The following is a 72,089-nucleotide window of genomic DNA, read 5'->3' on the forward strand; positions in this document are numbered from 1 at the left end:
TGCTCCACCATGTCGTGGCCATCCCTTTTTAAAGAAAGTACAAGAAGGTTAATTCATACCTGGATCGGATGTTACAAATCTCCCCCACTTGAATTAGACTTCGTCCTCGAAGTCCTCATCTACAAATAACTCAGGGTAGTGCTCTCGCATTGTTGCCTCAGGCTCCCAAGTCCATTTGAAATCTTTCTGATGCTGTCATTGGACCTTGACCAAAGGTACACCTTGTTCTACAAGGCCTTCATCTTCTTATCCAATATCAACACTGGTCTCTCAACGTAATTCAGGCGATCGTCAAACTGAATATCATCCAAAGGAACAACCACCGAATCATCAGCTACACACTTCCGAAATCGAGAAACATGGAAGGTGTTGTGGATTTGACCGAGCTCATTAGGAAAATCCAGTCGATACGTAACCTTGCCCACCCAGGCGGTAATCCTGAAGGGACCAATGAATCAGTGGCCTAGCTTGCCCCGCTTCCGGAATTGGATGACACCTTTCCAAGGTGACACCTTCAGAAGCACCAAGTTCCCCACTTGAAACTCGAGATCCAAACGTCGCCGGTCTATATAACTCTTCTATCGGCTTTGCGTGACTCACAACCTGTCGCGCACTTGCTGAATCAACTCAGATGTCTTGAGTACCACCTCAGTACTTCCCATGACCTAGTGCCCGACCTCGTCCCGACAAATCGAGGTCCTACACCTCCTCCCATACAACATCTCAAACGGTGGTCGGTCAATACTGGCATGATACCTGTTATTGTAAGAGAACTCGGCCAGTGGAAGATAAGTATCCCAACTTCCTCCAAAATCTAAAACATGCCCGGAGCATATCTTTAAGCTTCTGAATCGTTCGCTCGCTCTGACCGTCGGTCTGGGTGTGGTATGTTATACTAAAATGCAACTGAGTACCCAACTCCTCATGAAACTTCCCCCAAAATCTGGAAGTAAAACGAACATTCTGGTCCGAAACCACTAAAACTGGCACTCCATGCCGAACCACCACCTCCCTAATATAGATGTCAACTAGCTTCTCAGCAGATATACTCTAGGAAATCAGTATGAAATGAGTAATCTTGGTCAACCTATTAACAATGACCCAGATAGAGTCAACTCCACGTGATGTCCGTGGCAGCTTTGTGATGAAATCCATGGTAATATCTTCCCACTTCCACATGGGAATGGGTAACTGCTGCATCTTGTTGTGGGGTCTCGGATGTTCGGCCTTGACTTTCCTATAAGTCAGGCACTGCTTAACAAACCATGCAATTTCTCTTTTCATACAGGGCCACCAATAACTCTACTTCATATCTTGATGCATCTTTGTGGCCCCTAGATGGATTGAGAAATTTGAATTATGTGCCTCCTCCAGAACTGTCTGTCTCACCCCACCAGTAGTCGAAATCCAGACTTTACCACATTGAGTCAACAACCCCTGACTATCTCTGACAAATAAAGGAATCTGACCTCTGATTCGCTTAACTTTCCAATTCTCCTTTTTCAATCCCTCCACCTGATCCTTTTTGATCAAATCCAACAAAGGCGAAGTAACAACCATCCTCAAACAAATATCCCTGATAGGAGCATCCACTGCCTTGCGGCTCAAGGTATCGACCACCACATTAGCTTTCCCAGGGTGGTACAGAATCTCGCAATCATAATCCTTAACCACATCCAACCATCTCTTCTGCCACATATTCAAATTCGGCTGATCCATCATGTACCTCAAACTCTTGTGGTCAGTGTAAATAGTACACTTAACCCCATACAGATAGTGCCTCCAGATATTGAGGGCAAAAACCACATCCCCCAACTCTAAATCATGTGTGGGATAATTCGCTTCATGAGGCTTCAACTGCCTCGAAGCGTAAGCAATCATATGACCCCTCTTCAGAAGGACAGCTCCCAAACCCGAAATAGAGGCATAACAATAAACCACAAAATCATCCAAACCCTCGGGTAGCACGAGAATCGGAGCCTCACACAATCTCTCCCTCAGAGTCTCAAAAGACAACTGCTGATCAGGCCCCCACCGAAAAACCACATTCTTCTTCCTCGAGCGGGTTAAAGGCACTGCAATCTTGTAGAAATCCTAGATAAATCCCCAATAATACCTTGTGAGGCCTAGGAAGCTCCGAATCTCAGATGGGGTCCTCGGGACCTCCCATCGCATCACGTCCTTGATATTGGCCCGATCGACCAATATACCCCTCTGGTTGACGGTGTTCCCCAAGAACTGCACCTCGCATAACCAGAACTCACATTTGGAGAATTTGGCATAAAACCTCTCCCTTCTTAGGGTATCCAACACCTCTCGCAAATGCTCCTCATGCCGCTCCTTGGTCTTGGAGAAGAACAGAATATCATCTATATCACTGACCGATCCAACATCGGCCTGCAAACCCGGTTTATTAGATCCATGAACGTTGCCAGTGCATTGGTGAGCCTGAAAGGCATCACCACGAACTTGTAATGACCATAACGAGTCCTGAAGGCTGTCTTTTGCACATCATCATCCCCGACCCTCATCTGATGGTAACCTGATTGCAAATAAATCTTGGAAAACCAAGATGACCCTGAAGCTGGTCAAATAAATCGTCAATCCTCGGGAGTGGGTAACGGTTCTTCACCGTTAACTTATTCAAATCCCGATAGTAAATGCACATCATGTGTGAACCGTCATTCTTTTTCACAAATAGGTTCGGTGCTCCCCAAATTGAGCTACTCAGCCGAATAAATCCCTTGTCTATCAGCTCCTGAAGTTGCGTAGACAACTCCTGCATCTCTGGTGGTGCCAAGCGATATGGTGCCTTGGCTATTGGAGCCGCGCTAGGAACCAGACCTCGTTCTGCAATTCACTAATGTTCCGGAGCCGCGCTAGGAACTATTGGAGCCGCGCTAGGAACCAGACCTCGCGACATTCATGGACCTCAATTTTCAATAGACCGACCTCATTCTGCAATTCACTAATAATTTGGTCCTTGTCAGTTGATGGGCCAGCGGTGGTGGTGGTGGCGGTGTCGGCTCTAACTTTTGTACGAGTCTGTTACCCTGCTAATTATAAAATTATAAATAAACATAAATTATAAAATAAATAAATATTTAAATAATAAAGTAACCATACGTCGTCGCTTTGTAAAAACTGGTTGCAGTGAGTCTTTTGTAACGGCCTTAGTTTTGACCATGCAACAGCCCAAGGGATCATATTCTGTTGGCGGGTACCAAACAAACTACTTACCGGAAAAGTCTCAAGAATCCATATCTGAATGTTAACAAACAAATAAATAAAAAAAGTTAGAATGTTAGCAAACAAAAATAAATAATAACATTTTCATCATATACTTACCTTAAAAGCGTATAAAAACCCTTGTAGGGTGTAGGTCAATTTTTGAAGTTCGTTCTCTTTCGGTTCTTCTGGATGTATAAGCTTGTCAACCATATTGAATACAATATATAGCTGTTTGTATAATTGATCCTGAATTATCCTCCCCCATGGATATCTGTCACATACAAAATTAAATTTCTAAAAAATATTAGTAACGATAGGTAATTTAATTAATCACTAATTATACTGAATTCATCAAGGTTGGATAGCAAAGCGAAATACTCTTCTGTGACAGGTTGTTTAGCCAAACGCTGTCACAACTAGGAATTTTGATGCTTTGTAACAACAACAATGATAACATTTGTGAACCAAAAATGTGAAAGCATGTATGATGCTTATTCAATAACAACAAACTTCCATCAAACACTTTATACAAGCACTGCAAATAGTCAACAAAGAATTGGAAACCCTAGAAATCCCGGTTAAGTCCATTTTGGATTAGGATTTTCTTATTGGGCCTAATGGACCAATAAGCTTCCAATTTGACTATTTTGGGCTTAGAACTTCTATATGGACTCTAATTGGACCCACTCTCATTTATTTTAACATTTTGGGCCATAATGGGCCTAGAATGAAATAAAATACCCTAATGGGCCATAACAAATCTAATTAACTTAAAAAGGCCATAAAAACTCATTCTTGACTTATTTTGGGCCATGAACCCTCTCCAAAGACCAATTGGACCAAAAATCATCCAATTAGGCCAAAATATGGACTTAAGCACAAGAAGGCCCAATTTCTTTTCTTCCTTCTCCTTTTCTCGGCCCAACTACACAAATGGGGGGAAAAAGAGTTGACTTTCCTACATGCCACCTCACAATTACACAAAGGATATCCATGCAACATCTCATACTCCCAAGCACCTATCACTTCACACTCTCTCTTCTCCTCTCTCTTTTCTTCTTCGGCCGAGAACACAAAGGGAAAGACACATACACACAATTCACTCAAACACTCTCAAAGAACACTCTTACTTCTTCTTTAAAAATTTCGAGATTTAAGAGCTTTCAAGTAGGATTCTCCCTAAGAGTCATCATCTAAGGTAAGTTGATGCTTAAATCCATGATCTAACTACTTCATTTCATCAAAAATCTCCTCCTAATCTATTCAAACTCGTGATCTTGCATCTTAGAACACATCTAAGCCAAAGATCCTCCAAGAAGCTTGCTAGGCCGAGAATATCATCAAACTTCTTCCATTCTTCTTCAAAACTGAACCCACAAACTCAAGGTGAGTTCATACCCCTCTTTTTTTCGGTTTTCATAAGTTTTATGGGGGATAATACAAGTAAAATGTGTAGATCTATGTGTATGTGTATGCTATGTATGATTTTATGCATGTATGTGTGATTATAAGTGTTTATGTGGTAAATATGTAACAAGAGGGAAGAAATCACGAAATCTATGGCATAAGAAGGAAAACAAACATGAACTAAGATATATTACACTAAACAAATCAAGAAAATTACCCTCCAAGATTATGATAAACATATTGTAACATAAAACTAATTTTTGGACTTAAATTGTCAAATAAACAAAAGTTGGGTTTAAAATTGCCATTCACGGTTTTCTTAAGGGTCAAAAGAGTCAAAACAGTTAATATATATGTATTTATGAATATTATGCCCTTCAAAGGACTTGAAATGTAAATATTAGCTTAATGGGCCAATTTTTGGGCTTTTCGGCCCATTAAGCCCAAAGTTGCGAAAAACATGATTTTCAAGGGGCTGAAATGGTAAATTCTTCAAAACAGGGGATAAGAAGTTAAACAAAACTATTTCAAGGGTTAAAATGCTTTCTTTTCCAAAAAGGATCAAAAATGTAAAGTTTTTGGATTTTGGGCTAAAATTGTAAAAGTTGCAAAAAATTTGGACTTTAACCGAAAAACACTTTGCTGGAAGGGCTGAAACTGCCAAAGAATAAGTTTTGAGCCAAAAAAAATATCACTTGAACAAGTCTATGGGTCAAATGTGTCAAAAAAATGGTTTAAGGGCTAAAATGTCTTTTTTTTATATATAAGGGACAAAAATTGTCATTTTTATTAAAGAAGGGCTGAAAAGGTCAAACCAATATTTTGAATCAATTCTTTTACTATTAAGATGTTTGAGTCAAAAAAAAAAAATACAAAACTACAACTCATGAAGGTGAATATATGTATAATTCCAAAAATCGTTAAAAACAACCGAACGGCCTCGTGCCGATCCGAAATTATCAATCGTTCAATCAAACCTTCCAACAAATATGCAATACCTAAAACAAGTAAACGTTCAAAACTTTGGGCTTGAAAGCTCCAAACATGTTGTTGGGCCTTTGTGATCCATTAACATGATTTTTGGGCCCAAGGGATAATAATAATAAATGTTATTGGGCCTTCTATGACCCAATTTCATATTAAAGGGACCCTCAATGGCTTTTAAGTGCTATTGGGCCTTAGTGGCCCATTAACATTGCTAGTAAGGTCCAAGTAATCAAATGCGAAATGGACCAACGTGTCCTTCGTATACCCAACAGCCTAAAATAACTCACGAAAGTAGCAGAGCTTTGTATTCCTCTTCTCCTCGTTTGTTAGGCTTATGCGTAATCAAAGTAAACAAATTCAGGTCGTTAATCAATAGTAATCAATATTGTTTAGATTAAGTGAGTAATAATGGGCGACACCTCTAAGGGTCGTTCGTAGTCTGTAGTTATAATCAAAGTCTCCTGGAAGGAGAGCGGGAGTTTGTGTATAGATCTATACGGGGGTGACTCCCCCACACCTCAAATATTCGCTACAGTTAGACTCGGCCAGTCTAGGGTGACAAAATCTTAAGATCAATCCCGACGCACGATAGGTTGCCAAGACAGACGAACTAGTCATTATTATGCATGGTTATAACGACTCACAAAAATTAATTAATCCAATACCATCCGAGTAATCAAGGAAGAGTAATCAAAATCATTCGTTGTGGCGGTATAACAATTTGAGAAACAACTGTATTTTATGTATTCGGAAAACATCGGGTTTTTTGAGGAAATCAACATCACTCGCTTGTATTTTTCTATAACTATAATACAAAACTCCCTTTTTATACACGTTTTGAAATCATTCATGCATCAACTTATGGATCTTCACACTTTGGTAAACTATTGTCTTTTCAGAAAATATCGGATTTTCTGGGTTTTACAAACTACACAAATCATTTTTATCATAACCCTGCTTATGAACTCACCAACATTTCATATGTTGACGTTTTTCAAAATAACTTGTATTCTCAGGTAACAGGTAAGCTGAAGGGTAATATCAAGTACGTTAGGATGTTATGTTTTGAAAACTCTCAAACAATTTATGTTATGAATGTGTAATATTTAAAACAATGTACTGGATGTGAACAATATCAGTTGTAATGTATTGATGCATGGTGATGTTTATGTTACGATTCATGTATATTCATTGTGATGATATTCAATTGAAGTCACGCGAGCCCTCGGACGTTTCCGCCGTCTGGTTTCGGGGGTGTGACAAACGCCCATTGAAACCCTTCTCTAATAGGTATAGAAGACATACACAGAATGCATCCTCGTCCGATAACTCATTAAGTGAATGTAAAAACACATTCTTAACATGATGTAATTTGACCGAGACATTTGTCGGGACCATAGGAAAGACACGGGAACGGAAGGCAGTGTCGGATGCAGAAGTAGGAAAATAGTCACCAAACAGGAAGCTGGTGATTAGACAAAATTCTTTCTTCTCGAAAGACAGCTCGTAACCCCAATCTCAAAACCCATTTCCTCTACTTGGCTTCGGGGGTCGGTGACAACTTCGTGGCAAAAGACATAATGTAGAAGCAAAGGATCCCCATCTACATTAGGAATGTCTAACCACCTCCCAAAATATGTATTCCGGAACATAGTGTCGTATTCGGGTCTGATCCTGAATGCCGCAAGAATTTCCTCGCCGATTTTGGGTTTACACAAGAGTGTAATTGATGCATCAAAAACCATGTCGTGCTGCACAAATACAAAACGGTGTTTCACTTCATTCTAAAATGGAAATGACCAATATTCTGGAGCAGTTCCGGACTTGTTCTTCATGTTCTGGACGAGTTCATCGTGTTCTAGAACAGTTCTTCGTGTTCCAGAAGCTTCCGGAATGAAATTTTAAGATTCGGAACACGACATTTTAGTTCATTCCAGAGGTGGTCTTTAATTTAAACAACAATGACATCTTTTATTTAAACTCCGGAACATTTTCAGTTCATTCCGGAGGTGGTCTACGAATTCCAGAACAGTAAGTAACAGTAGAAAAATAGGAACCTTAAACAAACAAAAAGAAAACGAAGAACGTACTAGTAAAATAACGGGGTCGTAGTGCTCGTCTTCCATGTCGGAGATGGGAGTCAATGCGTGTTGGAGATGGGAGTTATGTGTCGGAATCGAGTCGGCACGGCGTAATCGAGTCGGAACATCGGAATCGAGTCAGAACGTCGGAATCGGAATGCGCCTTTTCAGAATGATATTGCCGCCTCAAATTATATTCCGGATTTGGAAATTCAAAATCCCGATCCGGAACATATACGGTTGATCCGGAATAGACATTCCAGACCGAAGGAAATGGACCGGGCCACCCAAAAAATAATCTAGAATTTGTTCCGAAACGACCTATTCTGGAATATGTGGTTATTTTGCAAAAAAAAAGTTATATTTAAAAAAACCCAAAAAAGTGGTTTGTTTACTCAATTTCCCTTAATTTTATTTGTGGCTTTAATTGACTAGGGAAAATGGTAATTCTATTGTCTTAATTTAAATGATACTATAAGTAATAATTATTTGATGTTTAAATATTTGTTTAATGTAAAAATTTCTTAATGAAATTAGGTTAGTTGACAATTTTTATTATCTCGCTTGTTATAGATGTTAAATATTAATTCGGATTTGATTTCGTAATTAATTGCAACTATTGACTTTGAGAGAAGCTTTGGTTGAGAAATCATTTAAACATGAGTGTGTGATTTTATGATTTCACTTAAAATTAACATATATGTGTGTAGGTGCACTTTTAAGAAAACCACTAAACTTAATGTTTTTTAAATTCATTAACTGCATAGAGATATGAGTGGGTAGATTTATACTGAATCATAAGACCGAGATGTAATTGATGACTTTAGATGGTGTTAGCAAATTTAATACCACTACATTTGTGTTAATTAACTAATTGGATATGATGAATCATGGATCCATAAATGTCAATTAAACCTTACTTTTTTTTGTCTGTGAAATCCCAAATTGTGTGTTTGTTGCTTCATTCACTTCGATTTTAATATTATGTTATTGACTTTTCTTTATTTTGCTTTAGAAACATTAGTTTCTTGGTAATTTTATTTTATTTTAGTTTTTTAAAAAGTTAGTTTTCCCTAGTTTAATAAAACTAATTCACTTTTACCAAAAGTTACATAATTTATCTTCCTTTAAGATAGAGAGTCTCTGTGTATGATACCTGGTCTTACGACTATATTACTTGCACAACCTCGTATACTTGCGAGTATGCGTTTTCGTCAACACTTGTTACAAATAATACTAACTTATTTATTATCTCGTTCATTGTAGACATAAAAATGAGTTGACCTCGTTAATGCCGATCGGTATATGAAGATAACTCATCGATCAGGTCTAAATCAAAATGTCCCCTCCTATGGGACTACGTGAAACGAGGAGAAACCAATATAATCGGCTATTCGATACATCTAACGATGCAAATCCTTTACAACATCAGGGTGTACGGATGACTGTAATGACCGTCCTTGTATAGGACCAACCATCAGTGGAGGTCCTAATATGCTTAAAGACAAGCGACTCGACTGTGCTTCCACGTCCTCGTTCTTATACTTCTCCGGTCGTGCTATGGAAGACATCATGGACCACACCAGGTAAGCATCACTAACTTGAAAATGCAAAAGTTGATCATAATGGCGTGACTTAAGCTCTGACTGAATCAGTCTCATTCTCGTTCTTGGTTTATTCGACTCTTAAATTATTGTTATGGTTAGATATTTCAATTATATATATATATATATATACACACACACACACACACACACACACACACAGAGAGAGAGAGAGAGAGAGAGAGAGAGAGAATAATAACATTATTTCCAAACGTATCATCATGTAGTTGAGTACTTTACATATATTGCTATAATCCATCCACTTAAACGGCTCCTAAGCTCACATACATGATATCATTTTCCCTGAACGATGTTCGGCAAATTCTTGCCGACGGTTAGAGAATATTTATCAAGTTTAACTAAGTTGGATATTGGGTAGCATCTTCTTAAGAGTACGCGTGAGATGTGAGCGGGGGATAGTAGTCTGACATTTGTGTTCGGGAAGGTATTCAATATTTCCCTTTCTCTCCAAATATGTTTCGTAATTCATCTAGCGGAGTATAGATGACCACCCTTTATGAGAGTATATCTTGTGTTGTTAATGAATCACTGATCCGGGAGTATGGATTAAGTATAGTCATTCATCACTGATCCGAGAGTATGGATTAGGTATAGTTATTCATCAATGATCCGAGAGTAATTATGGATTAGGTATAGTAATGCAACATTGGTTCGAGAGTATGGATTAGGCATAGTCATTCATCACTGATCCGAGAGTATGGATTAGGTATAGTCACTTATCACTGATTCCGAGAGCATGGATTAGGTATAATAAGTCGAGTGTTCCAATTATTTCCCATGTTGTCTCTATTGACCCTCGTCTACTGCTAAGGAATCCTTGAAGCAGTGTAGTCAAATTATTGTTCACATTAATCCTTCAGGTTAAACGTCGTAAAGTCATTGTATATGATCAGTATGTGAGGATCGACGAGATAGGGTAGATTGCTTATATGAAATATATATGAGTTAATGATAAAAGCTGATCTTACATGTTTTAAAACATATATCATTAAAACATTGTGGGATTGAAAACCTTATGTACTCACCAGGTTTCCCAACCTGACCCACTCAGTTTTTTTGTATCATATGTATTGGTACAAAGGTACATGGATAGTGATCCGATGAGAGATTCGAGGAGATAAAGGCCATTAGTAGAATAAGATTCTGTAAGGACTGTACTGAATATGTTTATGCTTTTGTTTCTTGTGTCAATTACGACATCCCAAGTTTTTAATAATTAATGAGAACATTTCTTCGGAAATGCATTTTATGGGACAATTTCGCATTTATAAATAAACTCTGTTTTAAAATAAGCATAAATAAAAAGGTATTTTTTGACCGTAAAATTGGGGATGTCACATATTACAACATAAAAATAGTAGCTTTATAGACATGCATGACCAATGCATGTCTTGATCTCAAGCTTGGTCAAAATGACCAAAAATAAGATCCTAAGTTCAAGCATGGTGCCCAAAAGATCATGAAAGATAAGATCCATAAACCAGAATACTCTTGTGACAAGGTGGAATGATACTGCTGCAAACTGTATCAAATCCAACAACACAATCTTCATTTAATGGACCAAAACAAGTTTAGAATCTAGATCTAGAAACTTATAAGCATAAAGATGGAAACTTGAATCATACCCAAGGTCCAAAAGATAGATGGAAACTAAGATCTTCCTTTGCAAGGCTCCAAAACTCCATCTTGTAGAAGCTTCCTTCCAAAATCCACCAAAGTACTCCAAAAATAGATGAGAGAGGAGAAGGGAGGCTCAAAATGGTGAAAGGGAGGCTAGGGTTTCTCTTAAGAGGCTTTAGATGGGATGGAGGATGGAAAAATACCCCAAAAACACAGAACCACCCTTTAAATACATAGAAAACCCTAAAAATTTATGGGCTTGGGCTGCCCAACGCTCACCTTGTGACAGTCTGATTGTCACCTCGTGATGACTCATCATGTTGTGAGGATCTACTCCTCACCTCTTGACGATGAATTTTCACCCAAATCCACTCCAACTTCAAATAGTAATAACTTCTTCGTTTCAACTCCATTTTCGGCGATCTTTATATGCACGGAAAAGTATTGACGAGCCCTATAACCCTATCTAATTACTTTTGGCTTAATACATGTCGAACTAAAACCATAATCCATGCAAGAAGCCCGATATATAACTTTTCCCATCTTACCATTTTGCTTCGAAGCATAATTCGAGGGCTTGAATCAATTAAACCAACAATATCATCATCCGATAGGGTCTAAACTCTATTCCCTTGAAGGCCAAGACCTTTACTCGATCCATTTACGGCCCATTATCCTGATAATAGAAACATTCGAAAACTAGGTGCTACATAAAGTTTGTTGACAATTTTAGACTTTTAGTGTCATGAAGCCATGTAGTATAATCGGATTAACTCGAGATGAGCTGATTTAGCTTTAGCTATAATATAAGTTTTCTAGTGCATATTGTATGTTCGGATAAGCTAAAGTGGTATGGGATCATGGGGGTTAGGAAGCAATGCCCGTGGCAAGGAGCAGAGCCCCACATCGAAAGAGGATCCGTGTATAATAGATGTATCCATTTGTTAATTTCCATCCAAAACCTAATTACCTTGTGTGTTCCAAAAAGATATACTATTTCCTGCAAAATAAATAAATAGCTACCTATTGTATATATTTATGTTTTCGGCCTTAGGCCTTTGTATTCATTAATATAGGAAATATAATACATAATGGGCTGCAATGAGATGGGCTATACATAACAAACAACAAGAGTAACTTATGCATATACACTACATAAAATACATACATACATACATGTGTACGCTTATACACCCCCACAGTTTGAGTGAGAGGTTGAGAATGGACACTCAAACTGGATCTAAAGTCATTAAATAAGTAAGTAAGGATTCATTTTGTGAAGATATCTACGTACTGAAGGTTGGAAGGAACATGAAGGACTCGAACAGAACCAGTTGCAACCTCGTCGCACACAAAATGAAGATCAATCATAATTTAACTGAGTGAGATCTAATATGAGGGGTACGTACACCTTGATGTTGGTAATACCAAATGGTGTTTGGTTTTTGGAGGATTCACTCATCATGCCAGAAGGGATGAGGTGACAGAGGAGAAGAAGAGTTGAGAATGAGATTGACATAAGAGAGAAGGTGCAACCAACAAAGGGAGAGGGTCGACATTAGGGTTAGGATTGAGAGATCAGATGGAGATGATTAATCTGATACCATGAAAGAGATTATTTTTCCATGAAATCGACCTTAGGACTTTGCATTCTAATATAGAAAATACAATACATAATGGGTTACACTAAGATGAAACTACAAGAGTAACTTGGGCCTATACACTACATAAAATACATACATACATGCATATGCTAATATGTTAGTGTATCACACACCGTTGTGACACGGTCCCTTGTGTCTTTATATATGTTGAAGTCTCTATTCTTTCCTCAAGTTCTTTTTTGGAGAGTTAATATGAGACTCCACATATATCTTACAATGCATAGATTACATCTTCTTCACATAAAGTTACTCTACGAAAATTCCTTCTCTAAGAGCATAAAATAAAAAAATGTATTTTGTGTTTTGATCTCAAACTGTGCCTAAAATCCATAATGTGTTTTCTTAGATTATCCTAAATCTGATTTCATGATACCGCATGCAATAAGGTCAAAATTACATATTTTGCAAAGTGTTTTGATACACGAACCCTAAAATTATCCGAGTTGACATTGATATTGTGTCCCTATTTTCCAACAATTGTGCTCTAGAAGATGCACAATTTTCATGTTTTGTGTATTCTTGTTGCAAATGTTTAGGAACATTTCCATACATGGAGTGGAATATGGTCTCATGTATAATCGGTGTTATCAAATTGGCTGCTAGTTAAATCATTGTTTGATCAGAGAGATTTAGTTGCCATCTTTTTTGTTCTTCGATATGGATAATTTGAAAAGTAAGACATGAAAAATATTTGAACACCCAACAATCTCCACTATGAACTACAACGAAATAAAGCTTAGGGCTGTTTGGCAGGATCTTAATTTGTAAGAGGTATGAATTTCTAAAAGGGGTTTAAGATCTGTATTTTTAAATATTGTTTGGTTGGAACTTCTGAATTGCAGTAATAAATGATAAAAATGATCATTTTACCATTATGTGTTATTTTTTTTTGAATTCCACGTTTTTGTTTATAAAACAGTAGAAACAACTTATTGAATAATTATAAAAAAACAATATAAACACGATATAAAATCCAGATCGAACATAATTCAAAATTAAACACAAATCCAAATCAAACATAAATATTTTCAAATCCACGAAATCATACTAAAATCCAAATAAAATCCTATAAGTTTAATTTAAAGCATCTGAAAATAATCGATTCGTAATCTGGTCATGCAAAGTCAGCATGTAGTTGTTGCCTTCCGAACTCCATTGTATTTCGTGTGCATTTCCTTATCAAATTATGGACTGCAAAACATGCAACAACTATGTATCTTTGCACTGAAAAAGGATGAGGTGCAATTTGCTTTAGTATTAGGAATTTCGCCTTCAAAACACCGTAAGTACGCTCAATAACAAATCTGAGTTGTGCGTGTGCATGATTGAATTTTTCTTCATTAGTTGATGCACGTTGTCGTCGATAATCGGATAACCAGTACCTTGTATTGCGGTAAGGAGCCATAAATCCACAAGTGTTGGTTTATACAGCATCGCAAAGGTAATTTAACTATACACATGAGTAGCATAAGTATTATATATAGAAAATTGAAATTGAATATCATAATCAATTTAAAAGGATCACAAACCTGGTGGAAGGAACGGAAAGCCGGAAGTCGGGTTATATGCAACTTCTTTCAAAACCCGTGAATCATATGTTATGCCCTCTCAACCGGCCCATACAAATCTGAATATCATATCAAAAACAAATTCCTAATACATTTTGAAATCATTCACCTTTTGCTCTTCCACTATAGCGAGTCCGTTAATCAGTAAGCACAATTTCATGTACAAAAGTTCCATCTAACGCACCTATTGCTCCAAGAAATATTTCTTTTAGCCTTCGATGTCATTCTGAGGAATTTACTATTGTATTAGAATGCGTTGGCACTATAATTATATTTTTCAAAAATGATCAATGCATGTAGAACCTCCTGAAAGCATCTATGAACATTTTCTATCGAGTGTTGAAATCTTTGTTTGATCATCCTGAACTATTCGTTATGTCCAATAGTTGTCAAGAACATAGCCATCTTTTCATCATTATTTATATGCCTACTACTTTGCAACCGATTGTTTCGTCTAGAATGATTGCATAAAAGCACATACGTTTCATGTGAAAGACGCATCATCTCATGACCTTGTGTAGAAGTTCCATGTAACAATTTTTGTGTATATGCATGATTGCTCAAATCCGAATCGTTATTCATTTCCCTTCCAAGTCTGGATGCTAAATTCAACCAATAGCAAGAAAGTGAAATGAAAAATACAATTTCTTCATCCAAATCCATAAACAATCTATTAATTTGAAAATACATAACAATTATATTAACAACATATAGCATGCAAAAGTTTATTCAAAACATTAAGTCATTCAAACCATATAGTTCAAAACAACATCAAGTTCAATAAAAAACATCAAGTCGTTCAAATCATATAATTCAAAACACCATCAAGTTCAATCCATTCAAATCATCTAGTCATTCAAAACATCTAGTTCAAAAAAACATCTAGTCATTCATTATGTTTAACCAAACATTCCATAACATGCTCCAACGCTCCTGACCCAAGTCTCACAAATAGTTGGATTAATGGTTAATCAAACTTGCCTCTAATATGCACCTTCAGCAAAAAGACAAACAATTGTAATGTATCTCAGATCAAATATTCCCCATCCTAACTTATGCAACTTTTCCATACATGCACCCAAATATGAAGAAACATGCTTATCCACAAATATCTTAGCAACCATGACAATATCTTCCTCAATTTCAAGAAGGCTTGAATTCGATGCATCTTTACCCTTTTCTTTACTCTTTTTCGTATCTGTAGTCTTTCGTTTTTTTATTGAGCGGAGGACTCCTCACTAACACCTACAGGTTCCTTTTGAGTGCATTGGATGTCCTTAAAGTTATTCAAACTATAATGAGTTTAATCTTGTGAAGGATGGGGAAGTGTAAAACTTGGCCCCCAACCGTCAATGCATGTCGAAGTCGCGCCCTCAAGCAGTTGAATGCAAAGATTAGGGAAGGGTGGTGGCGATCTTATCAAAGTTTAAACATTTTTGTTCGACTACTTGAAAAAAATTTATATTAGATTATTAAAACATAAAAATAATTTTTACTAATAAAAAAATAAAATACATTGATTTCAAGTTGCCATTCTTCTTCTGAAAGATTAAAGGTGTTGGTTACGGGATTATAAACTTTCCAGGTTTTGTTTTTTTAACTTCAACCAAACCGAAAACTTTGACTTGAAGTAGTCGTAACGATTCTTCATTTGTTTTTGGTCCATAACAAAATTATGTTCATTTGTTAATTTTCAGCTACAATTCTCTAAGAGGTTGCTTTCAAGCTACCCATGCCCGACCATTGACCGTAATTTCATGCAAGCTTCTAAAAAAAGTTGTTTCTAAATCTTCTACCTTCCGACTAATCACAGCCTTCTTTTGTGCCATGTCTAGTATAAATTCAACAACAATTAAACACATAACAATATTTAGCACAAAAAAGAACAAATCGGAATGAGGAACACATTTTCAGCAATATATAAATATAATTCAACAAATGAACACAAAATCAACAAGATCATTAACATATTCAACAAACGACACATAATTTAGCTATACATAAACAAAGATTTCAGAAATTAACAAAAAAGAACAGATGAGAACTAGGAACACATTTTCATCAATACATGAACATAATACAACAAATGAACACAAAATCAGCAAGATCAGCAAAAACCAAGAGAAAGATCACTAAAAATCAGAAAAAACAACAAATAAAAACTGATAACAGCAACATGGCTTCCCATTTTAACTTATTATGCTTCTTGTGTTTCAATATATCAACAAAATCACAACTTATTGTTTTCAATATATCAGCAAAATCAACAAAAAGCAAGATATCAACAAAAAAGGAAGCGAAAGTGAAAGAAACATATACCTGCAGTGGAAATGACCGGAGATGGCGATGAGGAGGGTGGCGACATCCGGAGATAGCGATGTTGATGGTGATAGGGAGGGTGGCGACGACCGAATGTGGCTATTTACCACTTCATTTTTGGTCTGAATCTGAAAATATCTACTTACAGAATCAGATGTTAAGGCTCATCTGAAAAGAAAAAAGGCACGCCCTAGCCCTAGCCCTAACGCTCCAGTTATCTTTCTTGCATATGTTTCTCTTGCTCTCTACCTTCGCCACCTACAGCTGTAGAACACCTGACGACGCTTCTCCCCATCGCCATCTCCGGTCGTCATGACACTCTCCATCGTCATCTCCGACCATCTCCACTGCATGTATTTGTTTCTCTCATTTTGTTTGTTGCTATCTTGCTTTTTGCCAATTTTGTTGATATATTGAAAATAATAAGTTGTGATTTTGCTCATATATACTGAACACAAGAAGCATAATAAGTTGAGATGGAAGCCATAGTGCTCTAATCAGTTTTTATTTGTTGTTTTTGTTGATTTGTTATGATTTTCTCTTGGTTTTTGCTGAAATATGTTGTTGATCATGTTGATTCTATGTTCATTTGCTGAATTATGTTTATGTGTTGCTGAAAATGTGTTCCTTGCTCTAATTTGTTCTTTTTTGTGAATTTCTAAAATATATGTTTATGTATAGCTGAATTATGTGTTCATTTGCTGATTTTGCTAATTTTGTGTTCATTTGTTGAATTATGTTTATATATTGCTGAAAATCTGTTCCTCGTTTTGATTTTTTTTTGTGTTGTTATGTGTTGAATTGTTGTTGAATTTATACAAGACATGGCACAAAAGAAGCGTGTGATTAGTTGGAAAGTAGAACCTATAGAAAGATCTTTCCTAGTAACATATTTGCATGAAATTACGGTCAATGGTCGGAAAGGGGTAGCTTGGAAGCACTCTATTGGAGGATTGTAGTTGAAAATTAGCAAATGAACATAATTTTGTTGTGGACCAAAAACAAATGAAGAATCATTGAAGTTAAAGTTTTCACCTTGGTTGAAGTTAAAAAACAAAACCGAGAATGTTTATATTCCCGTAACTAACACCTTTAATCTTTTAGAAGAAGAATGGCAACTTGAAATCAATGATTTTTTTTTTATTTTATTTATTTATTTATTTTTTTTTTGCAAATGAAAATTATTATTACGTTTTAATCATCTAGTATAAATTTTTTGAAGCAGTCGAACAAACATGTTGAAACTTTGAGAAAATCGCCACCACCCTTCCCTAATATTTGTATTCAACTGTTTGAGAGCGCTACTTTGGCAAGCATCGGCGGTTGGGGGCAAAGTTCTTCACTTCGCCATCCTTCTTAGGATTCAACTCCTTATAGTTTGAAAGAATTTTAGGAAATTGATTACACTCAAAAGGAACCTGTGGGTGTTAGTGAAGAATCATATGCTCAATAAATACGACAAAGAGTAAAGAAAAAGGTAAAGATGCATCGAATTCAAGACTTCTTGAAATTGAGGAAGATATTGCCATGGTTGCTAAGATATTTACGGATAAGCATGTTTCTTCAGATCTGGGTGCGTTCATGGAAAAGTTGCAAAAGTTAGGATGAGTAATATTTGATCCAAGATACACTACAATTGTTTATATTTTTGGTGAAGGTGTGGATAAGTGGCAAGTTTGGTTAACGATTGATCCCGATATTTGTGACACTTGGGTCAGGAGCGTCGGAGCATGTTATGGAACGTTTGGTTAAAGATAATGAATGACTACATGGATTTTTTAACTAGATGTTTTGAATGGATTGAACTTGATGTTGTTTTGAATTATATGATTTTAACGACTAGATGTGTTCAATTGAAATTGATGTTGTTTTGAACTATATGAGTTGAATGACTAGATGTGTTCGATTGAATTTGATGTTGTTTTGAACTATATGATTTGAATGACTTAATGTTTTGAATAAACTTTTGCATGTTATATGTTGTTAATATAACTGTTATGTATTTTCAAATTAACAGATTGCTTATGGATTTGGATGAAGAAAATATATTTTACATTTTACTTTCTTGTTACCGGTTGAATCTAGCATCTAATAGACTTGGAAGGGTAATTGATAACGATTCGGATTTGAGCAATTATTCATATACACAAAAATTGTTACATGGATCTTCTACACAATGTCATGAGATGATGTATCTTTCACGTGAGGTGTATGTATTTTTATGCAATCATTTTAGGTGAAATAATTGGTTGCAAAGTAGGCATATAAGCGTGGAAGAAAACATAACCATGTTCTTGACAACTATAGGACATAACGAACGGTTCAGGATGATCAAACAAAGATTTCAACACTCCCTAAAAACTATTCATAGATGTTTTCATGATGTTCTAAATGCAATGATGATTTCGCAAAAGAAATTATAGTGCCAACATATTTTAGTGCAACCGTGAATGCCTAAGAACGACATCGAAAGCTAAAAGAAATATTTCTTGGAGCAATATGTGTGTTAGATGGAACTCTTGTACATGCAGTCGTGCCTACTGATCAATAGAATCAATATAGTGGAAGAGGAAAAGGTGAATGCTTTCAAAATGTATTAGGAATTTGTGATTTTGATATGATATTCAGATCTGAATGGGCCGATTGGGAGGGCATAGCACATGATTCACGGGTTTTGAAAGACGTTGCATTTAACCCGACATTCGACTTTCCATTCCATCCACCAGGTTTGTAATCCTTTTTAAATTTATTTTGAAATACAATTTCAAATTTCTATATATAATACTTATGTTACTCACGTGTATAGATAAATATTACCTTTGCGAGGCTGTATACACCAACACTTGTGGATTTATGGCTCCTTACCGCAATACAATATCGACGACGACATGCATTAACTAAGGAATAAATATTTAGTCATGCGTACACACAAGTCAAAAATGTTATTGAGCGTGCTTATGGTTTTTTGAAGATGAGATTCCTAATCCTAAAGCAATTGGCTCCTCATCATTTTTCAGTGCAAAGAGACATAGTTGTTGCTTGTTTTAAAGTCCATAATTTCGTAAGGAAATACACTATTCATAATGAATTATTTATGGCGTCTGAGGAGAACATTGGTCAAGCAGAAGAGTGAGAGTGATGGCCAAACGTACACGACATGGAATGTAGTTCGGAAGGCAGCGGATACATGGCTAATTTGTGTGACCAGATTGCAAATCGATTATTTTCAGATGGTTCAAATTAAATTTGTAGGATTTTAGTATGATTTAGAATATTTGAAAATATTTATGTTTGATTTCGATTTGTGTTTAATTTTGATTTATGTTTAATCTGGATTTGATATGGTGTGTATATTGTTTTTTATAATTATTCAGTAAGTTGATTCAGTTATTTTATAAACAAAAACATTGAATTCAGCAAAAAAAAATAACATAGAAGGGTAAACTTGTCATTTTTATCATTCAAACACTACAATCCAGAGGTTCCAACCAAACAACATTTAAAACTTCAGATACTCTTAAAAATTCAGGCCTCTTAAAAATTTAGAACCTGCCAACCAGCCCCAAAATGGTAAAATAAAACATGGTCGTTCTCTAGTTTTATTTGGATTACACATAAAGCCGAAAATACTACTCTATATAGGTGTAACACCCGGAATCTAGAAGGTCAATTATGAAAAAATAAATTCCCTTTTCTAAGGGCCAAATCGTCGAGTTGTTGGTATAAACTCGACGTGTTGAAGGCTTTTGGGACACGTGTTTTTAAGGACCAACTCGGCGAGTTGGTGAAGGAAACTCGACGAGTTGGACGTTGTTTGAGAAACCCTAAATTTTAGGGTGTTGCAACCTAGTTAAAGTCCTTATGTCTTTCTTTTGGCCTCCTTATCAGCCTCCATTGTTGTCCAAACCCTAAATCGAGTTGTAGCCTCCATTGTCAAGTTTTTGGAGCCTTGGAAGGAAGTTTGGTGCTCATTTTGTGCATTGTAAAGGAATTAGAAGATCTTGAAGTTTCTAGCTTGGAGAAGGAAGTCTTGGATCCAGAATCACTCCATTTCTTGTAGCCACTTTGAGGTATCAAGTTCATACCTTAACTTATGGATGATTAGATCTCCTTATTTTGGGTTTTGTTGTGTTTTGGCCTCTTTTTGGGGATGATGATGGAGTAAAGTCATTTTAGAGGTTGTGCCTTCAGATCTGAGTTGGTTTTGGTACCCTTGAGCTTAAAGGTGCAAACTTTATGAGCATTTTGGTGTCATGCATGCATTAAGTCATCTATTAAGTCCATTCCAAGCTTAAGAGCTTCATTTGGACATGCATGAACGTAAAGTTGGCAACTTTACGTGGTTTTCCAGCTGAAGGAAGTCAGATCTATGATTTGGAGTCATGTCCTTGTGGATTAAGTGCTTAATGTATTAAGCGGTGGGTGTCTGGCGAACTCGACGAGTTTGTTGGATAAACTCAGCGAGTTGGCTCAGTTTTCCCCGACATTTTCAGACTAATAGAGGAACTTGGCGAGTTTGTGGTCAACTCGGCGAGTTGACTTGGTTTTTCCCAATCTGTACAATTGATGGAGAAACTCGACGAGTTGAAGGACAACTCGACGAGTTGGGTCAACTTGGACCGTTGACTTTGACTTTCGATTTATGTCTTTGACCAAGTTTGTCCCAAAGGGTGATTGAAGTACTCTGATTTGTAATAAGGAAAGTCATGGGCTTAGGATAAGGTCCATATGGGGTTGGGCCCAATTTGGAAAATTGGGCCATTAGTGGGCCTTGTGGATCTTTTGGTTTTGGGCCTCAGTTTTGGTGCATGTTGGGTCAGGGGTACAATGGTCATTCTACCCCAAGTATGGATTGTGGACTATAGCATGGAACCCAATTGCTAATTGGGTGCGTTGTTGGTATTGAGAGCTCGGGAAGCCAGCAATGCAGCAGCTAGGGATTTCTTTCCGGGAGCTTCTACATTCGAGGTGAGTTGTCCTCACTGTACTTGCGGGTCGAAGGCACTAATGTCAGCCTAATGGATTGATATCCTGTTATGCATGCTATTGTATTGTTATGATCTGTTAGATCGGTATCCTGGTAGATAGGATGTTGCTATGTTGTTATGACCTGTTAGATCGGTATCCTGGTAGATAGGATGATGCTATGTTTAGTGATCTGTTAGATCTGCCTGTTATCTATTTTGGCTATATGTTTTCCAGTAGCATGTGTTGATGTAGTGTGGTTGGTTTGAGACTGTACTGCTTAGTGCAGACAGTCAACAAACGCTGTAATGTTTATATCAGTACATTATATGTATGCTTATCTGGTATGTATATGTCGACATGGTTTGTGTGTGTGGTTGGGTTGAGGCGGACCTGCTTTGAGCTGAAGGACAACAGACCGAGTGTGTCCAGGGTAGACTGAAGGCAGTAGGGCATACCAGTCAGGCCGAAGGCCCAGAGAATGGTCCAGACAGGCTGAAGGCCCGATGAGGCGGTCCAGACATGCTGAAGTATCTGTGAGTGTACCAGATAGACTGTAGGCCGGTGGGGCGTTCCAGTCAGGTTGAAGGCTCTGTGAGTGTACCAGATAGACTGTAGGCCAGTGGGGCGTTCCAGTCATACTAAAGGCTCTGTGGACGTACCAGATAGACTGTAGGTCGGTGGGGGCATTCCAGTCATGCTGAAGGCTCTGTATACATGCTGTTAGTTGTATATGTTATCTGGTTGGGTGTTGGTACTTTGGGGGAACTCACTAAGCTTCGTGCTTATAGTTTTGGTTTATGGTTTCAGGTACTTCAGCTGATCTTGTTTGGTTGAAGGCGTGACCGTACACATCCTCGCGTTTTGGACTTATGATTTCTAGGAAACTCTGATAATGTGAATGTTTTGAAAACTATGTTGAAAGAGATTCTGATTTTAAATAATGTTTTGGAAACAACGGTTTTTTGTAAACACTTCTATAGAAAAAGGGTTGTTTGAAAAGTTTAAATTTTATGGATGTTAAAAGTTGGTATCAGAGCCTAGGTTTGAGTGAATTGGAGTAACACTCGTGTGAATCCAATCTCAAACCAAGGAAAAAGGTTTTTTAAACAATTTTCAAATGGTTTTCAAAATAATTAACGAAAATTCGATGTGTACGATCAACCGGAGCCAGTAGGTTGACCCCAAATTACCACACTGTTATTTGATATTGTGACATGTTAGAACAACACGCTAGTGATACTCTACGGATCTTCAGAAATTGCATGATAGAATTGCCTGATTATATGATGCCTGATAGCCTAGGGTTCTTCCTTATATGAAATTTACATTATTACTGTAGTTGCTTAGTGTATGCATCATAGTTGTACATAACTAAGATTCTATAGCCTGAGAATATTTGGTTTGGCTTTATTTCCTGTTCCTTTTCTGGTTGTGGGCTTAGAGTAGGACCAAGTATTAAACTTTCTATAGGATCCAGTGTTATGTATGGCTAGCATACACGAGTGCTGCAGGGTTCGTGGAAATTTCATGAGCGGGTGCAGTGTATAGTGGGTCAACGCGAGGAATGATTAGCCACTATGGGGAGATTGTGAGTAGGACAAAGGTGTACCTGTGGTGCTGGGATTTGAAGATCGAGGATTTCGCACGAGGATGTGTCTCATTTTATTGCATTTTAGTGCTAGTTGGCTTCTCTGTTCGAATGTTGCTTGCTTTGTGCTTTGTAGGACCCATGTTGATGGGAGCTAACCATCAAATGAATACATTAGATTATATGCTATAAGGGTTAAATAATCTTAGGATAAAGGAATTGGACCTATTGCGCAGCTCTTGTCTGAGTCCAACCGTTGTAGGGCTGAGTCCCTTAGCCGAAGGATTATTTAAGCTGGTTGCATGTAATTGTATTCGTGAAGTGGTTAGCTGGCGTTGGTAGGGGTTCTTTAGCAGCTGGTGGAAAAGGGGGTGTGGGTGAATCCTAGGATAGCCTAGGGAGTATGATTAGTGCGGTTGTTGCGCTATTGAGTAGATTGCAGGAGTATTTTATGATTAGGTATTAGAGGACCTGAGAGGATTCTTGAGGAGAGTATGGATAGGTGTGGAAGGTAGTATTGGGCCCGTACTATTGGAAGCACAGGATCCATACTCAAATCGAGGAGAATTTCGGAGATTCCAAGGATTGGTCAGGGAAGATAACATGGTTGGATACCATGGTTCGAGATAGTGGTTCTATATCTATTGATCTTTTGGCTTGGGCCGCTCAGACGAGGATGGGTTTTGTTTTGTTCAGCCCCCTATGGCAATATTGATGTGGGATGAGTGGTTCAAACCCAGATGAGTATGTTGGTTGGAAGTTTCGGTGGATTTGTTAAAGGTCGTGCCTCGGGCCTTGAGACACGGGAAGTGGTGGATATGATCGGTTTAGAAATTGCATCTGGGATTTGAGTGGCAGATTGTTGGATTAGATTGTCATTATCTGTGGCAAAGATCTCTCCCTTCAGTTTTTCTGATTCTGAAGGAGTGGGCAGGCTTGTGACCTCCTGAGTTAGGTTGGATTCTCAGCTTGAGGTCTGTTGGTCGCGGTAGTCGGCGATAGTATGTCAGCGCTGGTGTATGCAAGAGGTTTGATGTGGCACGAGTACCTTAGCGATGCGAGTAAGGGCTGTATTCTCGGGAGATGGGAAAGCCAGGTGTCGGATTGTCGTGTGGGTTGCATGCAAGGGTGTATGTTTGGATCGTAAATCGGTAGTTGCCTATGCTTTGTAAGTGGTTATTATTGGAAATTCAGAGGCTTTCAGCTGGAATTCAAGTTCTCTTGGGGTTCGTTGGATCTATTCTTTTGAGGTCTATTCTGCGTATGTTATTCAATCCATGGTCAAGTATGGTTGTACCTGGATGGGCAGTTTGGGTTATGTTTTGGTCTCACCACCAGTGGGCGGTGGTTCGAGTTCTAAGTAGGGGAGAATTGAGATTCTCAGATTGAGTGTCAGTCATTGAGGGTTCTGTCAGTTCGCTGTTTGGTTTGGTGCTTTCAGATTTGTTAGGAAAATGTTGATCGGTGAACCCTTTCCAAAGCGGGTATGTTCGACTCCAGGTGGGTTGTGGTTTCTCTGGTTTAGGTGTTAAGGTGTCCTAGACCATTGGTCGTTGAGTTCGTTATTCAGCGGGAATTATCCGAAGGAATTTAAGTGGTGACAGTTAAAGGTCAAGGAATGCATCAACTATCCTCCTATTCAGTATATCCTATGTTCCTTCGGTCTTCAGGTGTGCTTACGCTCAATGGTAGAATGAGAGCTTGGTTCTTAGTAGACTCAGGTTTTGGTAACCTTCAGGATCATCTTGGAGGTCTTCTCGAGCTAGTGGTGTAGTGATGGAATCCGTTCAGTCGCACAAGTATGGGGTCTTGTTTGACCGATCATGAGGATATTTCTTGATTTGAGTAAGGTGGCCTTTTCGATTATCTGGTGTTTCTTTTCCTTTCGGATGAGATTATGGATTTCTCGAGTATGTGTACGGGGGTGTTCCATGTGAGCTGGGCAAGATAGATTTAGGGCTCTTAGTTCGAATTATGTGCATGATTCTCTTGGGTTTTAGCTTCCGATTTGGACCAAGAGTGCAACCGTTCCCCTATCCTTGGATCGTGTGCGACTTTGTTTTCGTAAGGATTGCTTTGGTAGCAGCTTTGTGGTGCTCAGTGGCGCTGTGAGAGTGTCGTCAAGGTCCGTTTGTTATCGGGAGCATTCCAATCATAGGATGTGGGCCTAGTGATCGTGATGGTTCATTTCTTCTACTTGTAGTGCTTTCGGAGTTGAAATGCTGATGGGAATCGGACAAACCATAATTCAGTTGGTTAGATAAAGGGAGCAGTAAGGGTTGTGTGGAGTATCAGTCAGGTATCAGAAAGTCTATGCGGGGTGTATGCATTATAAATCCAGTTGTTCGCAAGCTGTTGTTGGATTTGTGATTCTCGAGTTGGAAATTTCTTATGCAGTCGTAAGTCATAAGTTCTTAGTGATCGTATCAAGTGGATGCCCAGGTGGGGGTACATCGGGGTCGGTAAGGATTGGATGCATCGCAGAAGTTCATGGTTGATCGTCGTTGCTCGTCGAAGCAATAGTTGGCATTGGAATAGCTAAGAGTCAAGGGTTGTTAAGATTTTGGTTCATCATATGGTTTGGTTTTGGTTTGAGTTTGCGGTCGGTGTGTTTCAAGGATCATTCTGCATGATTCTGGTAGTTCCCTAGTCGGGGAGTGGGGGTACAATCAAATGGATATTCATCAGATTTAAGGAAGGTTCCGTGAGTAGATATCATGGGTAGCCATTTTCAAGCAGAATTTTGGTGGGAACTCGTGTTGGGAATCGCGAGTGGGTCCATGCCAGGTCTATATCGGGTCGATGTGAGTTAAGAAATCTGTATGTCAAGACATCAGCTGGAGGGTTCAGGATTTAGCTTATGTGTCTGTACTCCAATATGGTTATACCATTGTAAGGTTTGGGCAAGTGAGGAGGTTTCAGGCTCCCAGTATAAGTGTTTTGGGCAGTATTAGTGTTTCAGGCAGTGTTAGTGTTTCGGGAAGTATTAGTGACATGGGATTTCACGTATGTGTGGAGTATCTGAGTGATTGGGAAATGATAAGTCACTCGCAGCGGGATTAAATAATCTCAGAGTAATTGGTTTGACCCTGTTGCACAACTCTCGTCTGAGTCTAACCGTTGTAGGGATGAATTTTCTACTCGAAGGATTATCTGAGCCTTCTGTCGAGTATAAGTGTTCTGTCGCTGTATATGGTCAGTGACTTTGTTTCCCTTTGAAGCTGCAAAGTGATCAGAGTTTGAAGTGTTATGTTTCGTCTATTATTCGTTGAGAGTTTGGCATGGAGTTGTTTCAGTGTGGGCGGTCTGTTGGGGAGTAAGACCATTATAGATTTCAGGTCTCAGAAAGGTAGAAGTGGTTTGCATGGGCTGAAGTTTTGATTGTTGTCTTCAGAATGGAAGTTTCGGTTCGGGTTCCGGTTGCCATGGGAAGATTGTCTTAGGCGCAAAATTTTCGTTTGTGATCATCAGGATTGGTCGTTTTGATATGGGTGTTAATAAGGAGCGATTTCGAGGACGAAGTTTAATTTAACTGGGGGAGAGTTTTAACACCCGGAATCTAGAAGGTCAATTATGAAAATAAATTCCCTTTTCTAAGGGCCAACTCGTCGAGTTGTTGGTGTAAACTCGACGTGTTGAAGGCTTTTGGGACGCGTGTTTTAAGGACCAACTTGGCGAGTTGGTGAAGGAAACTCGACGAGTTGGACACTGTTTGAGAAACCCAAAATTTTAAGGTGTTGCACCCTATTTAAAGTCCTTATGTCTTTCTTCTGGCCTCCTTATCAGCTTCCATTGTCAAGTTTTTGGAGCCTTGGAAGGAAGTTCGGTGCTCATTTTGTGCATTGTAAAGGAATTAGAAGATCTTGAAGTTTCTAGTTTAGATAAGGAAGTCTTGGGTCCAGAATCACTCCATTTCTTGCAGTCACTTTAAGGTATCAAGTTCATACCTTGACTTATGGATGATTAGATCTCCTTATTTTGGGTTTTGTTGTGTTTTGGCCTCTTTTTGGGGATGATGATGGAGTAAAGTCATTTTAGGGGTTGTTCCTTCAGATATGAGTTGGTTTTGGTACCCTTGAGCTTAAAGGTGCAAACTTGATGAGGATTTTGGTGTCATGCATGCATTAAGTCATCTATTAAGTCCATTCCAAGCTTAAGAGCTTCATTTAGACATGCATGAACGTAAAGTTGGCAACTTTACGTGGTTTTCCAGCTCAAGGAAGTTAGATCTATGATTTGGAGTCATGTCCTTGTGGATTAAGTGCTTAATGTATTAAGAGGTGGGTGTCTGGCGAACTCGACGAGTTTGTTGGATAAACTCGGCGAGTTGGCTCGGTTTTCCCAGACATTTTTAGACTAATAGAGGAACTTGGCGAGTTTGTGGTCAACTCGGCGAGTTGACTTGGTTTTTCCCGATCTGTACAATTGATGGAGAAACTCGACGAGTTGAAGGACAACTCGACGAGTTGGGTCAACTTGGACCGTTGACTTTGACTTTCGATTTGTGTCTTTGACCAAGTTTGTCCCAAGGGGTGCTTGAAGTAATCTGAATATTAATTAGGTAAATCATGGGCTTAGGATAAGGCTCATATGGGTCCAAATTGGGCCATTAGTGGGTCTTGTGGATCTTTTGGTTTTGGGCCTCAGTCTTGGTGTATGTTGGGTTAGGGGTAAATTGGTCATTTTACCCCGGGTATGGATTGTGGATTATAGCATGGAACCCAATTGCTAATTGGGTGTGTTGTTGGTATTGAGAGCTCGGGAAGCCGGCAGGGCAGTAGCTAGGGATTTCTTTCCGGGAGCTTCTGCATTCGAGGTAAGTTGTCCTCACTGTACTTGCGGGTCGAAGGCACTAATATCGGCCCATTAGATTGATATCCTGTTATGCTGGCTATTGTATTGTTATGATCTGCTAGATCAGTATCCTGGTAGATAGGATGTTGCTATGTTGTGATGATCTGTTAGATCGGTATCCTGGTAGATAGGATGATGCTATGTTTAGTGATCTGTTAGATCTGCTTGTTATCTGTTCTGGCTATATGTTTTCCAGTAGCATTTGTTGATGTAGTGTGGTTGGGTTGAGACTGTACTGCTTCGTGTTGCCAGTCAACAAACCATGTAATGTTTATATCGGTACATTATGTAATGTTTATATCGGTTGAGACTGTACTGCTTCTAGGGCTGTAAACTAACCGAACGAACACAAACGGGGCTTGTTCATGTTCATTCGTTTAAGTTAACCGAACAAATGAACGAACACGAACGAGTTTTCTTGTTCATGTTCGTTCGTTTAACAAATTTTATTGTTCATGTTTGTTCGTTTATGTTCATGAACATGCTAAACAAACATAAACGAACAAAGATAAACAAACATATATGAACATAAATGAACATATAATATAGTAATGTTATCAAACACAATTAAACATATATGAAGATAAAAGGAACTTATATGAACAAACATAAACAAACATAAACGAACAACATAAATGAACGTTCACGAACATAATTGAACGAACGAGACATTTGTTCATGTTCGTTCGTATAACTAAACGAACATAAATGAACTTCCCGCCGAACGGTTCATGAACAGTTCGTTGAACGTTCAGTTCGTTTACAGCCCTATATATGTCGACATGGTTTGTGTGTATGGTTGGGTTGAGGTGGACCTGCTTTGAGCTGAAGGCCAACAGACCCAGGGCGTCCCGGATAGACTGAAGGCCAGTGGGGCGTACCACTCAGGCCGAAGGCCTGGAGAATGATCCAGACAGGCTGAAGGCCCGGTGAGGCGGTCCAGACATGTTGAAGGTTCTGTGAGCGTACCAGATAAATTGTAGGCCAATGGGGCGTTCCAGTCAGACTGAAGGCTCTGTGAGCGTACTTGATAGACTGTAGGCCAGTGGGACGTTCCAGTTATACTGAAGACTCTGTGGGCGTACCAGATAGACTGTAGGTCGGTGGGGGCGTTCCAGTCATGCTGAAGGCTCTGTATGCATGCTGTTAGTTGTATATGTTATCTGGTTGGGTGTTGGTACTTTGGGGGAATTCACTAAGCTTCGTGCTTACAGTTTTGGTTTATGGTTTCAGGTACTTCAGCGGATCTTGTTTCGGTAACCGTACACATCCTCGCGTTTTGGACTTATGATTTCTGGGAACCTCTGATAATGTGAATGTTTTGAAAACTATGTTGAAAGAGATTCTGATTTTAAATAATGTTTTGGAAACATATGTTTTTTTTTGTAAACACTTCTATAGAAAAATGATTGTTTGAAAAGTTTAAATTTTATGGATGTTACAAGATAGGTTTAGTCTCCTTATTTGGCTCTTATTTTCCTTGACCAGTATTAAAATGTTTAGAACCATGTTTTAAAAACCTGTTTTTCAGTTGAACTGGTGTGACCGATTCCCGGTTCAACCGATTTTTATAATTTCCATATTTTTTCTATTTTCCTACACACATATAGACATCCACAAGTTTAAACATTAAAAAAATACACATAAATACAAGTTGAAGATCAATCCAAATGCATTAAAAATAAATAGCTGTAAGTTCTATATCAATCTACGTATATCAAAAATTAAATAAAGGGGAAATCTCCAGAAAAGTCCTAAAATTTTACCATAATTTACGAAAAAGTCTTAAACTAAATTTTGTTTACGAAAAAGCATGAATTACCGATAAAAATGGCGATTTGACCCCTTTTTTCCGGTTTACCAGTTTTATTACTTACCTATTTCACTACAGTCCAATTATTTTATCCTAATTTGTGAATAAGTACCAAAATAAAATTTACTGATGATTTGGCCATTTGCTCTATGTAACATACATTTTACCGGTTTTATTGCTGACCCGGACGTCTAGTCATTAAATAAGATGATGAGATGGATATGTTGAGTTATATAATGCTATGTTTAGCATAAAACTTGATATCCTGATGTATTGTATATCTTTTTGGAACATAAAATGTATCCAACGAAGACTACAATAATTACATAAACTAACAACAAGTGCGTTATTTTTTACGTTTATAAAAAATATCAAATTGTCTATCTAATCTTATGTAACCCAATATATCCATCTCATCGGACATCAACTCATTTTCTTCCCTTTTTTCTTGGAAACACATATTTTATTGGTTTCATTGCTGACGTAGATACATAGTCACAAATGAGCCGATGAGATGGATATCAAATTTTACAGTAAATGTGACATTATATAACCCATCGTATTCATTTTATCAGCTAATTTAATGACTAGGTGTCTAAGTCAACAATGAAACCGATAAAATGTATGTTACAAGAAGAAAATGACCAAATCATCAGTAAATTTTATTTTAGGACTTATTCGCAAATTAAGGTAAAATAATGGGACTTTAGTGAAACATGTAAGTAATAAAACCGGTAAACCGGAAAAAAAGGTCAAATTGCCATTTTTACCGGTAATTCATGCTTTTTCGTAAACAAATTTTAGTTTGTGACTTTTTCGTAAATTAGGGTAAAATTTTAGGAATTTTCTGGAGATTTCCCTTAAATAAAATATAATACATAAAGAAAATATGGTTTTAGATGAATACAAACACATTAAAAAACTTTACAACGGTTATCATGTGTTTTTACTCAAAGAAATCCAAATAGATATGAAAAAAACTAAAGTTTGTTATGAAAATGATTAATTTTCATGTGTTTTTATTTAATTTAACTGGTTCAACGGATTTAATTTAACCGGTTCAACCGGGGTTTTTTTTTTGTAAAAACCGGTCGATTCATTTCGGTTCAGAAATAGACATAAAACTGGTGCTAGTGCACTCACATTTTTCTAGTTCCCGGTTCGACCGGCCGGTTGAAACCGGTTTTTAAAACATTGTTTAGAACATCAATTCAAGTAAAAATATCAATTGTGGATTACAATCGATCTTCCTTATAATCGCTCGGTCGATAGTCAATTGACAAATAGATACGTCAAGATTCAATTTTTAATACATTATAAAATAAAAATATGTTATATTAACTTGATAACATAAAATAAAAGGTGTTAAAATCGAGATAGATAAGTTATTTGTTGGTAAAAATGAAGTCAAAAGTTTCGTTTTGGAACGCTTTTATTACATATATTATATACACTCTTTAATTTATTATTTTTTATTTGATTTTTATCTTTTACACTAAGTTGACCTTTTATCTCATTTATTTGATGTTTAGAGATGCGATCTGGAATCCTCGACCAACCACAACCATTCCGGATCGGCCTACAAGAACCATAAAGCATCCAACCCGTTATGAAGAAAGTGGATCGATGTTCAATGATCTTGTAATTAGTTATCCTACAAACATTTTCAATTATATGAGCTAGCTTCATGAATATCCAAAATAAAGATATAAGACTTAAGTTTCATATATTAAAAATGATAAAGACCTCCATAACTGCAAAGTACAAACCATCGTTTTCAACTAAAATGAGGATATGTCATCTCTATAAAAGAAAAGACCAGAATTCCCATCCATGGGTAGTAACACAAGCCTCGTGATACTTTGTGCACCCTCTTCAACATTCAAGTATCCTGAAAAGTAATTTATACTTGTTTTCACATATCCTGGGCAAACAGAATTTATGATAATGCTTGGATGCTTCTTCGCCAACAATCTTGTGTATGCGTTGATGGCTGCTTTTGATATTGTGTATGCCGATAAGAATGTAGGCCACATCTTCGTTTCTAATGAATTCTCTTTTAAATCTTTAAGAAAAACTTCAAGAATCATGTCGATTCGTTCTTCACTGAGAGCTTTGATGTCGTTTAAGATGTCACTAGCCCACTCGTTGATTACAAACTGCAAAACAACGGATAATTTTAGTAGCTTGATCAAAAATTATGTTACATGTATAAGTCTATATATCTTATTTAAAATTTTACTATTAGCACTTGAGCATTACTTATATGGTCTTCATGCCTAATATTCAACCATCTTTTAGTATAGAGAAAATTCATGAAATAACCATAATTGAGGGGGTGTTTTAAGCACTTAACCAAGAAAATTTGAGTTTTGGAAAATGACCACGAGATCCGCAAAAAGTATGGTGGGATCCGTAGAGAAATCAACAATTCCGCAGAGGTGTTGTAGGGATCCGCAGAGACGGCTCTGCGGATCTATCGGAGAGGAGCAACTACCATTTCCTCAGAGAATTTAAACTTCCGCAGAGGGTTAAATGGATCCGCAGAGAGCCACCTCTGCGGAACCATGGTACCTACCATATTTTTTTTGTCTTTTAGTGATGTCACGTCAATTCCTCGGTACTATTCATCGTTCCTCAGAGGTTTAAAGCGATCCGCAGAGCCCCCTCTGCGGATCTCGTGGTCATTTTCCAAAACTCAAATTTTCTTGGTTAAATGTTTAAAACACCCTCTCAATTTTGGTTATTTCATGAATTTTCTCTTTAATATATACATGGTAAAAACGTTATTTGACAAGTTTGTGTTATGAAATCAATGTTAAAGTTAAGATGCACCAAGGACAAATTATTAGATAATTTAGGTTTTTACCTTCAATTTTCCAGAACTAGATGAAACATTAACAATTCTTGGAGATTCAGACAACAAGAGAAGAGGCATGAAAGCTTCAACCATCCTCTTTGCTCCATAATAATTTGTTTGAATGCATTCTTCTCCTAAATTATATGGTTGTGTTGAAACTTCTTCCCATTTGATATGTCCTGGCTCCTGTAAAAATCGAATTATGAGGATATGATACCATGTATAAAGGACGATCACAACCCATGATGGAAATCAAGAATCATAAGGGGTGATGCCTTGATGGGAATCAACTTATTTCAATATACTGATTTGAAGAAATTCAACAGATTAAAGTTTATAGTATCAATAAATACTTTAACATCTAAAAACATACCTTGCCATTTATTGAGGCTTCTAATGCATGGGCGTCTACACTCACTCCTAAAACTGCGGCATTATTCACCTGTGATTTTTTTTTTTTAATTCTCTATAAAAGCACTTGATAAATATTCTATGTTAAAAAAGAACTAAAATTCAATCATACTAAAATATCAAGCTTCCCATATTTGGCTTTTATAAATTCAACAAGAGAAGAGATGCTAGTTGGATCCAACACATCAAGTTGATGAAAAACTATATTATCATTTTGAAAAGGGGCATGATCTTTAAGACTTTCCATTGCTTTTTTGCCTTTGTTTTCATCTCTAGCAGTTAGCACAACTCGAACCCCTTTGGAAGCCAGTTGCTTGCATACTTCTAAGCCTATTCCCTTGTTTGATCCTGTAACTATTGCATACCTTCAAAACTCAAGATAAAAGCAGAAAACCAAATGAAAAGGATTAACACCAAAATAGAACACCATCAGATGTTCAATTATAAAACTTTATTTTATTTTTAGGACAATTAACGAAAACACTCATCTAATCCTAATCTAAATCTAAACCTTTTGAATAAATAGAGAATAAGCATGGCTCAAATACATTTCTGTGGCAAGAAAGTCCGAGTCTTTTTCTCCAGTTGACATTGTTGAAACTTGAGATTCCTCTTGGCCCTTGGGTGGGGTGAGGATAATTTGATTAAAGACAATGAGAATCACTTGTAGGAATTCCAAATGAAACATGACAAGAGATCTTTAAAATATATGTTTTATAAATGACTGTATCAACAACACAATACTTGGCTTGAGAATCAATATTAGTTTTGTTGATTTTAATAATAAACCACTATTGAAATCTAATGATTTTTAAAGTAACAAGATAAGTTGAAAGGAAAACTGATTCTTTAGACAAAAGGTAGCTGGTTTATATATATATATATATATATATATATATATATATATATATATATATATATATATATATATATAGAATTAAGTTCAAATGAGAACTATTTTTAAAGTGAGAACATAAGGACAAATCTCAGCCAATCAATATATATAATTAATTAAATATAAAAATTATAATATTTTACATTAATAAAGGCAAGGTTTGATTGTTTAATCAGCTTTAAAGAATATATCAATCAAACTCCTATAATTAAGGAATGTTTTATATTATCTCTAACAAACATTTATTAATTCTTCAATCATCAATCGTGTGTACCAGTCATCAATATTAACAAACCGAATCGGATATTCAAGTTAAGCTGTTCTGAAAGTTGTCCGTAAGAATCCATTAATGGATTTGTCATTTTGCAACGAGTTTGATGATATAAACGAGATCAATGAAGAGGATGAGATCAATTACGCTCAAACTGCATCGGCCGATGACGATTTTTTGTCAAGTGATGATGAAGTTTGTTCGATTGATGATGATAATACCGCATTCGGAAAAGTCGACATCATGGATGACCACAATCAACGGGATTTCACATTTCTTGAAAATATTCATCAATCTGTTCAAGTTCCTGGTATGTTTTTTTTTTTTTTTTTTTTTGTAAGTTTGTTAAATATGTGTCAATTTACATTACACAATTTTGTATATTGTTAGAATACTATCAAAAATTTGACATTTCAGTATCGTATACTATCTATTTAAGCTTATTTCATTAATTGACATTTCAGTATCGTATAATATCTATTTAAGTTTATTTTATTTGTTGATTTGTTATTTGTATTATGTTATTAACTTGTCATGGTTATTAGATGTTACAGACATTGATTTATGTAATGAGAGAAAAGATGATTGTGTTGATCAACACTTGGTAATAACTGGTAAATCGTATTGGATTCCTTTTGTCCCTGATGATCTTAAGCCAATAATAAACCATAAATACCCATCTGATGATGCAATTGAAGACATGTACAGAAGATATGCATGTGCAGCAGGTTTTGATGTTAGAAAGTCAACAAACAAAAAGAAGCGTGGTATGGTGTACATCAAATATCTTCTATGTAACAGGGAAGGTTTCCCAAATACATCTCATGTTGATACTTTGGACCCAAAAACAAGTAAAATTAAGAGAAGGGTTGACACTAGTAGGACCGGATGCAAGGGACGTATACGATTTAAAATTTTTCCTGGAACTACCAAATGGTTGTTATATGAATTTGAAGAAAAACACAATCATCCACTTATATCAAGAGACAATATGTTGTTTTCACGTCGTCATAGGCAGCTGGATGACACTCAAAAATCTTTCATTCTTACAATGTCTAATCAGAATATTGGTGCAACCATAGCTCACAGGCTGTATACAAGTATTCTTGGTGGATACAATTTTGTAGGCGGTCTAATTGATGACTTCAAAAATTACATGAGGGATCTCAATTGCTTTATAGGTGGTAGTGATGCTCAGATGCTAGTGGACAAGTTGAATAACAGAAAAGAGAATGTTAAGAATTTTTCTTTTGAGTATCGAGTTGAGAATAAGCAGTTGAATGCTCTTTTTTGGGCAGATGAAACATCCAAGATAAATTATAAAGAGTTTGGTGATGTAGTTTCTTTCGATGCTACTTTTCGAACTAACAGGTTGTAAATGATTGTAGTTTATTATATTTCTATTTATTAATAATATACATATTAATTCAAATACTTTTACAGGTACCATATGGTTTTTGTCCCTTTTACTGGAATTGATAATCACAAGAGGTGTGTCACTTTTGGTGCTGGCTTGTTGAGCAGAGAAGACACTGATTCCTATATATGGTTGTTGAAATCTTTTCTTAAAGCTTTTGGCAAACAACCATTGTTGGTTTTATCCGACCAAGACCCTGCAATGAAGAAAGCCATCGAAACTGTTTTCCCACAATCGATTCATAGGCTTTGCATGTGGCATATCACATCTAAATTGCCATTGAAGGTATTTATTCTTGTCTATGTAATACACTTTACCAATAAAACAATCATTTTTTTAGTGTATTTAAACCAGAATGTATTGGTTTTATAGTTGATTACAGATATTACATTTACAAATTCATAGGTTTCTTTGAACATTGTCAACAATCCAGAATTTCGTAAAAAGTTCAACTTCTTGATATGGAATTCTAGGCTTGAAGTTGATGACTTTGAGGTAGGGCGGAAGTCGTTATTGAATGAATAAAAGCTCACGGATAATAAATGGTTGGATGATATGCATGGATTGAGACATTTCTGGATACCTGCATTTTTCAAGCATGTACCTTTATCAGGATTAATGTGAACCACATCTCGTTCTGAAAGTGAGAATTCAGCATTTCACCAGAACACGCATTATGGTTCTACTCTTGTCCATTTCATGATTTCATTTGAAGCTGCTATGGAGAAGCAAAGATTCACTCAGTCATCATTTGACTTCAAAACTAACGACAAACATCCAACAATGAGGACACCATTTGAGATCGAGAGGAATGCATCTATGTTTTACACTCGCACTGTTTTTCGTCAAGTTCAAAATGAAATGTACTTGTCTATGGTTTCATGTACACAAATTTCGATCAGCACCTTTGATGATGTTGATGAGTGTCTTGTCAAGGAATTTATTCATTACATTCCTTCTAATTCAAATGCTTCTCAGCTTGATCCAGAAGTTGAAAATGATGATCAATGGGATATACCTATACGTGAGTCTACTTACAAGGTAATTGCTCTTGAAACTTGTACTCTTACTCTTTTAAGTTTCATATATTTTTTTACTAACTTTTCTTCACTTTATTCAATACATGTTACACACAATAAGTCTGCACAAACATTTACATGTCCTTGTATGAAGTTTGAGCAATTTGGTTTTTTGTGTCGCCACATTTTTACCGTAATGAAGACATATAACATCAAAGAGATTCCTTCCAAATATTTACTCAGACGCTGGCAGAAGGACATCATCCCCACAGAACTATTGAAAAAGTGTTTTCGTTATGCTGATTCTGACGAGAATACCCAAAGAGTTGCACTTGATATATTTTCTACTGTTGACAACTGTGTATCTTCTCTCAGCAATAATCACACCAAATTGAAAGAATACTTGGACGAAATAAAGCAGCTTGAAGCAAAGTTCCTTTCCAATTTCACAACTCATGATAAAGGAAACAAGAATAAAGAGTTCGAAAAAACACTTGGTGTTACCATTCCCACTAGTGTGGATATTCACAATCCAGGAGAAATCCGGAACAAAGGAAGTGGTACTAAAAAAAGAATGAAAAGTTCGAGAGAGGTTGCAACAGAAAAATCAAAGGGTTCCAGATGCAGTTATTGTCGCAATGGCAACGATTATGATTGGCGAAATTGTCCTGTAAGGAAAGAAGATGAGAAGAATAACATTTTCAAAGAACGTCCCGGAAAGAAGAATTAATTATATATTTAGCATTTGTTTTTATTTTTTAATTGTGCATGCATGTTCTAAACTTAAATTTTTTTCTTTACATCTGCTTGTTTTAGATTTGTCATATTCATATTAAAGACATGTTTGAATGCTAATAAGAATTTTGATTGTCGTTTATATTGTTTTGCATTTCTCTATAAATGTTATTTTTATCTTATTTTATAGTAAATTTTTATGTACAAATTTATTCATCATTGAATGATATTAGTATTCATACTATTACGGAACACTCAATATATGATGAGTCATTTCTCTAACTTAAAAAGATATTAAGTTTTTCAAAACAAATGTTGTGTTGCATACATAAAAATATGACGTATTTTTCAAAACCCATCGAAAAGAGCATACTCACAATGACATTCATTTACGATACTACATACATTATCAAGTACAAAAATTTCATCACTTAATGTACATATCTTGTACTGTACCGTATACACGTTTATTGTGTTTTCAAAAAAAAATTCATCACATTAAATGTACATATAAGTGTCAACAAAAATGTACATAAATTGCTAATTGCGAATTTATAATGATTTGGTTGTTCTACTTACAGCTTTGGATTACATATTCTTTCTTGAATTTACAGTTTTGGATTATACAACATTCATATCACATTCCACGACATGTCCATTAAAGTAAAAACTCTAAAAAATTAATTGATGAAAATCGAATTAACTTTTACCTTAAACTAAATCATTTCAGACACATTGATCAAACAGTCAACACATAGTTAACATAATAATCCATACATAACTAGTAGTAATAAAGGTTCAAACCACAACCAACATAATAACTTTAGACACATAACAAAAATAGATCCATACTACATTAACCCTAAACAAAAACCTACCATCCCACCAAAGAAAGCTGTTTGTCAAAAAAAATACTAATCAACAAACCAGACCCAAAAAAACAAACACCTTCCCCATCAGCTTTTAACCAATTGCTTCATCAAACACTACTTTTAGATTCTCTTGAACTATTCTCTTCCTTGTCGCCTTATCCATCTTAAAAAACTTTGCATACTCCTTTTCAAAATCACACTTCAAAATATTATGATCAGACAAAAGAAACCTCACCAAATACTTGTACCTTAACTTCTGTAAATACATATCTTGTATTTTTAAATCCACAGCTAGCCCACAATCCCTCTTTGATGTTTAATCCCCCATAAAACTCTCCATATGTTGCATAAGGTAGATTCCACCATCATCTGAACGGTTGTATGCTTGGCACTTCATTTTCAACACCACCACATTCCTTGTCATCAGGGTCTTCACCTTCTTCTTACAGACATCATTTAGAAAACGGCAGAAATTTTTTTGCTGTTACCAAAACATTACAGACAATCATTAATTATGTAACACAAATTGTACTAACCATTTACATAATCACATAAACATATATTAAGATTAATGATTTTATTTTCATACTTACCAGCACACGGGGTATGTTCCCATAGACCGACTCAACTGTTCCCACCAATCTCCTTGATCAATTATCAAAATTGAAAAACTTTTAAGGTTAAAACATATGAGGTAGTAATTCCCATCAACAATGGGGAAGAAAACCTACAACATTTTAATCAACATATAACACTTAATAAAAAAACAAATATATGTAATATTAAACATTTTAATCATCATATTTTTATTACCAAATCCACGTTTTTTAGCTCAGAATCAGTTGTAAGATCTTCAATTGATGAGGAAACCATAACTTCAAACTCTTTGTATCTTACATCTTCATTTACCCTCTCGTCATACCTTGATTCACGCTGGGCATTACCATTTAAAAACACAATAAGTAACATTAATCTTCTTAAAAACTGTTATTATATTTTTTTAAATAAACCATACCAGTGTGCCTGTTGTAAAAAAAAGTCTAGAATATGACGACTCTGCCTTACTCTCTTCCAATTTGTTTAGTAGAACACTCCAACAGTCTATTACATTTGAATGAATATTCACTTTTGCTGCAATAGTTCTGGCATATTCTAGATACGTTCCAAACCCTTCTTTTGATTCCCATATGAGCTCCCTGCATTTGTCATGGTTGTATACATCAGATATTTTACACAACATTAATCATAAAAAAACAAATAAAAAAGTATGCAACTACACCTTTTATCCATTCCTAATCCAATAATAGCTTGTGCAACCAGTATTTCTTTTTGCTCAACTGAATCTTTCAAGTCCACAACTCTTTGTACAAAAGGTGACTTCAATGTAGGTCCATGCTTCATTTCTCCTTTTTCTCTCATTTTAATCCCTACTACAGCTTCAACATTTCTCTTTGTCCTTTTAGGACATTCCTGTTCAACAATTGCATCATCTTTACCTTCATTCCCTTTCGAAGTATTCATCTCATCTGCACATTCATTAAGTCTAGCTTCAAACGATGGACAATCATTATTAAACATACTACTCTTTTTAGAGCTGTTCCTTTCTATTTCATCAGCTTGCTTTATCCAACCAGGTATATACAAGGAGAATCAAAAGTAGAATTCCCACTGTACATTACAACTTCCATTCCTATATTCTGTTGATGTGAACCACCATGATGCTCAAACAGAACCTTATCATTGCACATACCAGTTGGCTTCACAATTGTCGAGGACATTCCTTCCATTCCCTGATCTGAAGCATCCACATTCGATTCAGAATAAACTTTTCGTCCACTAAGTAAATCCTCCCCCATCTTATTTGTCAAATTAGTAATCATTTGGTTCATATCCTCAGCTGATTTTCCTCCTTCTGTTGCATTCACACTCGTACCATCAACCTCCATTCTATCTTCATGCCCATCAGCAATTAAGGCTTTTAGTGTTGTCCCATTAAAGATGTCAACAACCTTCTTAATCACTGCCTTCATTTTATCATTATTCGGATGCATTTCCATACACATCAAACTACTTGCCTCTACAACCTTTTTCTGCTCAACCAACCTTCCTACCATACTATCAATAATCCCACAACTCTCCTACAATAAAAATAAATGAACTGTTACTTTAACAATCTAATTTTTTTTAATGCTATACAATTAACAAACAATAAAATAAAATAATAACTATTCCTATTATATTTATTATAAAATCATTTTACCTCAACTGATCTATCTTTTGAATGATCTTGATTCATCATCGCATCATAAAACACACCATCCACATTTTCCCTTAAACTTAGAATTCCAAATACACCCCTGCTTACTTCATATTCTTCTAACACTCTTAGGTGCTCTGAATCAATTTTTGTGATGAAGGGCCTATGCCTATGCAAATTTACATCTTCACATATCACTCTGTCTACATACACCATCTGCACAATTATATTCAATAATTTTTTCATTACAATTAATTTTTAATGATAAAAAAAATTAAAAGATTAAATCAATATTCAATATTATACCATTAGAAACGCTACAGGTCCTGTGAAGTAGCAGTTTTTGTCATTTGGCCTCCATTTATTCTTGCTTTTTCCTAAACAGTCCATTATGTACTCACACCAGTTAATCCTTGACACATCTTTGCATTGAATTAACTTTTCAATAAAATTAATTCTACAAGACCCTATTGTCTCTGTTTCAGCAAAAGTGTTAATGAATAATGTCAAGAAATTCAGCTTAAACAACTCATCCGCAACATTTGTTTTCCTTATATTTTTCAAATAGTTCCCTTTATAATAATTTCCCTTCCCATATTGTCCTTTCCAAGCTTCAAGCAAAGGATCATTCTTATCATATTCATCCAGTGTGTTAAAATCCAAACCCTCATTCGGAAGTCCAAACATAGCTTACATTATCTCGTTTGTTATGGCCACTTCACCGCTTTTAACCCTTATGGAACAAGAACTTGTTGTGAAGCTATCTACAACAAAATATGCTAGCTTTCCAGGTAGTGTATCAATCTTCATTCCCAGAAAAGATCCAAAACCCATATCGCGTACCATTTCTCTCTGGCTTTTTGACAAACTTTTCATGGCTAGATACAAAGAATTTGGAGACATACGAGTACTCAACCTTTGAAATTAAGTTCATACCTTCCCTTCTTTACATTTTCCTTCAGCTCCAATTACTTTTTTCCCTTTCACCTTAACCTTTTTATCATTAACACTCTTGTCAACCCTTTTCCTTTTCATTTTCTTTTCATTCTTTCCAGAATCCACCTTATTTTTCTTCTCAACAAAATCATCATCACTTTAGTCATTCTTATATGATTTTCCATTGCTTGTCTTTTTGGGTAATTCTAGTTTTTTTCCCCCACCAGGTACCCCTTTCTTCCCTGCACTCCTCATAGATTTCTTTCCTTCAACTACACGGTCGCTTGATGACCCTGTACATTTTAATAAAAAATTATCATTCTTACATTTTACAAATTGTATGTACAAAATTTATCCAATAACTAATGTACTAAAAAAAATCATTCTCTCATATATTTACAAATTAATACAAATTCATAACAGATTAATCACTACAATTCATTTTCTCACATATTCACAAATGAATACATATTCATGTGCAAAAAACTAATCCCTCATATCATGTACTCATAAAAGACTACACATTCACTTCCTAAAACAATACACATTCACTTCCAGATTACTCATTCACTTCCATATTCATTGCAGATTCCTCATTAACTTAATCAATAACAAACTGTAGGCATAAAACTTATCCCACAAAACTTCATTCACATTCATTTCCACACACATTCACTATTGCATAGTCATTCATATTCATTATTGATTACACATTCATTTACTTACCATATAAAAAACATTTATCATATTCAACACTTATCATACTCAACAACTCTTATAAAAGACTACACATTCACTTAATCACACATCCACACATGCATTCACATTCAATACAGATTACTCATTCACTTCCATACATATTCACTATTGAATGTACTTTCATTTACTTACCATAAATAACAACACCACTCATGCACCCATTCATACACGCATAAACATTGCTAAACTTATTTATCTACAACATCAAACTATGGCCTTAGAGGTAACACCATTCATTCCTACACTTATTAGATGTTAAATTTTTTATGCATCATTACTCATATTCAAAACAAGAAAAAACATTCATTAAAGCATCCACATAAATCCGCAAAATCAGTATTACCAAACTCAACAAAGAATATCACCTTCTACATAACAATTTCATAAATGCATCTACATTTTTTCTATTGTTATTTTTCTATACGGAAGTATGCGCCTAAAAGGAATACACATTTCAATCTTAATCATGGAACACAATTTCTAAAATTGAACCAATTTACAGTTTACGAATACCATTTAAGATTTTACGAACTCTTTTTTTCAAAGATCAAACAAAATAAAGTTCAAAGTTTAATCAAACAACTCTATCACATACTCTACAATCACATTTAAATACACATTCATTCAAAACAGAATTATAGCTCATATCACATTCACAGCCAATTTTTTTTTCAAGAAAACCAAACCTACGATCAAAACACACTCACTACCAACTACTTGTTACACAAAAAAACATCGATTTTACCGACAAACAGCCAAAACATCATAAATCCTCAGAAAACCCTAAAACAAAACCCTATTTCCGATCGTAGATCAAAAAACAAAAAATTAATCTTTATGTTACCTGATTCAATGTACAAGACTTCTTCTTCTTCAAGATCGATAACATTGTTAGCCGTATTAGTAACTTTGACTAAAATCCTGCTTCCATCATTCTTGGACTCCTTCTCAAGCTCTGTGCTCTCGTCCACCTCATTTCGCTTCAATTTTATAACATAAAACGATTCACATAATATCTTGGAATTTTTTTTGAAGATTCTATCAAGATCGTTTCACCCAAATGGAAACGATTTGGTTAGATTTTTCTCGGAGGGTTTATCGGGAACCGTTTACAATTTCACACTATTACCTTATTTAACAATATCGTATGTTACATAAATCTCATTAAATACATAAATATCACTGTTGAATATTACCAGTATTAACAAAACACATTAGAATACATATAAATTAGGAATACTTAATCTTGACCCTTAAATACACCAAATCTAATGGCTAAAATTAGTCCTCATGTTCTCACATAAAAAAGTGTTCTCAATTTAACCTAACCCTATATATATATATATATATATATATATATATATATATATATATATATATATATATAGAGAGAGAGAGAGAGCTAGGTTCAATTGTTTAAACTAAGTATTGTGTTATTGTATGCATAAATGTGGACCAATTAAAATTAAGTAAAAAATTAAATAATTAAATAAATAAACAAGGGTATTTTAGTAATTTGATAATTATCTTCCACAAATAATCCTTATAATCTTGCTAGCATTCAATTTTAACCTAATTTCTTTTCTTATATACAGCCGATGTCTTCCATAAAAAAAGAATGAACTGAAACAAAAAGAAGGGCTTTATTTCCCCGTGTTCATCACCTGACTAACAGAACGGGCAAAGATCGGGGAGAAGCATCGGGCAAAGATGGGCAATCGATATATAGGGATTACTAATTTGAAAAGATATAACATTTCGTTCTTCTCTTAGTTTCAATTTCTCTCGGTTCTCCCCTCTTCAATCACAACTTCTTGAACTGGCATCTGTGTGCACGTTCCCAGATTTTTTTCTCCCCTCTTCTCCAATCGATCGCATGGTTCTTCCTATCCTCTTGAAATCGGTGGTAGGTTCTTAATTCCGATCGACACCACCCCCAATCACAACTCCTTTTTTCTTCCAATCAATTACACACCCCTGTATCGCTCTTAATTCCGATCGACACCACCCCCAATCACAACTCCTTTTTTCTTCCAATCGTTCGCGTATCTATGGAAAGTGTGTTGCGAGGTTTCTTGGTCGATTCTCGTTTCAACCCCTTAGAGAAAACCCTACCTTTGGTATTGATGATCGGTATGTCGATTCTCCCTTTTCTTTCAGTTTACTGATTTAATTTCCATTGAAATTGATGATCGGTATGTCGATTCTCAGCGGATTCATGATATAAATCCCTGTTTAATTAATGGATTCAATTGTCTTTTGCTGTCACGAAGAGGGTAAGTCTGAAAAGGGTAAGTCTGAAGAAATAGGACACGAAGAGGATTCAGAGGGTAAACGTTTATCCCCATCTTCAGAAGAAGCCAAGCCGAGTTCTTATTGTCTGTCCTCAGCCACACCTGGAGTTCCCCTGTACCCTCTTCAGTTAGATATTGTAAAGCATCTTGTGAAACTGTCACCAGTCAGGGCTGTTTTAGCATGTGTTTTTGGGAATTGTAGTTTATATGGTGGCAATGACTACTCATCAACCATGTCAGGCTCATTGACTGATGGGCCAGGGTCAGTCCAGAAGCATGATGCTGATAGATTGTTCTTTGAGTTTGCACTTGATCAATCCGAGAGATTACTTTTGTCTTTTCTCCATATATAACTGAATTCAGTTAGTTGGTTACCCGATTTTGAATGCCATTTAACTTCTAATTCAGGTTTCCGACCTTGAATCGGTGGATACAAATGCAAACTAATCTTCACCGAGTTTCAGAGGTAGCTGTAACTGCTGAGCATTCGGTTAATTATGGAATTGAGGCGAAAACTTCTGTGAAGAGGTTTCGGGAGCATGATAGTGATTCTGATTTAGAACATGATAAGCTGGCGGCGGTTGGCACCAGCAGCCTTTCTGTTCTTACAGACACTACAAATGAAAGTGGTATATGGCAAGATTCACCCAAGTCAGAAGCTGTTGAAATTCATACAACAGTTTTTCTCTCTTTTGGATGGGAGAATGAAAAACCGTATGAAAAAGCTTTTGAAAAATTTGAAGTTGTATCCAAAAATTTGTTATTAGTCGGTGTTGGCATTCTAATAGAATATCATTCTAATAGGAATATATATCCTGAAATTCCTAGAGAATATGATTCTAACATAATGACATTCTAACAAAATAATATACATGGTTTTGTTTGTTATTAGTGAGTATTTCATTGTCATAGACTATTATATAAAGTTTTTACATTTTTAAGAATGTAATGAAAAATTTGAAGTTGTATCCAAAAATTTGTTATTAGTCGGTGTTAACATTCTAATAGAATATCATTCTAATAGAAATATATATCCTGAAATTCCTAGAGAATATGATTCTAACAGAATGGCATTCTAACAGAATAAAATCGTGTTTAATTATAAAAATTACGTTATAATTAAAATTAAAGTAATTAAAAAATTAGAATTTTAAAATCAAGAGAATTAATTATCCCAAAAAATATGGAATTTTCCTTTTTTAAATTTATCTAAATTGTCTAAAATACCCTTAGATTGAAATTAGATGGTATTTTTCAACTATCTTTAATTTAATAATATGTATTAATCACTTTCTTAAAATAAGTAAAATGATTGGCCCACATTTATTCATACAATAACACAATAATTAGTTTAAATAGAATAACCTAAGCCTATATATATATATATATATATATATATATATATATATATATATATATATATATATATATATATATATATATATATATATATATATAGATAGATAGAGAGAGAGAGAGAGAGAGAGAAGATCAAATAAGAACAACAAAAAATTAAGAACTTTTGAGAACCACTATAAAATAAACGGTGACATTATTGTAAATAGATATTCAATTTCCATAAGCCTTTTCCTGATCTATGTTCGTTCGCTTTTGCTTCTTTTTCGTCGTTCTAGAAAATCCCCAAACCTTCTTCTCCCCCTTTGCTGCCTCTACCACCGGCTAAAATCCACGACCACCGCCCTTGTCCGCCAATCACGACCTACATTGTCGTCGCTCCACTTCTTCACCGTTGTCTCCCTCCTCCAACAACTCAAATCTAAATCGAAGTCTAGAGTGAATTTTTTTTGAACTATCGGTAATAACTCTTAGGTCATGCTAAAATCCACCACCACGACCCTTCTCCACCTGTCGTAACATCCACTGCTGTCACTCATCTTCTTCACCGCAGTCTCCTTTATCCACCAGCTCAGATCTAAATCGCTGACCATAGTGAATTTTATTTTCTATCAGTGAGATTGGCCAACTGTGATTTTTACTACGACTTAGAAAGAAAGGAAACGATGATTGAGTAACTTATTATATCAAACTATTTAACTGATTGAGATATTTTATACATCAATTTTTTATTAAATAAAAACTTTCAATCCAAATTTTATATCATTTAATAAGTGACATCGCTGGAATCTGACAAGGAATAAAGTAAGAAAAACATATTTAGTTTCTAGATCAGTAGCACAAGTTGCGTTTAATTGATTGGTTGGCCACCTAAACAGATATAGCCATTTATGTCGATTTAAATTTGAGTATTTGTGAGGGATTATTGAGAATTCATTGAAGTACAAAAAGTTCTTAAATCATATGCATACAATATGTTTGTTGAAATGCCTAGTGAGATATATAAGACATTAAGCTGTGAATTGGTGGGATGTCAAGTCCACCAAGCAAATTACACCATTCATGAAGGTTATCATTCATCCCAAATTGGTTATAGCAATCATGAAGCATGATATGCGAAGATTCCTCATAGGTAGTATGGAGGTTGGGGAAGCCCACAACATACCTTCTTAATCAAAATCAAGGATCCAATTGAAGCAATTGAACCCAAGAAGTTGATTAGCCTTAAGAATGAAGGAATCCCCAATTCTCAGAGGATGTCAATGCTTACACATCCATAAAGGAGTCATGATTCATAAGCTAGAGATGATTTCTACCATCATAAAGCCCTTGTTCTAAGTAAATTCAATGATTCAATGCTAAACCAAAGAAATAAACCAACAATTGCTCATTCAAGTACCAAGCTCATGATCAAAGTATTAAACAAGCATAAAAAATATGAACTAGAATCATAAACATAAGATAAATGACAATTAAGCATGAATCCTTCAAAAACCCACAAACATCCAAGGGTTTTAGCCAAAGTTAACCAAAATAGAGAAACTAGCCACTCATGGCAACAAAATAACAATCACAAAAGTGTTTTGGCGTCAAGAATCTACCAATTACTTAGAAAGATGAGAAGAATGAGTATCCAAGCTCCAAAAATCACCTCTCCAGGTCTCTAATGGTGGAAAATCGAAGTGTATCTGAAAGATCCACCCCTAAGGTAAATGGTAAACAAAATGACCAAAATGCCCAAAAGTGTGCAGTTGTGCGGGTACCCGCGCAAGTGTTGCGCGACTGAGACTCCACCCTCACAAGTGTTCCCGTGGTCCCCTCCATGACTCACATGATTTGAAATTGGCCAATCATCTTCAAGGTTTAAATATGGATAGCCCATGCCTAAAATAAGAATCCATGAGCCATCTTCAAAAGCCCACTTCATCCAAATCTTCAACTTTTTAAGCCTAAATCTCCTTTGATGGATCCGTAAAGCCCAATAATGCATCGAGAAGCCCACTAAGCCCAACTCCAGTCAAACCGCAACCGCAATGAGCTCCAAAACCCTGCAAAATATCTCATGCAAAATAGAAAGTACCTGACATGATCCATGATAAAGAAAATAAAGAATATGCAATGCAATATTAATAAAAAGAGTTAAAAATACTATAATAAACTATTAAAAATAAGGAAATAAAATAAGCTATCAAATCACCCCAAGCTTAAAATTAACTTGTCCTCAAGTTAGAACAAGACTAAAATGAGCTCGGGATGAGCTAAACTACAAAGGAAAAAGAAAGATACCATAGAACTTTTTTAACACCAGTCAACATGGTCAGAATCAGTCTTTCATGGACCCTACGCATCTTCAAAATGTTCCCCGCTTTAGAGCCATAAACCACATTCTCGAACCACTTGATGGGCGAATAGATCACGGCTGGATGTAGTCGCGGTGTGCAAGACAAAGGAAACAGAGGATGCGCCCAGTGGGGGCACTTTAAATCACCAATGCAGATCATAATTCATGAAGGAAAGGCGCCTCTTCACACACGACGATTCCTACATTTGTCAGGCTAAAGTGTATAATACGAAATAGGGTTTTGCAGCGCGGCCTCCGGGAAAACATCCGGTTTCAGAGGCTTTTCCCTTGTACTGTCCTTTACAATCTACCGTCTCATCGTCATAGCCTTTTCTCACCAAAAATCAAAAAAAAAATAAAATAATAACAATTATACTTAACCTAAATCTAAACCTAACAAGTTAAATCTTCAATCTTGAACTTTTGTTATTTAGTTTTCAGTCTCTTTGTAGCTCGATCTTTTTTTTTATTGAGAGAAGTATTGAACTTGGATTCTTGTTCTTCTTTTTGTGTTGCTCTTTTTCTTCATTTTTCTTCTTTGTTTTTGTTGCTTTTCTTTAATCTTCTTCATTGTTTCTTTTTGTCTTTGCTTTTTCCAATTTCTTCATTTTTTGTGTTTTCTTCTTGTCTTTATTCTTGGAAGGTTTAGGGAATTTCACCATGTAACATAGGACTCCAATAGTGAAAATGGAGTAATAGATAGAGGCTAACATGAACACCTAATGATCATTGACTATGTGTCAAGATCTACTAAAAAGGGTGGGGAATGACTCAAAAATGGGTGTTACCGAAAAAACTTGGTCCCAAAAGATGTGAATTGGGGGACCCACTTCAAAGTTTATCGAGCACCTCAATGCAAGGTGTGATAAACAAAATCTATCTAACTATCTACTCTAGACCCTTAGAAAAATGATGACCTATCTTAAAAAGGTGGTGAGAATCTAACTAAGTACGGCTCGGACGAGACTCGGGAGTACTAAGGGGTATTCCCCCTAAAACCAAGATGTGAGTCTTCAATGTCTTCAAAATACCTTACTGGGCTAATCTTTGCTCGCATACATCGGTTTGACCAACCACATCCCTCCACACCTAGACCCAATCAAGCTACCTGTATCTAACCCACACACAAGCGGTCTCAAAGTGGTCTGTGAGGCTCAAAGCGTGTTCCATTTATCCAATTAAAGGAATTCCATATCAAGACCCGGGACCATCTATGATTCAATACTTATGACTCGGCGCTATGGTACCTGTAGGGATGAGAAGACAAGAGAGAACAAAAATGCATGACCTTAAACTAGAATGCATCTAAAAAGTATGAAATTAGAAAAGAAGGAAACAAAATATGCAATATTTTTGAATTTTTTATGCAACTTTTATGAATGACCTAAATGACTTACTCTAAATGTAACTATATACAACCTAAATGCAATCAAAAAAATAAAAGATAAAGAATACCTCACCCCAAGCTTTAAATTAAGCATTATCCTCAATGCTTAGGATGAGAGTAAGGAATGATCGTACCGGGATCAAGGTGGAGGAGGCCCGCGAGGACGGTAACCGCCTTCGGGCTGAAAATGATGCCAAAGATCCTCCATGTAGTTGTTGGCTCGAGCTTGCTGCTCCTCGATGCGCCGAATGGCTGCTGTATTCCGGTTGCCCTAGAGGCGCAAGGCAGCAAGCTGACTGTATATATCAAGAGGAAACTCGGGTCTCAGCTCGTTGTGTTGTTGGTAAGACGGGTACTCATGTTGTCGCTCGAAGTGTGCTCCCAAAGGTTGAGCATAAAAGGGTGGTGGCAGTTGTCGGATTGGGAGGTCATAATGGTCTTAGGCCTCAAATGGGCTATCAACATTGCCAGTGTCTACCTGCATGTCATCATCATCTCCTGCATCATCATCATCATGTAACTCTTCAGGCAAGAACCAAGTTTTGGGGTCGCTGGTGGTAAAGGCAGAGATGTTGGTATTAGGTAAGATGTAAACTGATTCCTTGGCATGATTGAGCCAAAAGTAGTGGTTATTGCTGGTAGGTAGCAATAATTCCATCCGGGTGAGAGCTAAGCATTCGAGGAGGTAGAGAGGTGGGTCATCCACTGGCACATACTCAGACTCGGGAAATTGAAGGCCCGCACCCAAACCAATTAGGGTAATGAGACCTCCAATGCAAATGTTTCCAGTGGTCTTCGTGCGTATGCTGTCACATTTATCCAAGAAAAAAGTAGCGAAACCGGGGCAAGACCAACGACGGCTAGTCATGCAATAGAGGAAATATAGCTCGATTGTGTTTATTTGTCCTGGATCGTGACGACCAAAGATGGAAGTTGAAAGAATCTGGTGGGCGATTCTCCAACAAGGATGGATGATGTAAGGATCTTTCTATCGACTTGGATTGAAGTTTGGAAGACCGGTGATCTGAGTACAAAACTCTACTTTGGGCAAGCTCTTGAATTGAGTCCATTGATAACTATAGATGTCAGTGTTGTGGCTATCGTATGTGCCTATGATAGTGTTGAGGGTGTCGTATGTGAGTCGGTGCTGCCGACCCTGGAGTCTAAATGTGAGCACCCCCTCCGTGTCATCCCGTGCATAAGTGGAGAGGAACTAAAGTGTGGGTTGCTTGTATGTGCGCGCGGAAAGGGCTAGGTAATCATGCCAACCTATGTTGAAGAACATTTGTTCCAAGCAATCGTCAAGTCCAAGGTGGATCATCGACTCCCGGTGGTAAAATTTTGTGGCTCAGATCGCACGTTTTTGGAGGTTGGACTTAAATTGCTTGATTTGTTCACTAGTGAGGACAAAGTTACCATCATGATCGACATGCTCGGTGGACACTTTTTTGGTTGATCGCGATGATTGAGCTTCACGGGAAGAACCATGAGACGCATGAATGGTTTTGTTCTTTTCCATTGTACCTGTAAATAGAACCCAGGAAAGACAAAAACTTTGACCAAAATTATCCGTCACACTCGCCTCACACCAATCCAATCAATTAAAAAAAATAAACCGGGCAAATACTCCAAACTTGCAATTTGGCACAATGCAATGCAATGTAATCCTATCAATTCAAAGCAATTCAATTCTAATCAATCTAATGCATAACATAATTCTATCCAAATTAGAAATGGAATGCAATAAAATTAAAAGGAATGTACCAAATTCGAGTGTCGAAACCCGAAAATAAAACCGCTAAAACCGCACCCCAAGCTTGAATTTGACCCGCAAGGTTGAGTCTTTTGAATCTCCGGTGAGAAACAAAAAGTTTGAAATTTTTGTCAAAATTTATGGCGGCGGCAGACAGTGGCCGGTGGCGGTGCTAGGTTTTCCGGCGAGCGAGTTTGGCCAAATGGGTAGTAGATCGGCGTGTCCGGAAGTATTTGGTGAAGAATGCCCCAAGAAATTTTGAATTTGGAGAAGAATTGTCGGAGATATGGAGGTTTTACGCTTTTCCGGCGAGGTGTTGGAAAACGGTGGAGGCGGCGATTGAAGGCTGTAGTGGGACTGGTTGTGGTCGGAATTGGTTGGGGATGAGGGTAGATGGTAAGCACCGGTCGTAGTAGCAAGGAGGATGGCTGAATCGGCTGGTTGCGTTTTTTTGGCGACAAAGGGGTAAAGGAAGGAAGGGATGCTGCGGCGGCTGGAGAAGGAGGGGGGAAACGACGGTGGCAGGTGGCGGCGAGCTTGGCAGTGCCGACCGGTGGCGGAAAGCAGGCGGGAATCGGGTGTTGTCGGCGGCAGCTCGAAATCGGCAGCAGCGCTTGTGGGGGTTGTGATCGTCGGGAGAGATAAGGGGTTTAGATTGGAGGCCGATGGGTAAGGGTGGTATAGAGGTGGGTCTTAAATAGGTCGGGTTATCGGGTAGGTTTTTAGGAAGGTTCGGGTCGGGTTCGGGTGATCGGGTGGGGCACGGTTTGAAAATGGGCCGGGTATGGGCGTTAGAGGGCTGGTGTGTTGGTCGTGCAATGGGGATGGAAGTTTGGTCTTGGTCGCGCAAGGGTTTGCGAGGGTAGGGGTCAGGTCGCGCAAGAGGTTGCGAGGGTGAGTTTTAGGTCGCCCAGAACCTCCCCCACCCGCGTGCATACATCAGTTTGTGTCCCATGTGGGGGTAATTTGGACTCGGATTTGCATGGCTAGGTGTCGGTCGCGCAACGTTTGCGCGGGTACCTGCGCAAATTGCAAATTTTTGGCACTTTTTGCAAACTTTACCAAGAACATTGCTAAACCTCTAGATGCTTATTTGTGACCAACTTCAAGCCTAGAAACATCAAAAGTTCAAGCGGAGATTATTTATTTACAATGCATTTATTTAACGTCTTTGCCAAGACATAGTATCGCTTCCTTCAACTTTCATAAATCAGAGTTTCCAATGTTACGTTGTCAAATCCCCCCGTGTCAAAGCCTTCATAAAATGGTTTCAAGCGGTGTCCATTCACTTTGAATATTTGATTTGTTTCCAAACTCTGAATTTCAACCGCACCGTGATCAAGCACTTTTATAACAATAAAAGGTATGTGCCATCGAGATTGCAATTTTCCCGGGAATAGCTTTAACCGCGAATGATAAAGAAGAACTTTTTGGCCCGGAATAAAATGCTTTCGAGTGATGTGCTTGTCGTGAAACGCTTTTGTCTTGTTTTTGTAGATGCTTGCATTTTCATAAGACTCGTTCCTCAACTCTTCGATTTCTTGAAGTTGCATCTTTCGGGGCTTCCCGGTTTCTTTAATATTGAAATTACACCTTTTAACCGCCCAATATGCCTTGTGTTCCAATTCCACCGGCAAATGACAAGACTTTCCATTAACAAGGCGGAATGGAGACATGCCAATTAGAGTTTTATAGGCGGTCCGATACGCCCACAATGCATCTTCTAACTTCAAGCTCCAATCTTTTCGTGTAGTGTTGTCCGTCTTTTCAAGAATTTGTTTGACTTCTCTATTTGACACTTCGGCTTGGCCGTTTGTTTGTGGATGGTAAGCGGTCGATATCCGGTGTGTAACACCATATCTCTTCATCATGGCTTCCATCATTTTGTTGCAAAAATGAGTGCCCCTATCACTCACCAAGGCTCTCGGTACACCATATCTTGCAAAAATATTTGACTTCAAGAAGTCAATTACAGTTTTAGAATCATCATGCCTTGTAGCCTTTGCTTCCACCCACTTTGAGACGTAGTCAGTCGCCAAGAGTATATAAGTATAACTGAAAGAGACGGGCAATGGGCCCATGAAATCGATTCCCCATACATCAATGATCTTACAAATGAAGATAGGGCTTTGAATCATTTCGTGCTTCATGGATATGGTTCCCATTCTTTGACATCTATCACAACTCTTTCAAAATAGATAGGTATCTATTGACATTGTTGGCCAATAGAGCCCACATTCTAGCACCTTTCGCATGGTTTTGTTTTGACCAAAATGTCCTTCGCATGCATACTCATGGCAAAACTTCAAGATTGATTCGACCTCATTTTGATGAACACACCGCCGTATTAGTTGATCCAGACAATGTTTCCAAAGATAAGGGTCGTCCCACACGTAGTATTTGGAATCACTCTTCAACTTGGCCTTTTGGTACTTGGTAAATGCATGTGGAATTTCTTTAGTAACCAAGTAATTGACAATATCCGCATACCATGGAACGGTGTTTGAAATGTAGAAGAGGTGTTCATCCGAAAATTCATCAAGAATAGAAGAAGAAGAACCACCAATATTCAACCGACTTAAGTGATCCGCAACTAGGTTTTCGACACCACTTTTGTCCTTTATCTCAAGATCGAACTCCTGTAAAAGAAGAATCCACCAAATCAACCGTTGCTTGGCATCTTTCTTGGTCATTAGATACTTCAAGGCCGCATGGTCGGAGTATACAATCACTTTTGTCCTGAGAAAGTATTGCCGAAATTTCTCCAAGGCGAAGACAATAGCTAGAAGTTCCTTCTCGGTGGTGGAATAATTGGCTTCAGCATTATCCAAGGTTTTGGAGGCATAGTAGATAACATGTGATGCTTTGCCCTCCTTTTGACCTAAAACCGCTCCAAAGGCAAAATTACTTGCATCACACATAATTTAAAAAGGAAGCTCCCAATTTGGAGGTTGGATAATGGGGGCGTATGTGAGTAGGTCTTTAAGTTTGTCAAAGGCTTATTGACATGCTACATTGAAGTCAAAATCAACATCTTTTTGGAGAAGGAGGCACATCGGTCTCGTGATCTTCGAGAAATATTTGATAAATCTCCTATAGAATCCCGTATGGTCCAAGAAATATCTTACTTCTCTAACTCATGTTGGGTAAAGAAGGGTTTGTGTAACGCCTGTAGATCCGGGCTAGTCAATTTAGAGACGATAAGCATCAAAAATGACTTTTTAATGGAATATTATTTAGAAGGAGTAATCTTAACTAAGTTGTAGTATATGTTACAAGGATTCTGTACATATAAAGAACGCCGAAATCCGAGTTATAACAAAGAAGTTATGACCTGTCGAAGTTTCGCGACAGAACCGGCACGACACAGCGCGACGTAAATAGTGAATTTATGATAGAGCGATATTTAGCCTTAGTGGTCTAAACAAAAGTCGTAGAGTTCGTTAAACCGAGAGTGTGCATAAAAAGAACGTCTAAATCTGACTTCGTATGAGGAAGTTATGATTTTTCTAAGTTTCGACTTAGCGGTATGCAGCCCAAATCTCGAAATTGAGATCGAGTGATATTTGGCCGAAACAATCTAAACGAGAATCGAAGATCTTGTCGTTAGTAGTCCAGCGGTAAAAAGACAGACGGAAACGGATGTCAGATGAAGAAGTTATGAATTTCTAACGGAGTTTTCGTGTCCCGGCCTACTAAAAATAATATAATAAAAAAAATAAATTCAAAATTAGCCGACGAAGACTAAACGAGAGTTGTAGAGCATAGTCTCACCTACGCGTGGATATAAAGAACGTCGAAATCGGAGATCGTATGCGAGAGTTATGATTTTCTGAAGTTTGAGGCGCGCATCCCAAAGGGGGAACGCCCCGCGTTCAATTGGGGAACGCCCCGCGTTCGGAGCCCAGAGCCTGTCTCGTCGCCTGTCAAGTCCGAAGTTCGTAAGCAATGACGCACGGCGGAACGCGCTGCGTTCGGGAACGCGCTGTGTTCGTTCAGGGAACGCGCTGCGTTCGGAGGGTCAACCTCCCCCTATAAATAGAATGCAAGGTCTCCGGGATTTGTTGCTCATTTCTTCTCTCTCACTCCTTATTGCCTCGATTTGCGTGAAATTTATACCCCCGAAGCCCCGGTATCATCCCGAGACCCAAAGCGAGTCCCAAAGCCCCGAAGATCCCGAGAAGTAAAGTTTCCGAGCCGAAACTCTGCCCGCGAGAAGCCCGGTTTTTGTGAAGATCTCCCGGTTTCACCGAAGAAATACTACTCTTAGAGCCGTAGTGCTGCCCGATCATCTTCTGATCAAGTGAGTGTATATTCGTTTTCTTCTAACACATAGATATGAAGTATTCTTTATAAAGTACGTGCTATGTGTGTATATATTATTTGTTTATTTGAACTAGTTGTTGAATGGATGTTTGTACAGGCTTTAAGCTGTATATAAATGTATATATTTTATCTACTAATATGTTGGGTAGAACATGGGTAGACAGTTGGTGTGTGGTGAAATAAAAATGATGAGAGGCCTCGATGTTGTTGTTGATCTAGTCATCTAGCGGAGTATGGATGACGACCACGGACTCCTTCTAGACAGTCCAGTGGAACACTAGCAGGCTCATAACCTGTAGGTGTTGTGAACGATGTGTTCACCGGTGTACTCTATCCCCCTCATGGTTGCCTTTAGGACATCTATCGTTAAGGAAACCCCTTTGCAGTAATGTCCGTCCCGATGAAAATCCTAGATTAGGTCCCTTGTAATAGTTGTTGTTTTAGGGACATAAAGTGAGGATAACGAGAATGGGTAATCGGGTTATTGTTGTTTGATGAACTAAATATAATTATTTATTGTGGGTTGAAAACCCTATATGCTCACCAGACTCCCAAGCCTGACCCACTCAGTTTTTCTTTGTATTACAGGTAGTGGCACGAGAGCATAAGTTGGATGACATTGTCAAGATATTTTTAGATTATAGACCAGTAGTTATATGTAACTGTTGTAAGGTCTATTTTGTATTGTTTATGCTTTTGGTCTGTATCGGAACATGACATCCCGAGTTTTGATATATAATGAAAATACATTTCTTTAAGAAATGCTTTGATAAACTTTATTTTATCATGTTTTGTCTTAGGGACAAATTTCCGCAACTCTTTTAAATCAATGGATTTACTCTGAAATTATTTTAAAAGCAAAAATGAAACCGGTCTTTTCTGGCCGTGATTTTGGGGATGTCACAGTTGGTATCAGAGCATTAGTTTAAGCGAACTAGGAATTTGTAGGATTTCTAGACTTAAACTTAGAGTGCTAAGTGATGATTGTGAGATGAGTGTGTACCATATTTAAGACACGAGCACTAGTATATTTTAGGAAAGTTGCCTAAAATGCTTTTATGTGCTAAATGTTATATGTTTGCCATATATGATATTATTTGTTCGGATCTATGGTTTGTTGCCAACCGGATTTGGAAACCTTATGTGTTTAGGATTCTAAGCGTATGACGACGGTATTAGAACTAGCATGTAAACGTTTCGGAGTGATAAGGATGATTTGATTATCTATCGTGATTGAAGATCTAAATTCACCTTATTCGGTGTATAGATCAAGAATGGCAAGAACAAGAAGCGGAGTTGGAAACGCGAACGAAAACAGGAATCAACCACCTGTAATCGAGCAAATACTTGTTGTAGCTGCTGCACCTGAGCCGGTGACAATGGCTGGTGTACAATTGATGATTCAGACAATGTTGGATCGTCAGATGGAAGAAACTAGACGTCTGCTTCAACAAAATCGTGAAGAGTTTTCAATTCAAGTTGAAGAGCCCGAAGTAAATGGAGGGTCGTCAGAAGAAGGAAACTTCAGTGGGACTGTTAGTCAAGCCAACCCACCGATTTTTAGACAAAACCATCGTGATTGAGGAAATGATGGAAGAGGATGTAAATACAAGGATTTTATGGCATCTAAGCCACCATGTCTATCCGGAAGCCCGACGCCGGTGCAAGTTATGGATTGGATCTCCGAAATGGAGACGATGTTTGAAAGTTGCGAATGCAGCAACAGGCAGAAGACTGCTCTTGCGATCCCTTTATTAAAATCTGACGTGTTGAGTTGGTGGAAGCTGTTAGCTGACTCTATGCCCAAGGGAGAAGCGAGCAAGATATCTTGGGAAGACTTCATGGTGCAACTCAAATTGCAATACTGCTCCGAGCAGGACCTTCTGGAAATCAATAATGAGTTTCAGAATTTGAAGAAGGGAAAAATGAGCGTTACTGAATACGCTGCAAGTTTCACGGAAAAGATGAAGATTATTCCATACTTAGTTCCAACAGAACTCTCAAAGGTCAACAAGTTTTCCCTCGGACTACCAGCGGACTATGGTCCAATGGTTAAGCAAGCAACCATATTGAAAGCCGCCATCTGGGCTGCTAAGAATGTTGAGACTCAGATCAGGGAGAAGGGTTTGGAGAGATCAGAGGTTGGTGAGAAGAGGAAGATTGATGGGCCTTCAGGGTCCAACAAGAAAAATGAATTCTCGAAATCTGGTTCGAGAGGAGGAAGTGGAGGAGGCGAAGAGAAATGGTGCGACAAATGCAAGAAGAAGCATCTTGGGAAATGTGGCGGGGAAGCCACATGCTTCAAATGTGGAAAGTCAGGGCACTATGCCAACGAATGCAGCCTCACCAAGAAAGTCTGCTACGGGTGTGGTGAGGAGGGGCACATCTCAAGAGACTGTCCTAAAAAGAAGGAGGCAGCAAGACCCAATATTCCACCAAAGCCGAGGGCATTCCACATGATCCTCGACGAAGCAGACAATAACGCGAGGAATCAGGAATAAGGATTTCATATCCAAAGATCAAATTATGAAGTAACTTATGGCGTAGCCTATTAGAGGCATAGTATAGGGTGAACTTGAACTTTTGTGCAATAGTTTCAAGAATTAATATAAACCCTGGTTTTGTTATCTGATGTATTGAGTGACACCTATCGGAAGATGTCGAAGGTGGTATCTTGCCTTTAGTTTATGTCTGGTAAAATAACAGTACGTTTAAAGGAGTACGGTACGTCTCAAGTACACCTTCGATTGGCAGGGTGATGGAACGATTGGTGTAATTCTTGAAGTTGTCCCATAATCTGGAATTTCCATCACCAATCGAGTTAAAGTAGAATTGATGATTGAAGATACGCATGGAAGAAGTCCTAGTAGAGTCTAGGAAGATTTCTATGATTATTTGGACACATTCGTATGTGTTAAATTGTTTTGTGATTTTAGGACTTGGGGACTGCGAGACAATACTTGGGACGAGTATGAGTAGGTGTGAATAGTAGTAGAGATCTATACTACTGGAAGCACAGGACTCACGCTTGGATTAGGGAAAGTCACAAGGTTACCAAGAAGCTAGTAATTGATTCCGTTTTATTCAAGTATGTCATTACCATTGTTTCGGTAATGACTAGTAAGATGGTTGTTATTCCGACCCTAGTGGTCATAACGAATTGAGTCCGACTACAATAAGTTTGTTACGTGGTTCGGAGAACCAAGCTCGATGTAACATCTGACTTAAGTCAGAAGGGTGAAATCAATGCGACCAATTGTATCGCGCTCGTTGTTAAAGAAGTTAGTAGCTAGAAATATTACATGTTAAAATGTGGTTATATCGCATTAGAATATGAAGGAAGGTATATTCCATTCTGGAATTTGACTCTAAGAGACTTGAGTCTAAGCGTTGCATCATACGATGAGAGATCATTAGAGCATGACCGATCGGTCTTTTACAATAGATAAAGGAAAGTATTTATCCTAAGAAGAAGAAGGAGTCCACAATAAGGACTTATTGTGTAACTTGAAAGTTATGATTGAAAGTCCAACATAGTACGAAAAGCAGATGCAAGATTGAACATCGTCTGCAGTCAGGAAGCCCAATAGTTAAATACTCATTCGAAGAAAAATAGAAGTTACCTAGGATGAAAAGATAACGTATGGAATCATTATACAGGTCCTATTTTCGTTGATGATTCCGGGACGTAATCATCCTAAGGGCGAGATAATTCTAACGCCCGTAGATCTGGGCTAGTCAATTTAGAGACGATAAGCATCAAAAATGACTTTTTCATGGAAGATTATTTAGAAGGAGTAATCTTAACTAAGTTTTAGTATATGTTACAAGGATTCCGTACATATAAAGAACGCCGAAATCTGAGTTATAACAAAGAAGTTATGACATGTCGAAGTTTCGCGACAGAACCGGCACGACACAGCGCGACGTAAATAGTGAATTTATGATAGAGCGATATTTACCCTTAGTGGTCTAAACGAAAGTCGTAGAGTTCGTTAAACCGAGAGTGTGCATAAAAAGAACGTCTAAATCTGACTTCGTATGAGGAAGTTATGATTTTTCTAAGTTTCGACTTAGCGGTATGCAGCCCAAATCTCGAAATTGAGATCGAGTGATATTTGGCCGAAACAATCTAAATGAGAATCGAAGATCTCGTCGTTAGTAGTCCAGCGGTAAAAAGACAGACGGAAACGGACGTCAGATGAAGAAGTTATGAATTTCTAACGGAGTTTTCGTGTCCCGGCCTACTAAATATAATATAATAAAAAAATAAAGTCAAAATTAGCCAACGGAGACTAAACGAGAGTTGTAGAGCATAGTCTCACCTACACGTGGATATAAAGAACGTCGAAATCGGAGATTGTATGCGAGAGTTATGATTTTCTGAAGTTCGAGGCGCGCATCCCAAAGAGGGAACGCCCCGCGTTCGGAGCCTAGAGCCTGTCTCGTCGCCTGTCAAGTCCGAAGTTCGTAAGCAATGACGCACGTTCAGGGAACGTTCTGCGTTCGGGAACGCGCTGCGTTCGGAGGGTCAGCCTCCCCCTATAAATAGAATGCAAGGTCTCCGGGATTTGTTGCTCATTTCTTCTCTCTCACTCCTTATTGCCTCGATTTGCGTGCAATTTATACCCCCGAAGCCCCGGTATCATCCCGAGACCCGAAGCGAGTCCCGAAGCCCCGAAGATCCCGAGAAGTAAAGTTTCCGAGCCGAAACTCTGCCCGCGAGAAGCCTGGTTTTTGTGAAAATCTCCCGGTTTCACCGAAGAAATACTACTCTTAGAGCCGTAGTGCTGCCCGATCATCTTCTGATCAAGTGAGTGTATATTCGTTTACTTCTAACACATAGATATGAAGTATTCTTTATAAAGTACGTGCTATGTGTGTATATATTATTTGTTTATTTGAACTAGTTGTTGAATGGATGTTTGTACAGGCTTTAAGCTGTATATAAATGTATATATTTTATCTACTAATATGTTGGGTAGAACATGGGTAGACAGTTGGTGTGTGGTGAAATAAAAATGATGAGAGGCCTCGATGTTGTTGTTGATCTAGTCATCTAGCGGAGTATGGATGACGACCACAGACTCCTTCTAGACAGTCCAGTGGAACACTAGCAGGCTCATAACCTGTAGGTGTTGTGAACGATGTGTTCATCGGTGTACTCTATCCCCCTCATGGTTGCCTTTAGGACATCTATCGTTAAGGAAACCCCTTTGCAGTAATGTCCGTCCCGATGAAAATCCTAGATTAGGTCCCTTGTAATAGTTGTTGTTTTAGGAACATAAAGTGAGGATAACGGGAATGGGTAATTGGGTTATTGTTGGTTGATGAACTAAATATAATTATTTATTGTGGGTTGAAAACCCTATATGCTCACCAGGCTCCCAAGCCTGACCCACTCAGTTTTTCTTTGTATTACAGGTAGTGGCACGAGAGCATAAGTTGGATGACATTGTCAAGATATTTTTGGATTATTGACCAGTAGTTATATGTAACTGTTGTAAGGTCTATTTTGTATTGTTTATGCTTTTGGTCTGTATCGGAACATGACATACCGAGTTTTGATATATAATGAAAATACATTTCTTTAAGAAATGCTTTGATAAACTTTATTTTATCATGTTTTGTTTTGGGGACAAATTTCCGCAACTCTTTTAAATCAATGGATTTACTCTGAAATTATTTTAAAAGCATAAATGAAACCGGTCTTTTCTGGCCATGATTTTGGGGATGTCACAGTTTGTATGACATGAATTTTGGCTTTATCAACTTCAATTCCTTTTTTGGAGACGATGTGTCCCAAGATGATGCCTTGATTGACCATGAAGTGGCACTTCTCAAACTTTAACACCAACTTCTTCTCAATGCACCTTTTCAAAATCTTCTTAAGGTTATCCAAGCATTCATCAAACGAATTGCCATACTCTGTGAAGTCATCCATGAACACTTCAATTATATTCTCAACATACTCGGAGAAGATGCTCACCATGCATCGTTGGAATGTGGCGGGGCCATTGCATATTCCAAATGGCATCCGCTTGTAGGAAAACGTGCCGAAATGGCATGTAAAAGTGATCTTCTCTTGATCTTCGGGGGCAAAGGGTATTTGATGAAAACCCGAGTATCCATCGAGGCAACAATAATGCGATTTTCCTGCCAATCTTTCGAGCATTTAGTCAATGAAAGGAAGGGGGAAATGATCTTTCCGTGTGCTTGAATTCAACTTTCTATAATCAATGCACACCCTCCATCCATTTTGAACTCGAGTGGGTACCATGACTCCTTTGTTATTCTCAATAACCGTGATTCCCGTTTTCTTGGAAACCACTTGAACCGGACTAACCCATTTGGAGTCGGAAATGAGCTAAATCATGTCCGCATCAAGGAGCTTAATTATCTCTTTCTTGACAACTTCCATCATAGGAGGATTTAATCGTCTTTGAGCTTCCCTCCTAGGCTTATAATCATCCTCCATGAGGATCTTGTGAGTGCATACATTAGGACTTACACTTCAAGAAAAAGTTGAAATAACGAAGGAAAAATTCCGTAGCTAAAACATGATATTTCGTAGTTAAAATGGATTAGCGACGGAATTTGCTACGGATCCATTCTGTAGGCAAATTCTTCGTTAGTAAAGGTTCGTTACGGAATCCGTAGCACCTTCACAACGGAATTTACAACAGACTTATTTCGTAGAAAACTTGCTATGGACTACTTCCGTAGCAACAACGTAGCAAATTAACTACAATTTATTTTCGTAGCATGTCCATAGTGAATTAACTACGCCCCGATCCATAGTAAATCTGTTGCAAATTAACTACAAACTAAATTCGTAGCTAGTTTCTGTAGCCAATCCACTATGGGTAATGGCGTAGCTAGTACTCCGTAGTAAATTTACTATGACCTAATTATGTTACAAATTAACTACAAACTAGCCTCGTAGCTAATTTTCGTAGCAAATCAACTATGGGTAATATTGTAGCAAACATTCCATAGTGAATTTACTACGATGTATCAAATATGTTGTAATAAATTTACCACAACCTACTTCTGTTGCAGAAAAAATGTGACGGAATATGTTTCATAGCAACATCCATAACAATTCAACTTCAAAAATGTGATAGAATTAATTAAAATAAATACAAAAATGACTAAACTTTTTCCAAAGCAAATTAATAACAAAATCAACATTATGAAATTGCATTAAACAGTAAAAGAAATTACATAAACTCTTAATAAAAACATAGTTTATCATCAAATAAAATTTCACTTTGTCCAAAACACCAATTATAATATCCCAAAATTTTCCATTAAATTTAAATTTTTCGAAACATTTATTTTGTAAAAAAAAAAACAACAACAACAACATCCGTCCATAATATAACTTAACCAATTTATAAAATTCAAATCCCCAATTTAGTAAGTCCAAACATACTTTAGATAAACTCATTTGTTTGTAACTCGGTTATAATAGAATAATAAAAGCCTTAAAATATGTAATAACATTTATGACACGGACCCAATCTTCAACAGCGTCAGTGTACAGTTAAGTCGAACCCTTACTCTTGTTGGTATCTGATGTACCTGTAATAATCATTTATAGAATAAAAGGGTAAGCACAAAGCTTAGTGATTTCCATCACAACATAACATTAGAAATATTACACCCTACTCCTACTTATCATGCCACCAACAAAATATGCAAACATCCATATAACATATAAACATTAATATCATATATCCCATGTATATTTGGGAACAAATCCCAAACAACACCCAAATAAAGACTCGGTATTCAGCCGTCGAGTCCACAGACTTGGCGTTTCCGCCTTCGGTCCCCCTGACTTGGCACAATGGCCTTCGGTCAGTCGGCTCGGTATTCAGTCGTCGAGCCCCAACATATCGACTCGGTATTCAGCCGTCGAGCCCAAACATATCATGCATATACATTCCACATAACAAATAAGTACATCAAACATAACTAATGCAACAAGTATTACTTTAACTATCAACCATATAGTTCCTAGTCTCACCCGACCTATCAGTAGGCATATAATACTCTAAGGTTATGAAGTAAGGAACTCACCTCAAGTAGTCAAACACCCTTCAAATAATACAAACACCCCTTCACACCAGGTTAACCTTCAACTTCCTAATAATGACCAAAAAGAGTTAAGTTATGGTACTTTGATATCTCAAAAGTATAATGGCTTGAGTGTTATTTTTTTTTTCCAGATTTATACATAGAAATTATAGTATTGTTCGGGGCCTGTTTTTGCCCCCCTTAAACGCCTTATTTTTCACAACTGTTTTATATGAATTAAGTACAGGTCATTAGCTTTAAAAGTAGAATTCGCACACCTCTGTACGATTTTTCTACAATTTTTTATGATTTTTACAAAACTGCCTCGCAAAACAGTTCATTACGGACCAGTCTGGGTAAATGGTCGATTTCACCCTAGTTAGGGGAATTTATGGCCTTTGGTCAAAACTAATGAAATGTATAGGACTCAAAAGCGAAACTCTGGATTTTGGTTTCGACTAAAAAGGGTTTCGCATGATCGAGATATCATCTCTCAAAGATATGGACCGATTAGGGTAAAATCCTGAAATCACAGCTTTGTCTTTTTAGGGTTAATTTGACCTCTTAACCCATTAAGACCTATCCAATGAGGCTTATAATCAGTAAAATGAGTTCATAACAGTAGATTACTTCATTGATATAAAATTCAATGAAAATCTCAACCGCTTTTCTTTAGATTTCTTGCATAAAACATCAAAATAAGTACAATGCCCTCATGGGAAGAATACCAACTAGGGTTTAAGGTTTGGGACCAATACAACCTATGTCACCACTTAGCCCTCAAAACACCTTGGAGCATCACTACCCACTGCCATAGTGGCAGTGGTGGCTGGCGGTGACTACCACCACCTTGGCGGTGGTGGTGGTGGTGAAGATTTTGTTTAAAGGTAGAAGAGAAAGAAGGAGAATAAGATTGCATGACTTACTTGAGAATGATGAATGTTTCTCCCTTGATGAAGATGTTGTAGCCTCCTTCCAACCTTCACTTTCGATGCTCCCTTCTTCTTCACTCCCGTTCTTTCTTTTCTCCCCTCTCACTCACGGCTACACAAAGAAAAACGGCACCCCCTTAACTTCATAGGGTTAGGCCGAAATTTTGAGGCTTAATAGGCCTTTTGGACGTGATTATGGGCTGCCCTAAGTTGGTGTCCGATCAAGAGGGGTCCAAGGCTTCATAAACATAACATTTGGCCCTTCAAGTTTGACATAACGGCTCCTCTAACCTCAAAAACAATTCCATTGCACAATGAGTCCATAATTAGCCCTAATTACCCCACCCTATTATTTTTTTTAATATAGTTAAATATACCAGAAATAATAAATAAAGTATAATAAATTCACGTACCATGAACCGGGGCGTTACACCAATCAAATTAATCTAATAGTCAAACTCAACTAGAAATCCTAAATATGCAATCAATAAATAATATATCATTAATTATTTGTGCTTCTCATATCATTGACCATGTTTTTCACATCACCCAACTCTATCCTTTGTTTATGTATGGTTTCCTCTAGTTTCTGGATATTTGAATAGAGATGATGATTTTCCGAACTACTATCTAGTGAAATGCATATTTGAGAAGAGTTTTCAAGAAAAATGGACCTGTCATATGATCCAAACCCATAAACTCTTTTCTTGCAATCATGTCCTCCAACAACAACTTGCTTTCAAGAACTTCCTCTCCTAGTAGTGTCAAATCCAGACGTCGAGACACAAACAAATCCTACAATGTTATAGTACTTGCATTAGTATATAGTTTATACAATATTATAAGGATATTTTATGATGATATAATAGTTTTCATAAAATAATCATAAATAAAAATGAACATAACATACTATAATACTTAAAATAAACCTCCATTAGATCAAATGAAAATAAGATGCAAAAAAAAATTAACCAGTAAAAAACACTTACCGAATCTCGATCATAAGTCGAAAGTGCAGCTTAATATAACTTTCCAGATGTCTCCAAGATTTGTCTTTAAACCGGCATATGATGATGGGTTCTGTAACGACTCAATTTTTTTTAAAAAAAACATAATATTAAATCATCATAAAATAAAGCCAGTCATTACCCTGTGAAAACTACAATTAAGGTTATCAAAAACTTTCAACCATATTTATAAAAAATTATTTCAAACAAAATATTAGCGGAAGCAAAAACATCTCAGCTTTATATACATAACAATTATAACACTTATTTAATTTGTGCTTCATAACTATACTTTAAAATACTTTCATTTGCATTACTTTAAATTTTCTTTGGTTTTAGTGTTCTGTTTGGGACCTAAATTCGTAACTTTAAATCCATAGTTAGGTTCTGATAAAATTGTATTCATATAGTTCCCTCTTTTAGCTTTCTGGGAATATAACGATCTCGTCCTAACGATTTTCGGTTGATTTTATATCAATTTTACAAGTTAGCCAACTTGAGTTGTTACTTTCTAGACTCACATGAAAATGCGGTAAGTTTTACTCTAGGAGGGTTAAGATTTAAATCATAGGAACAATTCATGGTATATAAGACATTATGATCTAACCATAACCTCTGAATTTTCACGAATCGGAGTTTTGAAGAATTAATTATGCACATCACAAGTTGATGTATAATTTCTGCAGCTTTCCTGACCACTCAGTATTCTTTTAATAAATTGTACAATCCTACTAGGAATTAAATCAAGAACTTTATATGGATGAAACTAGACGTCCATATCTAACTACAGGATTTGGAATTTTAGCATTTGAAGTTCTGAGGAATTTATTATGATTTTTAGAAGACAGCACATGAAATCTATGACATCATAGACCCTTCTGAGAAAACTGACTATTTTACCCCTCAAGGGTTTGGAATTTGGAAAATTGATTCAAAGTTTGAACAAACTAGACATACTAAGCATTCCAGAAAAGTAAGTCTCATAATTTTTATATGTTCGGATTGCCTCAAACGGATTTTTGAATTTGAAGGGTAGAATTGGAAAAATATGCCATTTTAGCTTTTCATTCATTTTTGGTGCTTTATTAAGGACTTAATGGTTAAGTTTATAGTTTAACATTTTTAATAAAATTATTGACTACATATGAGGATTCCAAAATATACAAAACAACTTTACTCAAAAGCCTTAATGCATGACTTAATGGAGTATAAAGTTAGGGCTTAACAAAATAATAATAAAAATGTATAAAGCTTCATTTCATGTCTTAGCCTAGGACTTCCCTGGACCAAAATACCACAACCACCAACCCATGGTGGCCTGTGGTGGTAGGAGCTGACTCACACTGGCGGTAGGAGGCTGCCAGTATTGGCGGTCCTTGGTGGTTTCACGGTGGAAAGAAGAAAAAGAGATAAGAAAAAGAGATGAAGAATTACCCAATAGCTAGAATGAGACTGGAACACTCCTCCCGACACCCTTTTCCCTACAAGTAGCACCTTCGGTAACACCAAGTCCGATAGTACCCTCCTTCCGATCGCAACGGTCCTTCATGTTGATCCTTTTCTCGATCGGCAAATGAAAACACGCACATAATTTGGTCCTGGATCGATTAGGGTTAGATTAGGGCTTATAAACGTGTTTCTTGAAATTGTGGGCTGCCAAAAATCCAATCCCGATCCTCCCTAATTTATCCAGTCGGGTATAACGAAGAAAAACCTCGATTTTTCAATTTAGACCCTGATTTTTCCCATAATTACGGAAAATACCCTCAAAACAAATTTATTTTCACAGAAGGTTTTCAACTGTGACACTTTTAGCCCCTAATTCTTCATTATCTCCCATTATTGATTCATGGATGTTATTTCATCTTAACTATTATTATTATTAATATTATTATCATTATTATTATTATTATTATTATTATTAGTATTAGTATTAGTATTATTATTTTTTCTTTATTTATTATTTAGCCACTTAATATTTATCGGATCTTTTTTATTCGTTTTTATCACCGATAAAATTCCTTAAAATTATTCTCCTTAATTAAATAAATATTAATTTAATTAACACTTGATTCCTGAATCACTTATCATAAAAAAAATAGAGCATTACAGGTTCATTTCCATTTCAATATATTTTCTATAAAAATAAGCCATGGTGACTTAAAATTGCATACTGGAAAATTCTATTGTATAATATTTATGGTTTTTATATTATAGTATAATAGCTAAGACCTATGATCTTGTAGCAAATTTTGTAGCGACATAGCTACGGATTTTGACTCCGTAACAAATGTCGTAGCAAGCTAACTACGGACTTAGATGCGGTAGCAAATTTTGTAGCAAAATAGCTATAGATTTTGATTTCGTAACAATTTCTGTAGCAAAGTAACTACAAACTTTAATCTGTAGCAACAGTTGTAGCAAAGTATGCCTTATAAATCTGCAGCAAATTTCGTAGCATGATAACTACGGACTCCGATTGCGTAGCAAAATTCTGTAGTTATTTCAAATATTAGCTATAGAATGCAATTTTGTAGTATATTTTGTAGCAAATATACCTACGTCTAACTAGTTTGTAGTATATTCCATAGTAGAATAGCTATGGTTTTTAATTCTGTAGCAAAATTCCGTAGTTATTCAAATATTACCTACGTAATGTAATTTTGTAGCAAGTTCCATAGCAAAATAGCTACGACAAGCCATTCCGTAGCATAATCCGTAGCAGAATAACTACGGATTTTACTTTCGTAGAAAATTTCCGTAGTTATTTTAACTTTTTCTTGTAGTGTTATCCCCTTGATGTCCTCTATTGTCCACCCCATGGCCTCTTTATGATCTTTCAAAACTTCAACAAATTGATCTTCTTCAAAGTCTTTCAATTGAGAGGAGATGATCAGCGTGAGAGTTTCGTCTTTACCAAGATAAGCATACTTCAAATGGTTAGGTAAGACTTTCAATTCAAATGTTGGTGGGTGGATTATGGAAGGAGGCATCTTGTTTGGAGAATGAGATTAGGCAACTTGAGAGACATCCTTCTTTGTTGAATTGTTAACTTCTAAAGTCTTCACAATCTCTTCAACTTCGGAGTCCAATGTATACATATCCAATGTTTTCATCAAACTTTCACAATCAAGACTCATGTTGAGTACCATCTTCAAAATATCCCCATTTAATAACTCGAATAGTTCTTGGGTGATTAGCTCAATCACATCAACCCGATATAAGGGAGAAATGTTGCTAGGGTACCTCATTGCTTCAAAGATGTTAAAGTGAATGGTCTCTCCATCAAACTCCATGCTCATATTCCCATTATGGACATCAATAATCGTGTGAGCGGTATTTATGAAGGGTCTTCCAAGAAGGATCATAGATGACTTGGAAGGAGTCTTCTCTTTAAGGTCAATGACATAGAAGTCCACGGGGAATACTAATTGATTAACTTGCACTAGTACATCCTCCAACACGCCTCTTGGAAATACACTTGACTTGTCCGCTAATTGAATGATTACTCCGGTTTCTTCCAAAGGTCCAACATTGAGAGATTGAAAAACCGAGTATGGAATGACATTGATTGAGGCTCTAAGATCTAACATGGCACTTTCAACATGCAAATCACCAATAGTGCAAGGGATAGCAAACATTCTCGGGTCCTTGCATTTGGGTGGTAACTTCTTTTGGATGACCGCGGACACATTTGCATTGACTTGAATCTTTTCATTCGCATTGAATTTCCTCTTATTGGTGCACAAATCCTTAAGAAATTTGGCATAGCGTGGAATTTGCTTTATGGCATCCAATAGTGGAATGTTGATTTGGACCTTACAGAAGGTCTCAAGAAACTCCTTCTCTTCCTCCTTTTTCTTTGAGGGAGCCAACCGGGAGGGAAAAGGTGGTCGTATGACCAATGGCTTGATGGTCTTGTTGGAAGATTTGGGTTGATCAATGTTTGGCACAACCAGTTCCTTTGGAGGAACTACAACTTTCGAAGGTTCAACAATAATAACTTCATCTTCATCTTCTCTTGAAAATCTTTTTGGGTTGCTTTCTCCAAGTGTTTTCCCACTTCTCAAGGTTATTGCACTCATATTGGGATTCTTCTTGGTTTGAGATGGAAGTTTACCCCTTTGTTCCATTTTGTTGAGAACGGTGGCCAAGTCTCCAATTTGTGCTTGAATGTAGGAGAAGGTGTTCTTGGTCTCTTGTTGAAATTGAGTTTGGCTTTGAGCAAGAGAAGTAACGAGTTCTTGAAGACTCATTTGATGGTTACCACTTGATTGGCCTTGTTGATGAGGTTGTTGGTAATTTGGAGGGGGGTGAGATGTTTGTTGGTATGGAGGTTTTTGTGATGGGTATTATGGATATTGGGGTCTCATCATAACATTTGGTGGGTTTTGCTTTGGTGGGTATGGGTTGTTTGGGTTATTTCTCTAATTTGGGTTGAAGGTGTTTTGAAATCCCATGGGCCTTGGTTGACCTTGATATCCACCCATTGCATTAACATCCTATGGTACACTACAAAGTGAAGGAAACTTATCCGTATAATGCCCCGTCATTGCACAAATACCACACACCATTAATTGTTGACCACTTCCCACCACCATTTGACTTAACACATTAGTCAAATCCAAGAGCTTTGATTCCAAGTGTTGGGTGTTGCTAACTTCACCAACCACTTGTGGGGAATTTCTCTTCATTTCAGTTCGAGTCCCAAAGTTTCTTTGATTTTGAGAAAGGGTACCAAAAAGTAATCTTATCTCTTGAGGTGTCTTGTTGAAGATGTCACCACCACTTGAAGGATCAATCATCCTTCGATCTTTTTCATTCATACCCTCATAAAATTGTTGAAGAAGTAGTTGTTCGGGTATGTTGTGTTGAGGACAACTTGTACACAAGTTGTTGAATCGCTCCCAAAAATCATGAAAAGACTCATTCTCCCCTTGACGAATCCCCAAAATGTCACTTCTTTGACTTGATATCCGGGAGGTGGGATATAACTTTTTATTGAAGGGTTTGAGTAACTCTTCCCATGTGTGAATAGATCCCAGTGGTAAGTTGAATAACCACTCTCTAGCTTTATCTTCCAAGGTGAGCGGGAAGGCGGTTAGCTTGAAATCATCCAATGTCACATGTTCGGGCAACATGCTAACACATATCATATGAAAGGATTTAAAATGCCTTTGAGGATCTTCTCTATCCAAACCATGGAACTTGGTGAGGTTATGTATGAAACTTGACTTCAATTTAATTCCTCGACGGTTTGCGGGATAAACAATACCAAGGGATGTGTGAGTAACATCCCTCTCCATCATTTGTCTAAGTGTCAACTCTTGAGGGGGATTGGGTGGATTGGGGTTATTGGGATATTGTTGCATGTAATTGGGAGGTTGTTGATAAGGTGGGTATGGGTATTGTTGGTGATTGTACATTTATGGTGGATAAGGTTGGTAGTTAGGATATTGGTTGTAGGTTGGTTGTTGTTGTGGGTACATTGGGTGTTGGTACATTAGAGGTTGTGGGTAATTAGGTTGATTTGGTTGATGTGTTTGTTGTTGTTGAACTCGAAAAGCATTGTTTTGAGGTTGGTTGTTTTGATGGAAGTTTTGATTTTGTGGTTGTGGTTGTTGTTAAATGGGTTGATTTGGTTGATGAGGGGGTTGATTCCAAGGTGGCATATCTATGAGAGGTTCTTGGTGTTGTTGTCTTGGTTGTTGGGGTGGGGTATTGGCATCTTGATTGTTTGGGTTTGGGTTGGGATTGTGAGGTGGAGTGTGATTCATGGCTATGTAGTTTTCAAACGGAATGTCTTCAAATGAATGACCAACAATTGGAGAATTTGGTTCGGTGTCGGTATCACTTGAAGTATGAACTTGATTTTCGATGTTGATTAGTGGAGAAGAGGAAGAAGCTTGAACGAGTTGTAGTTGTTTTGCTTGTTTGGCTAACTTTTTCAACCTTTTTGCTTCTTTTTCAATCTCTGGATTGTAGAGTAGTTAACCAGTTCTTGTAGACCTAGGCATAAACAATCAAATAACAATAACCAATTTCCCCGGCAACGGCGCCAAAACTTGGTGGGATGTCAAGTCCACCAAGAAAATTACACCCTTTGTTTGCAAATAAAACATAATATAATGGTAAAAAGGGGTATCGATCCTTGGGAAAATGGTTGTATTCAATCACCAATGCAATCCAATAGAACTAGTGTAAATAAACTAACTAACTACAATTAAAATAAAATGGGGGGTGTTGTGATTGCTTGAAAACTAAAAGACTTGAATAACTAAAAAGCTTGCAATTAAGCAAGATGGTGAGATGCTCAAATATTGGAGATAATTGGTTAACCAAGGCAATTCAACACAATGAACATTTGTGTGTTTATCATTAGAATTCAACATGAAGCTTATCATTCATCCCAAATTGGTTATAGCAATCATGAAGCATGATATGAGAAGAT

General features: G+C 37.0%; 3 protein-coding genes across 4 annotated transcripts; 2 read left to right on the top strand and 1 right to left on the bottom strand.

Annotated features, from left to right (window-relative positions):
• Positions 1-31,426: 31,426 nt before the first annotated feature.
• On the bottom strand, positions 31,427-33,676 carry LOC145105229 ((+)-neomenthol dehydrogenase-like). Of its 2 annotated transcripts, none has more exons than XM_079042365.1 (5): positions 33,508-33,676; positions 33,109-33,361; positions 32,959-33,027; positions 32,595-32,771; positions 31,427-31,884 (listed from the first exon to the last, which is right to left on the bottom strand). In XM_079042365.1, exons 1-5 carry the CDS (start codon positions 33,531-33,533, stop codon positions 31,507-31,509), a joined length of 903 nt encoding a protein of 300 aa, XP_078898491.1. In that variant the 5' UTR covers positions 33,534-33,676; the 3' UTR covers positions 31,427-31,506. The 2 variants fall into 2 exon arrangements, with proteins under 2 accessions (XP_078898491.1, XP_078898490.1); XM_079042364.1 differs by having other exon boundaries at positions 33,545-33,675.
• Positions 33,677-34,240: 564 nt separating this feature from the next.
• On the top strand, positions 34,241-36,104 carry LOC145104590 (protein FAR1-RELATED SEQUENCE 5-like). The gene is made up of 4 exons (XM_079041810.1): positions 34,241-34,472; positions 34,708-35,533; positions 35,606-35,864; positions 35,985-36,104. The coding sequence occupies exons 1-4, from the start codon at positions 34,241-34,243 to the stop codon at positions 36,102-36,104; spliced, it is 1,437 nt and encodes a 478-aa protein (XP_078897936.1).
• Positions 36,105-36,299: 195 nt separating this feature from the next.
• Positions 36,300-37,328, top strand: LOC145104591 (protein FAR1-RELATED SEQUENCE 1-like). Its single transcript, XM_079041811.1, has 2 exons — positions 36,300-36,620; positions 36,753-37,328. Exons 1-2 carry the CDS (start codon positions 36,300-36,302, stop codon positions 37,326-37,328), a joined length of 897 nt encoding a protein of 298 aa, XP_078897937.1.
• Positions 37,329-72,089: the final 34,761 nt, after the last annotated feature.

Source organism: Lactuca virosa, chromosome 4 (assembly GCF_052849685.1).
Source record: "Lactuca virosa cultivar CGN04683 chromosome 4, Lactuca_virosa_CGN04683_v6, whole genome shotgun sequence".
Classification (NCBI taxonomy): domain Eukaryota; kingdom Viridiplantae; phylum Streptophyta; class Magnoliopsida; order Asterales; family Asteraceae; genus Lactuca; species Lactuca virosa.

Excerpts from the sequence above, each read along its gene's own strand:
- LOC145104590 (XM_079041810.1), top strand. The coding sequence starts at position 34,241 with ATGGATTTGTCATTTTGCAACGAGTTTGATGATATAAACGAGATCAAT. Across the intron at positions 34,473-34,707 it reads TCAATCTGTTCAAGTTCCTG|ATGTTACAGACATTGATTTA; the intron begins GTATGTTTTTTT and ends CATGGTTATTAG. Across the intron at positions 35,865-35,984 it reads CATCTAAATTGCCATTGAAG|GTTTCTTTGAACATTGTCAA; the intron begins GTATTTATTCTT and ends ACAAATTCATAG.
- LOC145104591 (XM_079041811.1), top strand. The coding sequence starts at position 36,300 with ATGGAGAAGCAAAGATTCACTCAGTCATCATTTGACTTCAAAACTAAC. Across the intron at positions 36,621-36,752 it reads TACGTGAGTCTACTTACAAG|TTTGAGCAATTTGGTTTTTT; the intron begins GTAATTGCTCTT and ends CCTTGTATGAAG.
- LOC145105229 (XM_079042364.1), bottom strand. The coding sequence starts at position 33,588 with ATGTCAACTGGAGAAAAAGACTCGGACTTTCTTGCCACAGAAAT. Across the intron at positions 33,362-33,544 it reads GACTTTCTTGCCACAGAAAT|GTATGCAATAGTTACAGGAT; the intron begins GTATTTGAGCCA and ends TGAGTTTTGAAG. Across the intron at positions 31,885-32,594 it reads CTAGTTCTGGAAAATTGAAG|TTTGTAATCAACGAGTGGGC; the intron begins GTAAAAACCTAA and ends GTTGTTTTGCAG.